Genomic DNA, 72089 nt, shown 5'->3' with positions numbered 1-72089 from the left:
GTCTCAGACACTTAATAATTACCTAGCTGTATGATCTTGGGCAAGTTACTTAACTCTATTGCCTTGCAAAAAAGTCAATTAAAATTTTTAAATTAAAAAAAACCAAAATGATAAAATTGACATGAGAAAAGAAGTAATTTTCCCAAGGGTACACAAGTAGTGCAGAGCAGACCTAGGATTGGAAAACAGATTTTACAACTCTTTGTTCAATTCTTTGTACTATACCACATTACCTTAAGCATATTTTTTTATTTCTGAAATATCTCCTTGATTATAGCTGGGAGTAAAGAGGTCAAGATGGCTCCTTAGGTGTCTAACTTGGATGATATTCCCATATTCAGCTTAAGACAGAGTAGGTAAATGCACATTTGTAAATGAACCAGAAAATCATCAAAGGACTAACTCCTCCACTATTTCAAAGAAAATAGAGCCAGTTCACTGTACAGGGTACTGGGGAATCGTATAGGAAGGGTATGACAATTTTAGAATAGGAAGGAGAATAATTTTTCTTCTGATTGGTGGTGAAACCTGAAACTCTGTGTAGGAGCTCAAAGTCTGTGGTGGAGAAAGGACAAAATGGCAGCCAACATTCTGACTCAATTGGGTATACATGATTTGTTACTTCAAAGATTGGTGGTTTCCTTGATGTGACCACTCCCATCATTAGCACAGAGGCCTTTATACAATTCAGAAGCTGGTATTCAAGAGTTGGTGTGGCTAAAAATTTCATCATTCTGGGCCAACATGATGACAAGCCACTCTGAACTTAGGTTTGTCTTTAGATGACAGATACACAGCCCATTTCAATCTTTTTAGTTTGGTTAGACTGACAAAGCTAGCCTTGCACGAGAATGAATTTCAAAAGTCCATGGTCACTTTGACAACCATTTTTATAGTATTTACATGTTCTAGGTATTGTGCTAAGCATCAGATTCATATAAAAAGGCAAAAAACTCCTTTATTTCAGGATCTTACAGTCTAACAGGGGAGACGGGTACTAAAATGAAGTCTCTAAGAAGGATGTTAGTAGAGAAACTATCCTACCTTATATAAATGGACAAAGAAGAAAAGAAAGGCTGTTTTTACCTATCTTTGTATTATCTAAATTACCAAGGCACTGACAGATGTTTAAATAAAATGGATAGATAAATGGTTGGATGGATGAGACAAAGTGACATCTGCTAAAAAAAACCTAAAGTCACTCACAAAAGCAAGTCTTAAAAGAATAGCTAAAATAGACAGTGGAAGGACAAATATTTCCCCAGACCATGAGCCAGGAGGTACTGCAATGTGGGACAGAGAAGAGATCTGTTAATGATGACAAGATGATGAGGAGCCACTAGAATAGGCTTGGAGCAGGACAAAATCCTTTCTCTTCAGAGGCCACAAAAATAAAGCGTGACTCCAAGAAAATTTGTTTTGCTTTTAGTAGTCTTCTGAATGAATGTAATATTCCCAAGAATGAAAAGGAAAAAATCAAGGCTCAGGTAAAAAAAATTTTGATCCAGAGACTTGAGGGTTGAATAAGAGCTGACACTGTCCAAGACTAGAGACAATGAGAGTGAATCATTGCTTGAATTTGAGGACAGGAGCTAGGAGTACCATAAACTAGGATCTTCCCCAGCTATTGAAGGTTGCTTTAGCCATCAGTTGGGACCATACCTAGATTCAGCCAAAGAATTACAATTCATTGTAAATACTTTGGGGAGCCAAGTGGAGACAAGATGGCAGAGTAGAGGTGAATATTCTGATGCTTGTAGCTCTGCAGCATTCTCTATCCATTCCTTTACCTTTAATTCTTCTTACTTTTAATTCCTCGTAGCTGACTACAAAACCATACCAATTTCATGTGTCTTGAGAACAGATGAAAGTAAGAGTTACTAGTGAACCAGTTTCCTTTGGGGAAATTAGAAATCAAAGCATTTCTATATGAAGGAGTAGGGCAAAAAAGCTTAGACTAAGAAGTCATGAATTCAACTCTTAATACTGATACTTAATAGTGATGTGCCATTAGGCAAGACATTTGGTGTCTCAGAGTTTTAACTTGTTGTCTGTAAATTGAAGGGGTTGGGCTAAATGATTTTTAATGTTTACTTCTAGCCTTGATATTCTGTGATTCCATGGAAGGGTATAATCTTTAGCAAATATATAGAAGAGAATAAGTTGTCAGTTGGAAAGTGAGAAAAATGGCAAAAAATGGGAGTATGAGTACAGAATTGATAAGATTTATTAATGTCCCCTCACTACTCTTGCCTATTGGCCCTCTTTTCTCTTCACAAACTCTTCATTATTCTTTGCATTTTTGTGGCAAAGGCTGTTCTCACTATAAAAAGGAGTAGGGGATAAGTGATGGAGTAGATAGAGTTATGGGTCTGGAATCAGGAAGATATGAGTTCAAATTTGACCTCAGACATATACTAGTTGTGTGACCCTGGAAAGTTACTTAAACCTGCTTGCCTCAATTTCCTCATCTGTAAAATGAGCTGGAAAAGAACACCAAACAGGATTACAAAGAATCAGACAACACTCTGCCCCCACAAGTGAACTCTAATGGTGTGAGGAAAAAATCCCAGGTCTGTCTACTTTTATAAACCTCTGAGATTAATATATTGGATCCCTGATTCAGATTTTGCCTAGACATATTTCATGCTCAACAGAAAAACACACGGAATGACTCTTTTATTTCCTCCCCTCTCTTATGTTCAGAGATATTCTTCTTATATTCTCAAAGATGTTCAAGGCCTTTATTACCTCCAATTGGAATTATTTCCATGCTTGTTATCTAGGACTCCCTTGATCCTAGTCCTAGTAATAGAAGCTACATCTGAATGGCTACATAATTGTGTTATGGAGGTTGTTAGATCTGTTTTTGAAGAGCACATTTCTTTTTTCTTTTTTTTTTTCCATATGCAATTCTGTGCAATATCTTTGATCTGTAGACTCACTATAGCCCTTATTTTAGAGAACATCTTTTTCCTCTGGTCTTCCTGTACTCATTGAGATATGTAGAGATGCAATTGCTGACATTAACAATTGAGCCCTGGGAAACTTAAGGCAAAATTTACTTCCTAAACTGATAACTTGGGAACCAGAATCTCCCCCTTTTTTCAGATAATGTCCACACCTTCTGCCCTTCATGGCACCAAGGGGAATTTTCTGGTTCTGTCAAGTACAGTAACATTACTGGAAGAATTTACACTTTGTGACTGGGGGTTTACATTAAAGATATGAGGAAACAAAGAGATCATGTGTATACTGACCAGATGATAAATTTGGGCCTGATGGCATCAATATCATCAGTGCACTGAAATATCACTTAATACATAAGAGGACTGTTCTTATGAATATAGTGGCAAAAAGGACCATGGAGAACTTATTCAGAAAACTGGGCCCTAATATATCAAATAACTTTATCCTTTCCTTCTATTGATTATCACAAAGATCACTACATTTATATTTCTATGGTACTGACAAATTTCTTCCACAGATTATTATTTTATTGGTTCTTTACAACTGGGTTGAACAGGAAAAATCACTTTCCTTTTTACATATGAAATGGTTAAAGCTCAAGGGCTAAGTGACTCATTCAGGGTCAAATAAATGACAAATGGCAGAATCAGGACTCTAAATTCTATGTCCTTTCCGAATGTCTTAGAAGAAAAACTAAAAATGGTTAGTGGAAGGAATTATATTTCCTGAGACCAAATGTAGGGACAAATGCAGGTCTGGATACTGATATATAGCCATATATTGTATGTGTATACATAATTCAAAGTATATCTACATACTTGTTTCTATATCTCTGTCTTGGAGATTCTTTCACTCCTGTGTTTTCAGAAGGTGATAAATATGTCCTCTATAACATATATATATATATATATATATATATATATGTATATATATATATATACACATATATATATAAAACAAAATATCTTCTGTCACACATTACATGCATCCAGATATATTACTTGAGCATGCAAATATATTATGTATATACATATATATGTATATATATATATATATACATATCTATGCATACACACACACACAAGTCTCTCACATTAACCAGTATATAATGCCATTCACTCAGGGCATATGAGCTCCTAGCAAGTATGTACTGTGGATCTATGTACTTTGATTTTAGAACTGGAAAGTGACATCCAAGGTTACATAGCCAATGCTTGAATATATTTTATAGACAAGTATTCATTTTGTCCCTGACTGAATACCTGAAATTATAGGGAACTTACAAAATAAGCTATTTGAAAGCTCCTTTACTCAGCTAAAGAGTTTCTCAATAGTTTTCTGTCACTGAGACCTAGTTCTATTCTCTAGAGCAATGCAGAATAAGATATCTTTTCCACAGTACAGCTGTTCAAAATTTTGAAGCTAGCAATACTGTTCACTCTAAGACTTCTCTTCTCCAAGATGAAATCCTCAGGTATTTGAATTATTACTCATATTACTTTTGAAAGTAATCTCAGTTGCCTTTTACTGAGTGGACTTAAGCTTGTCCATCAATGGGGTGCCTAGAACTGAACACAAATCCAGATTTGAAATGACCAGTATAAAGACTAATGAGTCTGTTATCTCCCTTGTTCTAGACACCATAACCCTATTAATGCAGCCTAAGAACATATTATCTTTTTTGGCAACCACATTAAATAGTTGACTTATACTGATATTAAAGTAAACAAAAGTTCTTAAATCTTTTTGACATCAAGATAAAAGTTATTATCTCCAGTCTTGTACTTGTATGCCTGTCTTTTTTTTGGACTTATGTACAAGACTTTACACTTATCTTTATTAAATTTCATCTTGTTAGATTTCTATCATCTGTTACACCTAGACTCTCAAAGACATCGATAGCATTATAGGGAAGAACTAAATGCAATCAAGGTCATTTTGGAAAGGCTTTCTCATCAACTCTAACAGATCACTGACCTTGGTTGTATATGGAATTGTAAGCCACAAGACACTTAGAGAAAATGCCTGATCTATCTTCTCTCCTCATTCCAGTCCCATGGTCTGCTTCCTTGTCAAGAAACATACCAAAAAACAATCATAAAGATTAACCCTTGATAGGGAAATTTCTCTTCAGAACAACCAGACAATGTATCACTTTTTTTCATGCCCTTGAAGTTCTTATTCTTGTTCTGTGGGGATCTGAAAATATCTAATGGCACAAAGCTGGCCAATCTAATTAAATATATTGATCAACACCTTTCCTTCATCTTGGTCACTTGCCCCTTAAAAGCAACCACATGGAAGTGATGTAGTTCAGTAGTGCGGCCTCACTGTTATTCATACATGAACTCAATTTAAAACCAATTAGTTCTTAGTTTGTCATAACTGCTGGTCATGGTGCTAACCAACATTTCAATAATACTAATGCCATCAAACTAGTCTGTCAAGGGCTTTTTGGATGCCTTCTTCAGTTTCATGACAATTGGAGATTTGATAAGAATTATAATGTTTTCACTCAAAGAATTATAAAAAAAATAGAAAGCTAATCAGAATAGGACAGAAGACAGGCATCTTTGTCTTTTCAGATGGATCCTGATATGATAAATAACATTATCTGAGTCTAAATAAGTAAATAGGAGGTGGGGGTGGAGGCAAGATGACAGCAGGAGAAGAGCCTTTCTTAGGTGCTCTTTTCAAAATATTTCAAAAACCTTAAAATTATGACTCTAACTAAATTTTCGAGAGAGAGAACCCACAGAAACATCCAGTGAGGCAATTCTCCAGCCCAAGGTGACCTGGAAAATAGTGGGAAGCTCTATTCCACAGGTTTGGAGGAGTGGCACAGCATAGGAGGGAAGGAACTTCAGCCTCTCAGGAACAGCTCCAGCATGCCTGGGAGCACTAGCTCCCAGCAGCAGAAGCAGTTTCCTAAGCTGAACCCCAGTAAGCACCAAGCACAACTTGGAAGATCAGCAGGGAGACCAGCAAGTGCAAAGCCCAGGCATTTAGGGTGGCAGGCACTCAATGCAGTCCAGATCCCAGGAAACAGAAGGAGGCCAGTGGAGCCATCCAGCAGGAGCCCTCCAGACAGCTGAACCCTGAGTGCTTAGCCCAAGGAAGGTAAGTGAGTGAAGGAAGACTGCTGAGGTTTGTCCTCTGTCTCTGGAACAGGACACTGGGGCTGTGACCACATTCAAACCCTGCTCACAGTCTGGGCCCTCCATAGAGCAGGGGACACCACCCTCTTACAGCTGCAGAAGCAGAAGGGTGAGCTTGTGGTTATTCACAGACCAGAAGAACAGTCAGAGCCTCACACACTGAGTTCCTTGTGTATGTGTGTGTGTGTGTGGGGGGGTGTCCCAATAAAACTCAAAAGCTCAGAAAGCACCCCAAAACCAGGCACAGGCTGGGGAAATGAGTAAACAGAAGAAAAGGAACCTGACCATAGACAGTTACTTTGGTCCCATGGAGGATCAAAATACTCAATCTGAAGATGAGAAAGTCCAAACTTCTGGCAAACTTCTGTCTCAAGACTCCAAGAAATATAGAAGTTGGGCTCAGGCTATGACAGAGCTCAAAAAAGATTTTGAAAATCAAGTAAGGGACATAGAAGAAAAATTGGGAAAAGAAATGAGAGAGATGCAGGAAAAATGTGAAAATGAAGTCAGCAGCTTAGTCAAGGAGACCCCAAAAATGCTGAAGAAAATAACATGTTAAAAACCAACTTAGGTCAAATGGATAAAACAGTTAAAAAAGTTATTGAGGAGGAGAATGCTTTAAAAAACAAAATTGGCCAGTTGCAAAAGGAGATAAGAAAGCTCTCTGAGGAAAACAAATCTTTCAGATGTAGAATGGAGCTAAAGGAAGCTGATGACTTTGTGAGAAATCAAGACACAATGCTTCAACATCAAGATAATGAATAATTAGAAGAAAATGTGAAATATCTCATTGAAAAAAAAAAACAATTGATCTGGGAAAAAGATCCAGAAAAATAATTTTAAAATTATTGGGGTACCTGAAAATCATGATCAGGAAAGGAACCTTGACTTCATTTTTAAAGAATTCTTTTTTTTAGGTTTTTGCAAGGCAAATGGGGTTAAGTGGCTTGCCCAAGGCCACACAGCTAGGTAATTATTAAATGTCTGAGACTAGATTTGAAGCCAGGTACTCCTGACTCCAAGGCCTGTGCTTTATCCACTATGCCACATAGCTGCCCCCTTTTTAAAGAATTCTTACAGGAAAATTGCCCTGATATCCTAGGAGCAGAGGGCAAAATAGAAATTGAGAAAATATACCAATCTCCCCAGAAAGAGATCCAAAAAAAATCAAGTCCCAGGGATATTATAGCCAAGTTCCAGAACTCCCAAGTCAACGAGAAAATATTACAGCCAGAAGGAAACAATTCAAATATCATGATCATGGAGCTGCAGTCAGGATCACACAGGACTTAGTAGCAACTACATTAAGGGCTCATAGGACTTGAAATATAATATTCCAGAAGGCAAAAAAGCTTGGAAGGCAACTGAGAATCAACTGCCCAGCAAAACTGAACATCCTCTTCCAAGGGAAAAGATGGACTTTCAATGAAAGAGAGGAATTTCAAATGTTCTGTTGAAATGACCAGAGCTGAACAGAAAGTTTGACCTTCAAGTACAGGACTCAGGTGAAGCATACAGTGTGGAGGAGAAGGGTAAATTATGAGGGACTTAATGATGATGAAATGTGTGTATTTCTGCATGGAAAGATGATACTGATAATACTCATATGAACTTTTCATTTAATAGAGCAGGTAGAAGGAACTTTTATAGATGAGGCACAGGAGAGAGCTGAATTTGAAGATATAATATATGGTGAAAATGGAGTCAGTGGGTGAAAGGGAAATGTACTGGAAGTAAGAAAAAAGGAGAGGTAGAATAGGATAAAATATTACATATAAAAGATATTTCATGTAGCTTTTGTGATGGTATGGAAGGAGGGAAGGTGAGGAGGAATGAGGGAGCATTCATTCTCATCAGAAATGACTCAGAGAGAAAACAGCATACACACTCAATAGGGTATAGACACTCAGAAGAAAAAGAAGATATGAGAGCTGAGGGAGGGGATTGGGGGGTGTGGGTGATAGAGGAGAGGGCAGAACATAGGAGAGGATAGTCAGATATAACACATTTTCTTTTTTTACTTTTTTGCAAAGTGCTGGGATTGAGTGATCTCTCCAGGATACCAGGGCTGGGTGGTTGCTAGTTCTCTTGGGTGGGATGAAGGCTTGGGGCCTCTTGACCCCAGGGCAGTGCTCTATCCATTGCACCACTTGGCTGCCCCACTTGGCTGCCCCACAGCACATTTTTTAAAAGGGACAGAGTGAAAGAAGAGAGAAAATATAATAGATGGTAGTGGGGAGGAATGGATGGAGGGAATTATAATCAGCAACAACTGTGGAAAAATATGGAAGTAACTACTATGATGGACTTATGACAAAGAAAGACAGAGCTGGTGGTATCAGAACACAGACTGAAACACATTTTTTTCTCTTTCTTTTACTTTGTTTCTCATGAACTTTTATATTTTTGTAGGGGAAGGGTATTATGTTTACTCTCAAACAAGAATATTCTAGTAATGTGCAAATAAATTAAAAAACATTAAAAATAAATAAAGTAAATAAAAATGAATCCATCTAACTAGAAGAAAGTAGCAGGAGAAGGGGCCGGAGCAGGAGAAATAGAAGAACAAAAAAAACCAATATGATGATGAGGAGGAGGAGGAGGAGGTTAATAATGGCATGGCTTGTTCTTATTTAAGCCATGTTGATTTCTAATGATTTAATCTTCCATAAGTTTCCACAACCCATTCATTTAACAATATGTTAAAACAATCAGTTTCACAGATACATTATGGAAAAGATGTTGCAGTTTGTTTCAAAAATATTTGAGGATTTTAGTGGACCCAAGATTAATATAAGTGTTAAATAGTGTCCAAAAAGCAAATTAAACTTTATACTATATTAAGTCAGATATAGCATCTATATTTGATAACCCTATTGTATTCTGCCATAATCAAACTATTTCTGAAGTATTGTATTGGGTTCTGTAAAATGCAGATAACCCTACAACATAAAGTGATTGTGAGAATCAAATGATATGAGATTGTAAAGCACTTAATTCAGTGCTTGGTAAATAGTAGTTGCTTAATAAATGCTCATTTCCTACTTCATTTCTTTTCTTCCTTTCCTCTCTCCCTTCCTCTTTTCTTTCTTTCATTCCTTCTTCCCACTGTCCCTCCCTTCCATCCCTGATGTTTGTTGATTTGACTTGACTCATTACATCATGAGATTATTTGATTGAAAGAACTGAATATGTTTAGTCTTAAAATGAGAAGACCTGGGGAAATGTGGTGGATATGATAGTTGTCTTTAAGTATTTAAAGAACTGTCTTGTGGAAGAGTACTTGTCATCAAAAGGCAGGACTAAGCAAAATGGTGGGAAATCGAAAAGAAGAATATTTCTATATGCTGTATGGAAGCACTTTCCAACAATTAAAGCCATCCAAAAGCCTTGGGATATAGTGGATTCTCCCTTTCTAGAGGTCTTTGTGCAAAGATCACGTAACTACTTGTCAGGTATCTTAGAAGAGACTTTTTATTCATGTATCTACTGATGAAATGACTCTGGGTTCCTTTCAACTTTTGAGAGTCTAAGATTTTTTAAAAAATTTTCTTGATCTTTCTAGGAACATAGTTGTTTTAAACCAATCCCCTTCCATTGCCATTCACTTTTTTTTGTTATCTTTCATTCCTTAAGGACATTACTGTAAAAGATTTATTCTACTGTCTTCTGCTTCTCTTCATTTCACACCTCTGTCTCCATCTTTAGTACATATCTCTTCCCCCACCCCTTAATCTAAGATAATTGCAGAGTTTTTGTATAGCCACATTAATCTCCTTAGATGCCTCTCCCTTTTCTTCCTTTTGGACGTGTTATCAATTTATGTTCTTTTTTTTAGAAGGTCAGATTGTGGAATCCTCTTTTCTATCAACCTTTGGAAATCTGTTAATAGATAAATTATCTAACATAACTTGTCACTTTTTTATTGGTGTAAGAAACTTCCAATGAGTAATCTTCCTTTTGGAAAGGCAGACATGCAACTTCTTGGCAATTTATAATCTCAGAGAATTGCCTCTTACATTAAGAAGTGATATTCACATTCACATAGCCAGGATATTTGAGAAAAAGTAAACTGAAGTCTTCTCGTTTCCACAACCTTTAGGCTTCGTTGTCTTTTGGAATTATTTTTATTTTTATTAATTTTTTATTATTTTGCCTTTTTTTTACAATTTTTCCCCTAATCTTGCTTCCCTCTCCCCACCCCCCACAGAAGTCAGTCTGTTAGTCTTTACATTATTTCCATGGTATACATTGATCTAAATTGAATGTGATGAGAGAGAAATCATATCCTTAAGGAAGAAAAATAAAGTATTGTGTCTGATTGTTGCACTAATGGAATGAGCAAGTCCATCAAGTTTGGACATCACCCCCCATGTTGCTGCTCGGGTGCACAATGTTCCTCTGTTCTGCTCATCTTGCTCAGCATCAGTCCATGCAAATCTTTTCAGGCTTCTCTGAATTCCCATCCTTCCTGGCTTCTAATAGAACAATAGTGTTCCATCACATACATATACCACATTTTTGTTAAGCCATTCCTCAGTTGAAGTCCATTTACTTAATTTCAAGTTCTTTGCCACCATGAACAGAGCTGTCATGAATATTTTTGTACAAGTGATTTTTATACATTATTAAAATACTCTTGTTTGACCAAACATAATACCCCTCCCCCCAAAAAATATAGACCTTCATGAAAAATAAAATGAAGGAAAGATAAAAAATGTGTTTCAGTCTGTTTTCTGATACCATCAGCTCTGTCTCAGGTGGATCACATTCTTTATGATAAGTCCATCATAAAAGTTACTTCCATATTTTTTCCACTGTTGCTGTTGCCGATTGTAATTCCCTCCATCCATTCCTCCCCACTACCATATATTATATTTTCTCTCTCCTTTCACTGTGTGCCTCTTCCAAAAATGTGCTGTAGGGTAGCTAATGGAATTAAATAAATATTAATGTATATAAACATATACCTCTTCTTTACATTTTTTAGAAGTTTTCACTACTCAGATTTGGAATTTTCATCCAATTGTTCTGATTTTCTACTACTATTATACATACACACACACACACACACACACACACACACACACACACACACACACACACACATAGTATTATGTGTGCTTCCAACATCAATTCTGTCAGATAAATTCCATAAGGATTATTATTTTTAGTTTCATGTCACCAGTTCTAGAACCACTTTTGGGCAGTTTTTCTTCCCCCAAGGGGATGCAAGATGCTTATTAGACGTTTTGAATATTCAAGCAATAAACAAACCCAATGACTTCTCTCCAGTATTCTATACCCATAGGCAACAACATAAAAAACCCCAACTAATCAATGACTCTATCATTTGGAATGAAAATAAAGAAATATTCATAATTAAAATATATTTTTGCTATTTGTGCAAACCAAAGGCAAGTCCTATCTATTATTAACTGTGGGCACTGATAAAAAAAAATTCAGAAGACCAAAGTCTATACTTAAGCATATGGAAGAAAATTTTCAACATGATTCTAATCATAGAATTTCTGAGCTGGCAGGAACATCATGCCAAGAACAAAAATCTACATTATCATTAGTTGGCTTTTGAATGCATTAAGATACATAAGCAATCCAAGATTAGCTGACCCAAAGAGAAAATTGCATGCTACTCAACTATTAAAATCATTTCACTAAATGTGCAGTATTTAAAAGGTACTCTTGTGACAGTCCACACCTGCAATTAGTAGAGTGAGGAATTCATTGGACTGAACTAGTGGCTCTCAATGTGGATCAGATCAAAGGTTGAGAAGTCCTTAGTAATACCCACAGTCTAACAGTTTAACCTGAAGAAAACATATGCAACAGGATAATAGTGCCCTTCTGAGCAATGTGGTTTGGGGGCAGTCAGGAAAGACTAGTCATCATCAATATAGTGTTTTCCTATAATGCTTAGGGTTTTTAAGATGTCAGATGGTGGCACAGCAGGGTAATGTGGCAGCATGTTCTGAGGAATTAATTTAAGGGTTTTCATGGCTAAATAGGACCAAAAGTGTATTTTCATAATTAATAGGCACTTACCCTTCTTTCCTCATATTGTCAGCTTCAGTTAGTTTCTGACTCGCCATTAAAGTGTCTAATGCATATGTCAAGCGGAAGCTTGACACACTCACGGCAAACAGTACTCTGTGAAGGCGGCAATGTGTTAAAACAATTGAGCAAGTGAGCACTAAAGTTTGCGGCTCTGGCCATATGTTTCAGTGTTTAATTTCCCGTAGTGGAGAAACATGGTTGTCAGAGAAAAAGATGATGAATACATTTACTTTGGGCAACTTATTACAATGAAGAATGACTTTCCAGAGGAAATGAACAGAAGAATTAGGCATGGATGGGGAGCATATGGGAGGCATTCAGATACATGCAAGAGGAGCAGGACTGTGTGCTTTCAAATGAAAGACATTTAATCAATGAATGTGGCTGGTGTTGACATATGGAAGTGAGAAATGGGATTTGATTTGGAAGACAGGAAGAAGGTTAACAGTAGTACAGGTGGTTACAGAGTGATTGATACATAGAGTAACTAACAGAGAAAGAGAATGGAACTCTTTCAGTGGGGCAACAGGCTCCAGAGAATGAAGTAATTTAGGAAAATACAGAACATGAAATGATCCGGAGCAGGTCACTTGGCTACAAAGAGAGTTGACAGACTGAACAAGCTGATGATCGAAGAGTAGCGAAGGGACAGTGCCAGAGGAAGGAGAAGGCCAAGGGAAGCTAAGAGTTCCATACGGAAAAGATGGAAAGGACTGAAGATTGAGAAGAATGGGGGTGGACCCTGAGAGAAAAGAAAGTAACAACTTGTCAAGTTATTTTTAGTGTAAACATCTAAGAGAAAACTGTAGAAAGGGGGAACATTTTCTGGAGATGGAACTGAAAATACTCCCTGCTAGTGGGTGGAAAATCTACAACTCTAGTTTCAAAAATGAGAGTTAGCAATACCTCAGTAGGTCTGAGTAATGCATTTGTATTTTCCATTTGCCCACCAAAAGCACATCTAAAATGAGTCATTCCATTTATTAGGGGAGGGTAATGGAGGACAGCTAATTCCCAAATGCTGCTTCCCTTTAAAGTTTTTATTGATACATCTTTTGTTTTGGTATCACTTTTATTTTTAACAATATCTTCCCCCTTTTCCTCACTTAGAAAACAATCCTTTGGACAAATAATTTAAAAAGGAGAAAAGAAGTTAACTTTTAATAGGTCCTATTTCTGAGACCAACAGAGAAGATCCACAAACTGAATATTAAACAAACTTCCCTCCACCACTTCTCAATCCTCCCTTCCCCCCATACTAATTCACGTCTACTCTACCCTACATCTACATAGGAAAGAGCTTTTCAATTACCGTTATCCAAACTGTATTTAAATCTAGGCTTCTAAAGGTGAAAGGTTAGACCATGAACTCAGTGAAGCACCATATGATTTAGTATTTAATTTCTGCACTCTCCAATTGTTTTTGCTACTTGGTCAGGATGATGGCACTGGGAAGATAATGTTTCAGGAGAGATTTTGATCACTAATGAACATTCCACAATAAGAGATTATGGGCTAGTCAGACACTACTGCAGAATAGTAGAACTATTTCCCCTGTAGAAATACTGTATACACAGAGAAATTACAACAAATCAGTCTCTCATAATGGACCATTTAAAATGTGATTAAGATAATGGATTTAACAGTCAAAGATAACCCATCTCATTCTTTTAAAAGGAAAGACATTTGCTTGACCCTCACTAATAAAAACTGTTGTTTTCTTACATTTTAAAATTAGATGACTTCCTATGGGGAATTCTATCCCTACTCCCCCAATTTAATTGTAAGTTTCAAAGAAGGTCATTCAATTAAAGAGATATTAAACAAAAGTTAAGAGGTAGTGTGATGTGATAGTTTTTTTTTTTAAGTTTGCATTTGGAATAAGGGAAGGACTTGGGTTCTGGTTCTTCCTCTGACTCTTTGGGCATATATATGATGAAGACATCTCATCTTTGTGTCTCCATTTGCTCACCTATGGGGTCTCTTTTACCTATAAATGAATATGAAGTGAAGTCAAAAAGATGGGGAATAAAAATGTAGTATATTTTGCTAGACTATAAGTGAGATTAAGCCCATATTTACCCATTTTGTCTATAATATTCATTCCCTGTATTTCTGGAGATTAACCTAGAGTGAAGGAAAGAGTTTCAGCTTGCCCCACTAACTGCTGCTGTTATTGATTAAATGAAGAGTCAGTCTGAATTGATCCACCATAAATTATCCTTGAAATCAAATAGAATGACTGATTATAGCAAAGGACCAGAATAAGACTAATGAAGTTTCCCCCTCAATTCTTCCACTGATTCACAGAGTCACCTTCACCCAGAATGCATTCTACCTCAGTTTCCTCACCAAGAAAATGAAGAAAACACCACCCTCTCCATTCCATATCTCATCAACTACCTGGAAAGGCAATTATCACCTGAAAACTACTTGGAAATCATTTGAGGAAAGGTGCTACAAATGTGTGAGGAAATGTTCATTTTTAATATCACACAGATATCAGTTGCTTCATTCCTCCCTTGATATCTATCACTTCTATTTTTCACAAGTATCTCCTGTCCTGCCACCTTAGGCACCCTTGATAATGCTATAGAGTCTAACATTGCACTTCAGGATAAAATGATTAAGGCCGCTGAGCTGCCATCACACCCCCTGAAAGGAAAAAAATCACATTTTCACCCTTACATGTTAACCTCCTGTGAGTTGAAATCAGCACAGTGGTCTGACTAGAAAGCAGAACAGAAAACAAAACTGAATAGCAAGTCTGAATATCCTTCACTTTAAATGAAGACAATTATATGTTTCATGTATTACACAGAGGTAGTAATTATTATTGATACAATAAAGGTGCATAAATTCTTTGTAAAATGTGAGAGAAGGAAAGAAGGAACGACTTCTAAAAATGCATTGTGTCCCACTGAATATACTATTTATTTTTAAAGAATATTGTACAATTTCTTCATGAATATTTTACATTCTTGAGCAAAATCCATCAGTCAACAAATCAGTTTTTTTAAACCCTTACTTTGTGCTGGAAATCTGAAGAAAGAGAAAAACAGTCCCTGCATTCAAGGAGTTTATATTTTAATGGGAGGTCATATACATAAAGAGATATAAGGTGCAAGCAAAAGGGATATGCTTTGAGCAAAATGATTTGGTGTCCAAGTCCTATTTCTAAACTGGACAAGTCATTTAAGCTCTCTGAGTCTCAGTTTCTTTATCTGTAGAGATAATATACCTGTACTACCCATATCATAGACTTGTGGTGATGAAAGTACTTTGTAAATTATAAAGTATTAGATAAGTAGAAATTAATATTTATTATTACTGAAATTTCCCTTTATCTATTACACTTTCTTAATATCAAACTGTTCAGTTTGAAAAAGTTAAGGAATATATGGACACTATCATAAGTTTCTAGGGTCTCAAATTAAGACATCTTCATTGCTCTTTTAAAAATATGTAAGGACACTAAATGACACAATATGCCTTTTTAAACAGAACTAAATTCTTCTCTCATAGTTAAGATTAATGATTGTTGTTGGATAATTAGTCATCAACTTGATATCTCTAGGATGCTTGCATTGTTTAAGTTTTAATGACTTAGAATGACTGTAAATAGCAATTGTTTTCAGTTCTGGCCAGAATCTCTAAGACTCTTCTGCTCCCAGATTGATATAGTTGTGATAGTAAATTAGGCCACCTCTTGGCTCATTTCATTGCCCCAGATAAACTAAGGTCTGGGAAAGACTTTCATTTGGAAAGGCCAAAGTAATCCACTGCATTCCAAGCAATTGTGAATCATCTTGATTCTGTCTTGCCACTGGACCTTGATGACTGGAGGAGAGAGTGAGGCTGACAACGTTGCACAGTTCTGCCTCACTTAAATCCAATTCATCTACAAGCCAAGACACCATTCTCTTGATGTCATTGATCTTCTTTGAAAATGAAAGATCAACAACAACAGTTGTTTTCAGAGTGAAGGTCATACCCAATTTGATTCTCTGAGGTTTGTGAAGGGAGACACAGATTTGTGTGAAGATTCTGGTCAGCAACCCTGATGTGGGCATGTCACTGTTTCTCTTTCTCAGTTTGCAGACTGACAGGGAGGTGTGGCTTACCTTGAAGTCTTATTTCCTGTGGCAATATGAGGTGTCACCCTCAATGGCAGAGGTATGGTGTCATTTTTTTCCAGTAAGGTCTAAGTCTGTGATGAAAAGGTTATTCTGATAATAGCCTAATTATGATTTCTGAAAAGAGACTTGGGAAATGTCTGAGAGTCCCCAAATATTTTCTTTAATGACCTGAAGATCACACTCCCAAAAGTGTGTGATAATAAGTGGAAGAATCTTGTTTAAAATGCTTGGAATAATAGGGTCACAGCATGTTAGACCTGTCAGGAGCCTTAGAGGTCATCTATTCTTGTTCCCAAATGAAGAAACTGAAACTTAAAGATGGGAGATAGATGTTCAAAAACAAAATTTGATGTGAAACACAGAAAAATAAAGTGTTATGCTAGATCACAGAATCACAGAATTTCAGAATTAGAAGGTATTGCGTTCTTCTAATTGAACCAATAGCCGGAAAAGATATCTCTTCACAACAACTCCAAAAGTAATCATCCAGCCTCTCACTGAAGTGAAGGGCATATTCCTTTCTAAGACAATCCTCTATACTAAGGGATTATTCCATCAATTCATCAAAAAGGATTTATTAAATCCTAATTATGTGCCAGACACCACGTTAAGTGTTGGGAATATAAAGACAAAAAAAAAGAAATAATGTCTACCCTCATAGATAGAGAAACAACATGTCCAAATATTATTGAGCACAATCTATATTAAGTAATTACAAGATAAATTGGTAGAGATAGACGTAGTGGCTGGGAATGTCAGGAAAGTCCTAACATATGAAGTAGCGGGCAGGAGAGCAGCAAGTAAACAACAAGCAATTATTAAACACTTACTGTGTGCCAGATACTGGGTATGCAAGCAGGAAGACAGTCCCTGTCCTCAAAGAGGAATGCCATTATTTCTAATTATTTTGTAGTTGTTGGTCTAGTTACAATGTTTTACTCATTATTCATGTGGCAGAAATGGTGATTTGAGCAAGTTTACACAGATAAGAATAGAGCTAGCACTAAAACCCAAACTTAATTATGTATTATGGAATTTTGTTATCTCTAATGTTTTCTTCTGTTTAGATCTGATTCTTCTCTCATAACACATTTGATTTCGATCTTTATTTTGCATTGTTACAAATGTAAAACCTGTATCAGATTGCTTTCTGTCAGGGTCAGGGGGTGGGGGAGGAAAGGAGAAAAATTGTAAAATTCAAAGCCTTGCAAAAAAATTATTGGTAAAAAATACTATTATATGTAGTTGGAAATATAAATTAAATATTTATAAAGAAACAGTTTCAAACTTGGGACACCTGGCTGGCATAATGGATAGAGTGACTCTTCTGACATCAGGAAGACTCATCTTCATGAGTTCAAATCTAGATTCAGATACTTAACTATTTGGGTGACCCTGAGGAATTCATATGCTATTTTCCTTAGTTTCCTCAACAAGTAAAATGACCTGGAAAAGGAAATGACTTTCTATAGATAGTTCTTTATTTTATTTTTAAAAAATATTTTCTTTATTTATTTTTCCAACTATTGCAACAGTAGTTTTCAAAAATCATTTTTGGCAAGGTTTTGAGTTTTTCATTTCTCTCCCTCCCTCTTCCCTTTGATAGAAAATCATTAAAATATAGGCTGTACAAAAGAGTCTATGTTCTAATGAGCATTGCACAAAAGATAGGTGCCAAAGGGGATGAAAATTCAGAGAAGTCTTAGTGGAAAATTCTGAAAATACTTTCTTATCAAGAAAATGAAACATAGCAAGCTTAGGCTGAGCCCCAAAACAGAGACCCTGTAAGGAAATCATCAATGAAAGAAAGGGGACAATATGGTAGACATGTTTCAGGAAGACAAGGCTTGAGGCGCTGAGGGAAGTTACAGCTAAGAACAACAATAATAATAAAACCTAGCATTTACCTAAGTACCGATATTGCGCCTAGCATTATTCTCATTTGAAGCTCACAAAAGCTTGGGAGGGAGAGGCTATTGTTATCATTATCATCATCATCATCATCATTATTCTTTAGGTAAATTATAGTGGAAAAATCCAGAGAATCAGAAACACATCCAGGAAGGGAATGAGAAGTGATTGACTTGGATCTGTCCCCAAAATGAATCTCTCCTCCAAAAATTTTAACCGTGAGAGAATGGAACTTGCCATGGTGGAGGGATGTTCTAATTTAAGAAAGCCCCTGGTGCATTCCAAGAATGAGGAGCAGCCTATACAAAGGCCTACAGACACAATTTGGAACATCATGTGTGAAGGATTTATGTCATTAACTGCAAGACAGGAAGTGAAGTTTAATAAGCCTGGAAAGATAAGCCATAGGTAGAAAGGGAAAGCAAAGGTGTTTGTATTGCATCCTACGTGTATCCTACATGCAAGGATGTTTGAACAGGGAAGTGACATGATCAAACCTGTGCTTTAGGAATACCCCTATTTCTGATTGCATTGTTCTCTTTGACCTAGTCACAACTTTTATTCATTGCTCCTGTGACAGAAATAATAATTTGACCAAGTTTACGTAGATAGGAATAAAGCTAAGACTAAAACCCAAACTTAGGACACCTGAGAGACATGGATAGAGTGACTAGTCTGAAGTTAGGAAGACATCTTCTAAGATATTATCTGTGTGACCCTGAGGAATTCCCTTAACCCTGTTTGCCTCAGTTTCCTCAACTGAGTAAAATGAACTGGAGAGAGAAATGGCGAACTACTGCAGTATCTTTACCAGGATATGGTATCACAGAGAATCAGATTTGACTGAAAAAATGATTAAACAAAGACAAGACTCCCAGTGACTGTTTTCTAGGCATTTTAAAATTTTTTATTGATATTTTACATTTCCAAACACATGTTATAGAAGTTTTATTAACATTTCTCTACATTACTATGCATATTTCTAAGTTACAAAATTTCCTTCTACCCTCCCTTTTCACCCCTCTCCCCTCAGCAGTGAACAGTCAGGTATTAATACTGTACTAACACATATGTGTTAAGTGTGTTTGCAGGTTAGCCATTTTTGGTATGAGGAATTAGGAGTAAGGGAAAGAAATACATATGAGAATTTTTTTTACAAAAGTGAATATACAATACTCAGATTCTGAAGAGTTTCTTTTTTAATTTTGTCTTGTTGTGTTTTTCTTCCTCTAGATGGGGATAGCATTGTCCATAGCTGTTCTAATAGGATTGTACTAGTTCTCTGAACTGCTGAGAGCAGCTGCATTCATCAAGGGTGATCATCTCACAAAGATGTTGTTAATGGGGACATTGTTCTCTTGGTTCTGCTCCCTTTGTTCAACAACAGATGCTGTAATTCCTTAAATGTTTCTCTAGAGTCCGACCATTTATGATTTCATATAGAATTGGATATTTCTTTAGAAGGTTCCATTTTGCCTCTCATTGTTATTCTAGGCTAATAATTCATGTCTGTATCCCAAAGTAACTGCTTAACCTAAAGTCAATATAACCAAAGCAGAGTTTACACTAGCAAGTGTAAAAGATTAGCTAAATATTAAGTGAGATATTGTTAAGTGAGATAAGCTAATTACAATCACTGGAAAGGAGTAGATAACATAAAATTCCAATTTACCTCCATTGAACTAATCTAGGTATTATTTTCTATATTATAGCCTTAGAAAGGTTCCCCATTTTATATATATATATATATATATATATATATATATATATATATATATATATATACACATACATACACGTGTGTGTGTGTGTGTGTGTGTGTGTGTGTGTGTATGTAGTTAATTACCATTGGTCACCTAGGGGAGTATCCTGGATAGTGTATTGTTCTTGGAGTCACAAAGATTCATCTTCTTAATTCAAATCTGGCTTCAGACACTTTCTAGCTGTGTGACCTTAGGTGAGTCACCATCTCAGTTTATCTGTTTTCTCATCTGTAAAATGAGCTAGAGAATGAAATGACAAACCTCTCCAATATCTTTGTCAAGAGAATCCCAAGTGGGATCATGAGGAATCAGACACAACTGAAATTATTGAATGACTCCAATTATTACATGACCCCAGATTTAAAACAAGAAAGGAACCTAAGGACCATTCATTTTCATCCATCCATTTTACAGATGAAGAGAATGGTTAAGTCATCTGTTTAAGGTCTCAAAGATGGTTAAGCAGCAGAACTGGGTTTTGAATCCCTAGTCCTTTAACTTTAAATCTAGTGTTCTCTGAACCACCCTGTACCATCTTTATTTTTCAGAGTCAAGTTTTTTTAGACTTTGGTCAAAATTTGTTTTAATCCTCTCATTTTCATGAGGAACTATAAAATCACAGAATGAAGTAATTGGAATGGGTATAAAGAACACATAAAGTTCATCTCCTTCATTTTACAGATGAAGAAACCAAAGAGTTATCTTCTAAATAAATCTTGCTTTCTTATATTGCATTTTCTTGATCCCATTATTTAGCTCATGCCATTCCTCCTCCTCCTCAGTCCTATTCAAGTTAAGTCCATACTTGAAGGTCAGATCAAATCCTATCTCCTCTAGGAAGCCTTCCCAGCCACTGGAGCTGGAAGTTATGTTCTTTTCAAATGCACAAATGAATATACAATATGTAAATACAGAAAGTCTGAAGCTCAAATCCAACTTCAGATAGTGACTAACTGTGTGATCCTGGCCACGTCTCTTAATGTTTTTTAGTCTTCTTTATTGGGAATAATAATAGTTTCCCAAGATAATTGGAAAATTTCAAGAGAAATTTCAATAATATTTGTAAAAGGATTTGCAAACCTAAAAGTACTATGCAAATTTTAGTCCCCTACTAATCTTTACAAATATCATTGCTATTTTATCAAACATTTGCCAGTTTTTAACTGAAGGACCCATTATATTCCTTGCAATTTATGGTTATAAAAGTAGATTTCACTGTCTCTTTTTTCTTCGTTTTTCTTCCAATCATTTCTCTTTTTCAATATATCTTTCTTCAAGTGCAGTTTTAAAATATAATTATAAGCTGATTCTAGTCTTGGAAATTTCCAGTAATCCAATAATTCAATGAATTTGCAATCACTTGATGTATGTATTCCCTTCAACAATGAAGATCCCAAACCATTTATGACTTCCCTTCCTCTGTACTTATTGAACATATTCCCACAGTGTTAGAGATCTTTCTTATTTCCTTTCTACAATGCATACTGATACAATGATAACCCTTTGCATTATTTTTCTCTAGCATGATTCTTCCTCTGCAAGGGAGGGTAGCTGATTCATAGATTTCGTTGTCCTTTGGGTGATCTTCAACCTCAGATTTTTGAAAACTATTATTTTTCATAATTTCTAGAACTTAGTGAAGCTAAAATTGAAGTCAGTTATTGATTTGGTTTCTGTCATCCTCATCATCCTCATCATTATCCTTGTCATCATTGATCACCCTTGCAAGTTTGCCTTCAGTATTTGGTACTAAAGTGTAGACCTCATATTCCTTTTACTTTGGAGAATTTTTTTTTATCATTGAAACAATTCAGTCAAGAATGGGAGAATTACATTGTAAACTGTTGTCTGTCCTTCATTCTTTTTTTTTAAGGTTTTTGCAAGGCAAACAGGGTTAAGTGGCTTGCCCAAGGCCACACAGCTAGATAATTATTAAGTGTCTGAGATGGGATTTGAACCCCCTGTCCTTCATTCTTAAAACAGAATATGACTTCAGTGAGGTGATACCTTGACATGCAATTGAATTGGATTTAAGTGAGGGTTTGGAGTACAAATTTACCAGCTTCACTTTCTCCTCCTGAACCATCTGATTCCAGCAGTCAGACATGGATCAGGACAACTAGAGATGGTCCTGGATGTAATAGGAGACCTTGGTCTTTTACAGGTCTTTAACAGGTCTCAATTTGACTGAGGCAATGCTCATTTAGTGATTAAGGATAGTTAAGAAAGAAAAGAAGCAAAGAATTACTTCTTTTACATAGTCAAAAAAAGTCATTCTGGGAGCAGAAGATCCTCAGGCCAAAACAGAAGCAATTGCTATTGGTATTCAGCTGAAACAATGACCAAGTGCAGCTTGGCCTGGTTCCTATTGTTGGCCAGTCAAAGAGAACTAGATGATTTGGGTTTAAGGCATGGACCTTAAGAAAGAAATCTAGCCAGTAAACCCCAAGATATCAATTTCCCTTTTTTGTCATCCTGAACATCTGTCAGTATATTCTTACTTTATGAGCAATAGTTTCACAGACCATGCTGCAGCCAAATAAAATTTGTTCCAGTTTAGTTTACTATCAAGATTTTAGGGTGTCACCTTAATCTCAGTAGCTACACACTTTTAAGTCTTATGGTGATATGGACTATTTCAAAGAGTGAGGCGATGTGGTATAGTGGAAAGAAACATTTGGAAACATCATAGCTTGCTTCCTTTGTGACTTTGGACAAGTCACTTCATCTCTCCCAGACTTCTCTCCACCTGGGTTTCCTCAGCTTTAAAATGGTGATATTAATAGTAGCTATCTCCTAGGGTTGTTGTAAAGGTAAAATGAAATAACATTTGCAAAGCTCTTTGCATACCTTAAAGTGCTTTATAAATACTAGTTATTTTTATTATGTATAAAATGAGAGAGATTTCTTTATCATTATAATGAGGTTCCTTACAGATCCAGATTCAATAATTCTGTGGAATGGCAAATACTATTGCCAGAATGTAAATTTTTGTTATCCTCCACTCAGATCCTGGCCACCCTGCCGTCACTTTTACTCTCTGTTTACTAAAGAATCATGGCTCACATTTCCATGTACTCTTAGAATTTCTAAAGTGTTTTTCTCATAATTACCTGATTATTATTTAAGTATTATTATCCCTTTTAATGGATGAGAACAATGAAGTTTATAGAGGTCATGATGCCTGCCTAAGTGTTAGTATCAAGAATAGAACCCCCCAGTCTCTCGTCTGCTTTCACTGTGAATTTCTCTTTCCACTTCACTACAGTTGTATAATAGCTTTAGAAAAAGGGCTATGTGGTCAAGGAGGAAAACAAAGGGTTTTTTTTTGTTTGTTTGTTCTTCCTCTCAATTCCCAAACTACCTTATTTCACTTCCTTTCTCTCTCTCTCTCTCTCTCTCTCTCTCTCTCTCTCTCTCTCTCCCTCCCCCCATTAATGTCATCCTCCAGATCATTGTCATGTATGTTCATCTCCCCTATTAGAATGTATGTTCTTTGAGGGGAGAGACTTGCGTTTTATTTTCCTTTGTATTTTTTATTCATGACTTAGCACAATGTCTCACAAGTAGTAGGTACTGTCAAAGTTTCACTGATCAAATGAATAAGCCTATGAAACATTTAAATTTTGATTGCTTAATTAATTTAGCAATGAAGAATCAATTTAAATGTATTCACATCACCAATGACAGCTCATCGATAGCTTATTTCCTTATGAAATTATTTATTTATTCATATACACATAGACAAATGCATATATTCCATAATGTTAATCAATGAGTATGTAGACCTTTTAGTTCAACTATTTCCCCCTTTACATTATTTCACAAAGAACATTGTAAAGGTTTCTTTCTTCATGATGATATAGAACCATTACACTAATATACCAATTACACTGGCTATTTCCCAACTGCTATGCATTCATGTTGTTTCCAGTTTTTCCCCATTGCACATAGCAAAAGCATAAAACATCTTTGACTAGATAAACCTTTCTGATTTTTAATTATTCCCTTGGGGTAGGTTCCCACTAGTAGGATTATTGGGTCAAAGGATATGACCAGTTTTATGGTATTGTTATGTATTGCGAGTTTAAAGCATCAGAGATTTTTGAAAAGTAGTCTTTATGGAAAATGCACTTGGAGATATGGGACTTAGTCTTTGTTATGTGATCTTGGGCAAGTAATTTCAACTCCTTGGATCTTAATTTCCTATATGTATAAAATTAAGAGGTTCATTCATTTAATAGATACATAGTTATGAAGCATCTACTACAGATAATGCACTGTGCTAAGCCCTGAGAAAACAAAGTCAAAAAGAAGGGAGGGGGAAGAGAAACAACCTCTTCCCTCAAACAGTTGACATTCTATTGATTGGACTAGAAGATATTTAAGATCTCTTTTAACTCTTAATTTTTATGATTCTACCAAAATTTGAGACTTACTTGGAATGTTATTCATTTTAGTCACTTTATTTTTAAATTGTTTTTAACACTTCATTTTTAAATCTTGAATTCTAGATTTTCCCTCTCTCCTATCCCTTCCCTGCGCCTGAGAAGGTAAGCAAAATGATATGAATATGCATGTGAGATAATACAAAAGATATTTCCATATCACTCATATCATAAACCAAAGCAAACCAAAAAAAAGAAATAACAGTGCAAAAGTTATGCTTCAATATACACTCAGAGTTCTTCAGTTCTTTCTCTGGATAACATTTTTTTTAGTCCTTTGGTATTTTCTTGAACCATTGTACTGATCAGAGTAGCCAAATCTTTCACAGTTGATCATTACACTATTGCTGTTACTGTTCCTAATGCTCTCCCAGTGCTTCTCATTTCACTTTGCATCAGTTCATGTAAGTCTTGTCATATTATTCTGAAACCACCCTCACATCATTTTTATACCACAATAGTACTTCATCATAATTATATGCCACAACTTGTTCATCTATTCCCAGTTGATGAGCATCTCCTCAATTTCCAGTTCTTTGCCACTGTAAAAAGAGCTGTTGTAAATATTTTTTATACAAATAACTCCTTTTCCTTCTTCTTTAATGTCTTTGGGATATAGTCCTAGAAGTGAGATGCTTATATCAAAAGTAGTGCACAGATATATAGTCCTTTGAGCATAGTTTCTTATAATTCTCCAGGCTAATTGGACCAGTTTGCTACTTCACTAATAGTTCATTAATACATCTATTTTACCTCAACCTCTCCAGTATTAGTCATTTCTGATAGAAGTGAGGTGGTACCTCTTAATTGTTTTAATTTGCCTTTCTTTAGTCAATAGTGTTTTAGAGCATTTTATTTAGATTTTTAGGTAAAAATTCAATTTATAGTTATTAAAATCTACTGTTTAAAATAACTAAACCAAAGTAGATAGACAACACTATTTGTGGAAAGTAAATGTTAAATATCAAAAATACAAAGAGAGCGGTGGCTAGGTGGCAGTAGATAGAGCACTGAAATAATTGCCTAGCTGTGTGGCCTTGGGCAAGCCACTTAAACATATTAACTTGCAAAAACTTTAAAAAAAAGAATGCAAAGAGACATGGAGATACTCATATACACTGATACAAAGGGAAGTAAGCAGAATCAGGGAAAAAATATTCACAACTACAAAAATGTGAATGAAAGAAAAACCACAATTGAAGATGAGATATAATTATGTTTCTCCCTTCATTCTTGGTAGAAATTGGGGACCATGAATGTGGAATCTTGCATATATGGACACCTTGATGGATGAGTTGGTTTTGCTAAGATGCTTTTTGACCTTTTCTTTTCTATTCATTGTATTTTTTAGGTTTTTGCAAGGCAAATGGGGTTACGTGGCTTGCCCAAGGCCACACAGCTAGGTAATTATTAAGTGTCTGAGACTGGATTTGAACCCAGGTACTCCTGACTCCAGGGCTGGTCCTTTATCCACTTCGCCACCTAGCTGCCCCTTTTTTCTATTCATTGTTATAAGGGATGGTTCTTTTGGTTGAAAAAAGATCCAGGGGTGGGGAGATATATTGAGAAATAAGCTCATATAAAAAAATTTTTTAAGTCAAAATTATTCTTAAAAGAAAATTTAGTACTTGTTGGTGAATTTTGCAATATGGGCAAGTTACCTACATTCTGTGAGCTGTGGTTTCCTCACCTTTAAAATGAGGTGGTTGTACCAGGTACCCTCTAAGTGACCCTGTGTGGGACAAATGCCACTTAAATAAATTTTGGAGATCTCTCAAGGTATGAAGAGAAGGATTTATTTGTTTCTTGAGAAACGGGTCACAATCAATTAGAGAGATTGAGGCAAGAGCAAAAGGCCCAAGAATCACATTTATCCTAACTCCATCCCCGCCCCAACTGACCCACCCTCTTAATGAGGAATGTGGTCTTACAATCTAAACATGAAAACTACCCTAGGGAAAGGGGCATAGAATTCAAACAAAGCAAACTAATCTAGGGAAAATAACATAAAATTTCAAACCGAAACCATATTATCTCTTTAGTCCCAGGAATTGAATGATTCTCCAGACACTAACAGATAAGATGAAGTCAGTTGACTCTTTAACAATATCCCAGAAGTTTGCTTTGTCAAGGGAGGAGGGGCACATAGTTAACCAAATTCAATCTATAATATTTTACTGAAGAAATCTCAAAACTTTATCTCACACAATCCCTCCTCTTTTATTTTGATGAGATTTCTTCACATTTTTGAGTTGGCCCTTAAGTCTAAATAGCAACTTCCTGATCACCTCCTTACTTCCCAGGGACCCTTTTAGATAAGCCCTATAATCACCATGATAATAGGTACATTTCCAAGGTTGCTGTACCTCCTTCCACTTTAAGTTTTATACCAAAGTCTTTAGAAGGGTCTTCCTGGCTCCAAAATTGATCAAACTAAATTCCTGATTTTGTGTCATTGGATTAACCTCAAGAATAGCTAATATACCTAGTGATGTTCCTTAAATTATTTTTCTTGCAAATGACCATTTCTGCACTTTCCTTGCAAGTCCATACTAACTCATAATCAGTTTCCCTTAATAAATGCCCCAGTTTGCACATCTTTACAAAAGGATCCAGATACCATCATTAATCTCACATGAGTCTGAGGCCACCTATCTCTAAGTTGTCCAATCCAGAATATATGTACCCTGCTTCTGGACATAGTCAGACATATTCTGCCCCCAGGGTAAATATTCTGGCCAGTCAGTTATAAACAATAGTCACTCTGAACTGACTCGGTCATATGCCACTGGTGTTTCTCTCCTCTGGATCAGAATCCTGTGCCACAGTGCACCTCTGATCAGGTACTGAGAATCTAGGTCAGACCCAGGGGTACTGCCACCCACTAATCTCTCTCTCTCTCTCAATGGAGAACATTTTCACCCTGCCTCCCCTCTTCCTTTCCATAAGAAGAAGGGCATAAGTAGGGGTGCCATCCTTACAGAGTCAAGGAGAAGTTACAGATAAACAATGTACACAGAGGTGAGAGATGGTAGAGATGGAACCGATTCAGTGTCTCTCCTCTCTTCTCTTCTCCCTTGGAGGCATCCAATGTCCTTCAGCATCCTCTGAATCTGTTCCAAAAAGTCCTCTCCAGCTCTGGTGACTACTTGTCTTCGGGTAAAGAAACTGCTTAACATCTTAATTCAGTTCAAAATGCATGTCTTCCATCACAAAACAATGAGATTTTGGAGCTTATTACAATTTACATTCTGCCTTACTTATTGACATACATACTTTACTTTTAACACTTTTAACTTCCATTAGTATTTTACTACATGAGCAAACTCACAAGCTTGTAACATATACGTTCAACAGTCATCTTTGTTCTAAGAGTACCCAACATCTGGTTTAGAATAAAACAATTTAACCTTTGTTCTCATTACAATGACTCAAACATCCTTAACCAAAATGATTTCCCCCCAAATATTCCCATATTTTCCTTTTCCTGGTGTACTTATCTAACTCACATTCCTTTCCTTAAACTAGAATTTGAAACTGTAATTATCCTAAGAATTTCCCATTCTTCTCCTTACCTAAAAGTCCCCTCCAACACAAATACTAAGGAAACTTAATTCCTATCTTAGCATGTAGCTGATAGCAGGCATCAGAGCCACACACCTAACCTATCTCTGGCTATTAGATCCAATTCACCTAAAACCTTTTTAGTTTGCTTAGTAACTAACTATAAAGATCCAGGACATTAAAGGAAAATTCCTTTACAGATATAAGCATTGAATGTCAGTGTCCAGGTAGGTCACGTGGATAAGTTAAATGTCTTAGGCCAGATTTATTCTTCCAGGTGAGATATTATCCAAATGTCATTTTGGGGAAATCAAGTCAAAGGGGTCCAAACTCAGCCATACTGAGAAGTTGCCCCTTTGGCTGCCCATCCCTGTCACCTGACATCTTTGGCTTCCTTGGCTCCAAGAACATAACATTTACCCAGTAGCATTTCTTTTTGTTGACCATCCTGGTATCTGACATAAGAGAAAATCAATTAAAAGTCCCATGATAAAAATGGCTGTTTTACCTGGTTAGAACTTCCAGTGAATGTAATTCACTAGATTCCAATTGTAATCTTAATGGAGTCCCAATTAATGAAACCCCTACCTAAAGCTCTGAGTATCCTTCTTGGGTCTTTGCCTAAAACCAGGTATTCTAACTATGGCTGGGCCTACAGGCCTGTCTCCTACCTCTTACTAGAGATATCCCTTTGTCTGAAATCATATCTACTCTATCTGTATATAAAGATGGTATATCAGATTCCCCTTGGCTAGAGCAACCTCCTTCTAGTCTGTTGTACCTTACAACAAATAAATGCCTCCTTTGTCCAGGAGATTGCATAGAGAAATATCAAATTATCTTGTGTTTATCTTTCCTATATTATATAGTGCTTTTACTTCAAAGCAGACAACCACTGCTTTGGAATATACATATAGATCTAAAATATTCCCAATTCATATATAATATATAGCTAGAAACTTCTATACATAAAATTGTTTACCTACTAGCCATCCTCAGTTTACAAATGGTTAGTTTTGTTTTGGCAAGGCAATTGGGGTTAAGTGACTTGCCCAAGGTCACACAGCTAGACAATCATTAAGTATCTGAGGCCTGACCTGAACCCAGGTCTCCTGACTCCAGGGCCAGCGCTCTAACCACTGGGCAACCCAGCTGCCCCCTAACATACAAATTACTTTTCAGAATTCTTTAAAAGCATTAAAACATCTAAGGTAGCTTTAAACTTCCAACATATGTTATTAATTTCATTATAACAGAACAGCAATAAGAGTAACAGAATAACACACAAATTACTAGATTTTTTTAAATCAATCCTTCCAATATTATATTATTCATGAACCCACAGATCTATCCCAGAAAGGGTCATACTTTTTCATATTTTCTTTATTGCCCTTCAAAGCAATCACATTAATCCCAGGCTTTAACAATACAGTATTTAAATAACATATTCACAGTAGATAGCTAATCTCCTTGTGCTTACAAAAGAACATCACATAACTGATAAAAACATCTTATTCATCAATAAGTTACCTTACAATAAGGCCCACCATTGCAATTTGTTCAGAGCTCCCATCAGCTGTCTGCAGTAAGAGAGAAGTCCACATTCTTGACTTCTTTAAACATACATTGTTAATATATATTAAACATTGAGATTCTTATTTAAACATCTCATTTCCCTTAGAACAAGAGCAAAATGGATATTCCATGTTCTTTACACTTTTGTCTCTTTACCTAAATTCTCAGAATCCAATATCATACATGACACATTTAAAACCCCAATGTAATTACAACTCAACTAACTTCCCAACAGATAAGTTTGATAAAAACTTTAGAGTACCTTATGTAGAGAATCCAGCACTCACATTCCAAAAGCTCTATCCAAAATAAAAATACAATTGTTAGCATTATTTAACATTAAAATCAATTAGAGTTTTTTCCCAAAAGAAATCAGTAAACATCCCTTATAACCTAGGTATTTCTCTTCTTAGTTAACTCAGTACCACTTTTCTTAACCCAAAGGTGGTACAATAGAGTTTTAAAATCCCAAATTCCTTGCAAAAGTTACAATAGTGTTAAAACAGTTTAATCCCAAACTAATTTGACAATCTAATTTATTTAATTCCTCTCATTCTGTACAAACTTTGTCAGAATGTTACAACACTAGTATCCCTTTTTTAAAATCCTCAGCATGCTTTCCAAAACTCTAGTTCAGAAACTTTAAAAAACAATTCGAGTTATCACTCAGTCCACATGGCCAGCAGATATTCATTAAATGTGATTTCCTTTCAATAAAGGAGTCTCTTAACCCCTGGATCTTAGATATATATATTTTTTCCCAATCACATATCCCACCTATGGAAGGATCTCTTTCCCTTTAAGGTTTCTCTCCTGTCTATCCCCTCTCCCTCCAGGGGCAGATAGGCTCTCAGGTGGACTCAGTCTAGGGTTCAAGTATTAACAAGATGGTGGATGGGATTGAGACCACCACATGTCCAACCCACCGCCCCTTCCCCCAACCCAGGAAGAAAGCATGGAATCTTTCCCCAGACACTTATAAGGATAAAAAATCTTTCCTCCTAAAACTTCGAAATCTTCCCCTTAAAGGTTCTTTCTTTTCTTAAACTCTTCTAAACTCTCCCCAAACCACAGCTTTTCTCTTTAAGAAACCCCCTCCCTTCCCTTAACTCTGCACAACTACCACTGGCTCAGTGAGGGAGGGGCTGATTTCCATGTGGGGGGGGGGGCTCTTCACAACCACTTTCTTCTCCTCTTAGAATGATTTGTAAACCACTTTACAAAGTTCCCAAAATCTATCTGTGGTATACAAAGTCAGACCTGCTCAAACCTTCTGTCTACATGATTCAACCCATTTCCATACTTAATTCCTTTTCATTAGCTCCTCTTGACTTTAATTCATACTATTCTGAACTAGAATCACATAGCTTATCCAGCTATATAAACCACAAATAGGATTCTATCCCCATCTTTTAATAGTTAGCATTTCTTGATTATAACTGCTAAAACCCTAGAAAAGGCAAGAAGTCGTCCAAAAATCCCTTAGCCTAATCAGAATATTCCCTGTCCCTCCCCGCTTTCTTCAAACAGAGTAAAGCTGAAAAACTTTTATAGAGGGACAATCCTTTCTGGGGGGGGGTTAATCTTCTATTCTTAAATCCTTACATGTCCCATAATTTTCTGTAATAACCAACATTACCATAATTGAAACTGATAAACTCCTGAAGTTTTGCTACCATATCATTCTTGGAAAAGATTAACTCTTTAGTTTCCCCTATACTGGCATATCTTGGTAACCACATTATATACTTTAGGATTCATCTGACTCTCTAACAACCTCTTTTTTAAAAAATTAAAATAGCATTTCTTTCTATGATAATATTCACTATCTCTTTCCTGTTTCTTTTTATTTCAAAATAAGGTCCCTTTGAACATTTATTTTACTAATTCATCCTGAAGTAATTTTCTCTCTCAGTCCCTTTCTAAAAGAAAGTGGGGGGAAACATTCTAGCACCACAGAATCATGTAGAACTTGGAAGAGAAGGGAACATAAACAGGGAAGGGGGGGCTTCTCATAATGTTAGAATAATAGGATGAGTAGTTTGGCCTCCATAATCCGTTCCTTTTTTTATCAAAATAAAAATCCATCTTTAAGTGCTCAAGAGACAACCTAGGAATGAGGAGGGAGGTATCATATTATCTGTTGTAACACAGGCAGAAAGCAGGCTCAAGGGAAGAGCCAGAGTTAGACAAATACTGCCTAAAAATCCAAAACAAAATGAGGCTACCCCAGGAACTCTTTAGGGGAATTTGCCAACTCCTCCTTTCCCTGTTTAACAAATCACACAAGTAAATAGACATGCTAAGCACATAAAGACAGACAAGGCACAAACGCAGATCAAACAAAATGCAACAGAATTTTCCAAACTGAATTTCAAAACACAGGCCAATGGCAAATTCCTTATATCTCAGGAATACAGAGAGGGGCTCTCCCTCCCAAAGGCAGACCAAATTCATTACAATAGTTAATCATTTTCTTCTTACATTTCCTTTATATTTTAGTCTTATTTACCTGATTTGCTACAGTGGAAGGCTTAGGACAGGGTCCTTCCCAATTTAAATATTGACAGAGACCTCTCAGGATCAAGTGTCCTTAGATCCAGTCCCTTAGTCCCAAACTGGAAAGGATCACCCCAACCCTCACTCACCCAAATGGACCCTCCAGAAATCTAGTGCCCTCAGATTCCAAGGTCTAGGCTTACCTTCTTCTGGGTCTCTATGCATAGAGCTTTAAAGACTGTTCTTTGTCCTCACTGATGTCAGGTTCCTGCCATGGATTTGCTATTCTCTTCCTATCAAGTCTCTCCACTTCGGGTCATTTGCACAGAGGGGAGACCAAGGCTTCCCAGAAAATGACAAACTACCATAATTTGTGGCAGCAGTGCTGTTTTGCCAGGGTCTGAGAAGCTGAGGTCCCCAATGGGCATGCTATCCCAGTTACAAGCCCCCAAACTGTGTGGGACAAATGCCACTTAAATAAATTTTGGAGATCTCTCAAGGTATGAAGAGAAGGCTTTATTCGTTTCTTGAGAAATGGGTCACAATCAATTAGAGAGATTGAAGCAAAAGCAAAAGGCCCAAGAATCACATTTATCCTAACTCCACTCCCCCCGACCAACTGACCCACCCTCTTAATGAGGAATGTGGTCTTACAATCTAAACATGAAAACTACCCTAGGGAAAGGGGCATAGAATTGAAACAAAGCAAACTAATCTAGGGAAAAGAACATAAAATTTCAAACCAAAACCATATTACCTCTTTAGTCCCAGGAATTGAATGATTCTCCAGACATCAACAGATAAGATGAAGTCAGTTGACTCTTCAACAATATCCCAGAAGTCTGCTTTATCAAGGGAGGAGGGGCACATAGTTAACCAAATTCAATCTATAATATTTTACTGAAGAAATCTCAAAACTTTATCCCACACAACCCTATAAAGTCACTTCCTCTTTTAAAATCTGTGATTCTGTTGTAGTGAGCCATGTAGTGTACCATACCATGGAGCATGTTCATTTGGTCCAGATAACCACACTGAAACTGGAGAAGAAAGGCATACAATTTCTATGTATAAGATTTATCCCTGGATTGATAACACTAATTGGTCAATGAATTAAAACTTCACTAATATTTTAAAGGAATGATCTACCTCTCATCCTTCCAAACTCAAACATGAGAATTTTTCTCTGAGTTGTGCCAGGGACCAATTGGGTGTGTCTTCACCTTACTGCATCACAAACCATGAGCATGTACTATGCCTAGAAAAGGTTCCTGAAATAAAATCATCCTTTTTTCCTGTTGTTGTTAATGCAAGGTCTTGTGAGAACTCAAAAAATCTGAAACGCTAGAGTTGCAGCAAAAGCATCTCCTCCTGGTATGGCAAAGCGGACCCCTTGGGTGTCAGTGGCTGATGGCATAGGGAAGCCTCAGAATTCATCACTATGATCATCTTCCCAACATAGCATCTAAGAAGCAGCAGAAGTGGCCCTGTGGCAATGGAAGAATAAGTATTTAAGAAAGATGGGACCACTAAAGAGAAGAATCAAATTGGCATTTGATTGAATTGTGTTTAGTAGAGGTAAAATGTGGAATGACTAACAGCTTTGTAAAAATATTTCAAGTCCTCAAAAATCTTGGATGTAGACCTCCTATTTTATTATACTAGTGTTAAAAATTGCCATATTCTGTTATAATCATTTGAATGCATACTAAGGTTCTTTTGTGCTTTGTATTCCCAAGTATTTGTGGAAATAAGGAATTCCTTCCACACCTAATTCATGCTCGTATATTGGGTTTTTCTACACCCCCCTTTTGAGGAGGGGGATCCTTAGACCAGGACCAGAAGTCTAATGTAGATGAGGGTGACAAGCTACTAGAGGTGAGAAATGGAAGTTTATTTCCCCTTTAAAGAAAGCAGGAGTCTCCAGAAAAGAAGCTAGTATATATGAGTATAGCTGGGTACAAAACAAGGAATGATGTGTGGGTACCCTGAGTGCAACAGCAGTTGTTTTTAGACTCTATACAAGCCTATAATCCTCTGTGACCTCTCATCAAAAGTGTGACTTCCTGTACTCATTGTAGTAAGGTTGCTATTCAGAGATAAAGAGTGATATGGTTCTTAATCTTCATAAACCAATACAGCTTGACCAACAGCAGGAGTCTGCCCAAACTGGGCCAGCAGTGCAGAGAAAGGAGGAAATGCCATTTAAAGGAGGCTGGTGTGACCAGCCAAGAGCAGATATTGGCTTGAATAATTCACCATAAGGGAATGTAAACTAATAAAGCTGAGAAGGGGGAAAAAACCACCAGAAGGGAAATGGAATGTAGTGATATACTATATAATCCAAGAGCATTAATAAAGAGACATCATTATAAATCACAGGAAATTATTATTGCACTAAGTAAGTATAACCAAGCTTAGAGTTAGAATACAGTATACAATTCCGCATCTATTATATTGTACACAATAAAGGATATTGTGGAAATATACCAAGAGGTGCCACTGAGGGAAACCAAAAATGTCTCCTGCATGTGAACATCTTTAATGCTCATAAAAATTAGGGATATTGAATTTGCCAACTCCACACCAATGGAGGCTCAGCAGGCACCCTTAGGTTTATTTCCTTAATAAAATGAGATAAATTAATGGTCATAGCTTGCTCAATCAGCTGTCCAATATATGTGAAACCGTCTGTTCTCTGAGGCTGAAATCAGATACTGAAACAGGAATAGCTTTTGGTGAGCCTCAACCTAAGCTGGATAACCTTATTCTTCATCCTAGAATCCAGGAGAGAGAGGGTAATTTTAGAAAAAAACCTAAGCAGTGCAATGAATAGAGTGCCAGAATAGCAGTCAGGAAGACACACCTTCATGAGTATGGCCTCAGACACTCACTGGGTATATACCCCTGGGAAAGTCATTTAATCTTATTTACCTCAGTTTCCTCATTTATAAAATGAGCTGGAGAAGGAAGTGGGAAACCTACTCATATCTCTGCCAAGAAAGACCACAAATGGGATCACAGAGTTGGACATGAGTGAACAACAATTATAACATAGTCTAGAACCAGAAGGAATTGCAAAGTTCTTTTAGTTAATTTTATAGCTGAGGAAACTGAGATCCATGTAGATTAAGTACTTAATCTTTTATTTTATGCATGTCACAATATACTATAATCATATAGATAGTGAATATCAGAGAAAGGATTTGAACCCAGGACCACTGATTTCTGAAGACAATGTTATTGGTCACTTAACAGAAAATTCCTACTTCATCCCAAGAAGTGTGATAGAATTACATGGACAAGGCCAAGGTGGGATATTCCTCCCCAGTCTCAAGTCAAGGAAATCTGTATCAGTTGCCTCTATGGGAATGAACTAGGGAGAAAAAGTAGAATGGAAGGGATTTCCCCAATCCATCCCCACCGACATTTAGGATCTATGGGAGGTAGAACATGGCCTAATCCTGGACTTGGAGTCAGAAAGACTGGGTTTGAACCCTGTCCCTGAAAAATTAACTGTGTGATCATATAATAAACATCTCATCCTTCTTCTTACTACCTCATTATGTGGTTTGGCGTTAGGGGAAACCCAGTAGCACAAACGCAACTTTTTAATGGAATTGCAGGGCACTTAAGAGATGCAGTAGATAGAGCTCTGGATTGGAGTTAGAACACTTCCTGAGTGACTCTAAGCAAGTCATTTAAACTCTGTTTGCCTCAGTTTCCTCTTTGGTAAAATGAGGATAATAACAGTAACTACCTCCAAAGGTTGTTATGAGGATCAAATGAATTAACAAATATGAAACACTTGGCAAAACTTTGAATACCATATAAATCCTACCTCTTTATTTCAAGGGGCTATTGAATAATAGCCCCTTCTATTGAAGAATAGAAGTCTAATATTATGACCACCAGGTTGGTTTTCATCATGTCCTCAGATGAGGTCAGTAGCAACATGTTAATCTCAAGACAGAGATGGAATAATAGTGAAGCAGTTATAGAGTGAGATGCTTAAGGAGAGAGATTTATGATATAAGCAATAGATTTTCAAGATTACTAGAAGAGAGGAGGCATATATGGGCTGCCTCATTGTAATTTCTAAGGTTGCAATAATCTATCTATCTGCAAACTTTTGAACCTGCTCTATTGCTCTCCCAGGGCTTATATACCTTGACATTCTCAAATAGAGTACGTGCTCTCCTAACATGAACATGAAGTCGGTCCCTTGTTCCTTTCAAGGGCAAATTTCAAGATGATGTGATCAAAGATGGTGGTGGGCCTCAACACTGGGAGTAGTTATTTACATCACCCTGGATAAAGAGTCCCATGGGTACCATATCAAAAGCTCTGTTTGTGACATTCAAAAAGGGAAAAAAACACTAAACACAAAAAACGCCCCAACCACCATGGAGCCAACAAGCAGCAGGAGGCGTTGGGTTGCCTGGCAAACATTCATTTTTTATGTAGATCCTAAAAGCATCACAGATTTCGAACATAGATCAGAAGAACATAACTAAAAATGGCTGGAAGGCAAACATATTTGAGCTAGGCAACATGCGTTTAAAATACGAATAACCATCTTCCTGTATTAATCACTTCAAATGATTCTGTTTTTCTACAGTATGCAGATGTCTCTTGCTAAGCAAAGTAACACATTTCTATTTCAAGGCTATTAACTGTGGAGCAGCTGTAACGCTATCAGGGAATTTTTAGAAATCATAATGAAATTAAAAAGACAGAGACAGGGAGGGGGAAAAAGCAAATAGCTTCTTCACAGCTATGAGAGTTGATGGCATTATCATATGAAATATATTTGCGAGTACAAGATATACTCCTCTAGTGTGATGTTAAGCTGGTATAATGTAACTAATTGGAACAGAGCCTGGAGGTTTAGAAAAATAAATCTTGACGTAAAGGGGACAAAATGCTTCCCTCAGAGGTACCTGGATGGCCTTTTATCCATACTTGGAAGCTCTTATGAGCATATAGAATAATTGTTTAGTCTTCAAAGCATTGACTGAGGCTCAGGAGAGCTCTCCCCTGTTATAGTTTGAATCGGGCAGCCAATGGTTATTTGGTGAGCACCTACAATCAGCCAAATATGGTCTAGTACTCTCCAGGCACTGAAAATTCAGAAAGAAGTCCAGGGTGTTTCTCTTTCATCCCATGGTGGCAATGAACTTGGATCATACTAGTTTTTAATTACAACAAAAAACTCACGTTTGCATAATGATCAAAGGTATACAAAGTACTTTGAGAGGCATCCCAGAGTAGAATGGATAGAAAGTCAGCCTTAGAATCAGGAAGACCTGGATTTGAAAAGCAACTCAGACACTTATGCATTGCATGTATCTTGTACAGTGACTAAACTTCTCATAGTGTCACTTTTGAAAGAGCAGAAGGAGGAGAAGAAAAAAAGCAAGAGGAGAAAAGAGGGGGAAGAGGAGAAGGAAGAGAGGGGTGAGAAGGAAAGGAGAAGATTAAGAAGATTTTCTCATAAGTCTGCTGTAAGGATTAAATGACATAATGCACGTAAAGTTTTTCAGACTTAAAGGTGCTATGTAATTATTATTAACAATGTTTTGAGGTGAATATCATTACCTGCATATAAGGAAATTACTATTATTCTCATTTTATAGATGATGAAATTGAAACTCCAGAGAGTTTGTGATTACCTAACAAATATTATCTTTATCTCCATTTTACAGATGAGGAAACTGAGTCTTAAAAAAATGAAAAATAAGCTATCCAGTAAATGGGAGAGACAGAACTTGAACTCAGGGTATGCTAGTAAATATTTTACAACCATCTCTTGTTGGGGGGGAAGTATATTTTAAAATTTAATCTGCATTATTAACACATTTTTGTTTTTGTTTTTTAGATTTTTGCAAGGGAAATGGGGTTAAGTGGCTTGCCCAAGGCCACACAGCTAGGTAATTATTAAGTGTCTGAGACCGGATTTGAACCCAGGTACTCCTGACTCCAAGGCCGGTGCTTTATCCGCTAGGCCACCTAGCCGCCCCTATTAACACTTTTTTGAGTCTAGTCAATGAATGAAAATCTGATTTGTAGCTCTTTTGTTTTTCAAGTTGCAAACATTCTTAATGAAAATTTAACAGTCTTAGAAATGATTCCAGCACACACCTGACTTGAACCCAGATGCACTTTAAAGCATGGTATTCTTTGGGCTTTCCTATAATGTGCCTCCATGGAACAATACCAGTTTGCTTGCACTTCCCTAAGCTACTGATGTTCATTTTTTTTTATGGTCATCTGCATATGTGTTGGGTTCCCCTACTGGGATGTAAGATTCATAAAGAGAAGAATTCTATCTTACTTATCTTTGATCCTTATTTCCTACTCCAGTATCTGGCAGAGACATCTGTACCTCCTGCATACTTAATACATCCTTGAAAAGTTAAATTGAATTGAATTTTGTATCAGCTTTATAGACCAATTTTCACCTATTATTCATTTCTTTCTTTCTTCTTCCTCTCCTAAACTCTCAAGTCATCTCCTTCTTGAAGCCTTCTCTTGTATCCCTTAATGAAATTCCTTGTTTCTGAAATTTCTTATATCACTTTCTTTGATCTCACTTTTATAGTTAACTATTTTCTTACCTGCATTATATGTTTGTGTTCATGTCAAATAAATCCACCACTTAATGGAGAGAAAGGATGGTAGCTTAGAAGCAAGATATCACAGAAAGCACAATGGTCTTGGTATCAGAAAAGGTAGAACAAGGTCTCAGCTTGGACTCTGACTAGCTGTGTGATTCTGGGAGAGCTAAATAACTTCCCACCTACCTCACAAGGTTGTTGTAAGGAAACTTTTAAAAATTATATACAGTATCATATTAAAATTATATAAAAGTCATATATTAATATAATCCATTTATTTTTAGATCACTATTTTTCTAGACTAGAATCATATACTTAGAATTGGAAGGGGACTTTATACCAATGCTTATTATATATTTTATATATATAATATACATATCTTAATGATACTGTCTGATTTTCCCCCAAATTCACTTATACCTCATTATAATAATTATCTTGCAAATGATGCAGTACACACATATTTGGCGAAGGGGAGGAAAAAAAGCCTTTAACAGGAATTATGAAACATATGAACTATCAAGGAGAGATTACTCTCTCAGCCACAGGTACACAAATATATCCAAAAAATCAACATAATGTAAGTTAAATACTTAAGATTAATCTTAAAGTAAAAGATACATGATTACCTGAAAGAAGATAATTGATATATGTCCTAGAGTCAGTTGGGTCCACTGAGAGGATGCATTCCTCATAGATTTCTCAACTCTCAGTAGAATACAAAAGGACTTTTGTTCTCCTGTGGGTCAAGTATAGACAGACCATGACAGTTGATCCAAATCTGTGCTTTCCAATAGGAAGGACAGAGTAGGGTCAAAAGAAGAAAATGAGGAAAAGAAACAAATTAAACATTTCAAAAAAGAACATTTCAAGCTCTGCCATATCTAATAACCAACTAACTGATTTGTTTCTTTCTTTCCCAAGTGACAAGTCAGTTTTAAACAAAAAGGTTTTTGCCTTCCTTATTATAAAATTTACCCCTTAATATCATTAATTATTCATTATGTTCCATTTTTTCCTTATAGGAGCCAAGTGGAATAAGGGTGAAATGACTCCAAAAAGCTATAACATGAGCAGTGGATACACCCTGGTAAAACCATCTCAGCAGATCATCTAAACCAGATTAGATTAATTTGTTCCAAAGGACACAAAAGCAGACATCAAAGACTTGCCAAGGTCATCCAGTGCACCCAAGGTCATCAACAGTCATCTTGAATTTTACTCTGCCATTGGACTTTTAAGACTTTGTAAGAGAGAGAGAGAGAGAGAGAGAGTAAGGCTGAAGGCTTGGTGCAGCTCTGCCTCACTTAAGTCAATTCATCTACTAACCATGAATTGGACATGTTTGAAAATGAACAAACTTTATCTTCCCCTCATCGCAAATAGAGAAAATGAAACTGAGTACCAGCTGTTACCTATAACATGTTCAAGTATAGTTGAGTAGAAAAACTCCAAACTTGCAGTCAACATTTATTAAATGTTTGTTGAATTTTAGCTCATTGAATTGGAATAGTCAAAAAAGGACATTCTAATTTGCATGTCATAGGAAAACTAAGCATATTTTGAAGATAAAACTCAAGAAAATAAATAAAAATGAAATGAATGAAAATATATTTTTCTTCAAGAAGGAAAAAGGTACTTTCATCTTGACTTTAAAATACTGCCTAATAATGACAAATAAAGGTTACTAGCAAAAGAAACACTCCACACTAGCACATCATTACAAGGAATATAATTTCCTCTCCCTTTCTTTAGTAGAGATATAAGCTGTCAAAAGCCTAAGATTTAACCTGAACAAAAACCTGCTCATAACACTTTTCCCAGAAAAGAAAAGTACTATTTTGTGTGGGACAAATAATTTTTCTTATATCCCATGCTAATAATAGGTCTTTAGAATCTCAAGCTGACCTACTGAAAAAAAGAATCAAGGAGCCTAGCTTAAGGACCCTTTTTATCTAGCATAGACATGCCCAGGGGGAGGGGCATGAGGATTTCACAATGAGAAAAAAGGACATTATGACCTTGCAGTACCCGAGTGCTAAGTATCCTTGGCGAAATGAAAGCATAGCAACAATATAGTTAAGAGTTTAAATTCCTTCTCCTGTTTAATTTTTTATATATATATATATATATATATGTATATATATACATATATATATATATATTACAGAAGTATTGACTATATATGCATATGTAATTAGTTCCCTACAAATGTGCTGCACTACCACTGTTTGCCAAGAAAATGACGCCTACTCTTTTCATAGATGCTATACATATTTGTGAAAGAATGAGCCTTGGTATGATGAGGCAATACTATGTAACTTCTATTCTTACTATGCCATCTAGCAAATTTTTTTGCTTTGAATTAATTGTGTTACTGACTGAATGCAGATAGGAGGCACATGGTGGGGAAACATGGGGAGGGACTTTAGGAATTATAATTGTAGGAATGGGCATCCATAGGGTACCCTTTGAAATCTCAGTCACCCCACTGAGAACCCAACTTTCAACTTGGGATTTCTAGATTGAGGAGGTAGCCCAGGGACAGTGCTACACTAGAATAGAAACAAAGATTGTTTGGTGGTCACTATGTTGAATATAGGGGGCAGTTGAATGGTGCAGTGGATAGACCACTAATACCTGAATCAAGAATATCTGAATTCAAATTTGACCTCAGATACTTACTAACCATATGACCCTGGACAAGTTATTTAACACTTATTTGCCTCAGTTTCTCATCTGTAAAACAGAGGCACACTGGAGAAGAAAATGGCAAATCACTCTCGTATCTTTGCCAAGAAAATCCCCATAAACAAACGTCCCAGGGATCATACTGAGTTGGATATGACTAAACAACAACAATATTGGATAGACAGATAGACAGATAGATAATAGATATTGAATATAATGTGTATATATAGATAGATAGATAGATAGATAGATAGGTATATGTAAATAAATATATAATGTCTATTTTCTATAATGATATCTAGTATCTATGGTTATGTGCTGCCTGTATATATATATTCCATTACTATCATTATTTTAATTCACAAAAGTGAGAATGAGGTATATATACAAAGAGATGTAAGTTAAGAAAATATTTAGTGCAAAGGAGAGGGTGGAATAGAATAAGAAATTCAAAGAGTCATAATTTATAGCTACAAAAAAATCAGGCAAAGATTCAGAGGATGTGATAGCTGAGAAACATATTTGAAAAAGAAAAAAAAATCTTTCTTGTCCAAAACATTAAGAATAAGCAAAAGGGGAAATTAGAAATATTTTTTAGCCTTGCCTCACCATACAAATATTCTTTCTCTTTGTCTCTTTCTGTCTTTTTTTGGTCTCTGTCTTCCTTGTCTTTCTCTCTCTCCCCCCCCTTCTCTGACTCTGCCTTTCACACACATGTATACAAACAGACATATGTATATATGTAAGTATATATTTAAATACTTCAATAATATATAGTATATAATTTTAATTAACTAGAGAAGGAATTTTAACTTTTAACCACACTGTTACTATACTGCCATTTCGTCAAACCTTGAGTCAAATCATCTTCAAAGCATTTCTGTCTGTGACAGAATGATTTGTTATTGTTTGGGCTGCTTGTGAAAGCTGAGCTCCTGGCATGGGTTTTATTTTAGGGAAAGATTAGTTTTAAAAGAATAAGAAACCTGATGTGAATCACATGAACTTTATAGTTGAGAACACGCTTCAATTCATGCTCAACAATTTTGACCTTTAAACACACCTTCTTTGTTTTAATTCCTTTATCTCTGAATTGTTATCATTTATTTGAAAAGATCCAGTTATTAAAATGCACATCAGAAATAACTCACTGAATCTGTTAACCTCACCAGAAACAAAAGTTGTTCCATGACAATGGGGTTGCTATAAAACCCCATTAACTCTACCTAGTTTTGTCAAATAAAATTGGGTTGAAAGTTCTAAGTATAGAGAAGTCACTGGAAGTCAATGTTGTGTCTATCTTATGGTCTAATGGCCACAGTGCTGCATTTAGAGGAAGAAAACCCAAATTCAAATCCAACCTGGTTAGGATTTGAGACTTGATTATGTGACATTGGTCAGATCATTCTGGGTCTTGTTTTTTTCATCTATAAAAATTAGGAGACTGGATTAAATGACTTTGAATACTTTCTATATCTAGAGTCTATGATTCCCTATGCCCAGATTATAGAGTAAACCATTAATAAATGTTTACTTGGGTTTTTATGTTAATCAGACCTCTGATTTTACCAGGTTAAGGAGATTCTAGTAAGAACTCCCTTTACTAATATAGATCAGCACCTTTCTTGAAAGTCACAATCTTAGAGAGCCAGGTGTGGGTCCTAAGAGCTTATATCATCATACTTTACATATGTTTCTCATCTGGTTCTCAAAATGATTCACTGAACTAAATGCTGAGACTATCTCCTCCTTACATGTGACTAAATGAGACTGGGAAAGACATGTGTGGTCCCACAACAGTTAAGTATCCAAAGCAGGATTCAAAGCTAGATCTTTAGCACTCTATCCAGTGTGCCACCTAGGTGCCTCTACATTATTTGCTCAAGGTCACAAAGCTGCTACCTATCAGAGACAGGGTTCTAACCTAGGTCTTCCTTGACTCCAAGACCAAGTTTCTATCTGATACAGCTTTCTGTCTCAAGCTGAAGAACCAATATGTTCATTTCCTTATGATTTCTTAGTGTCACAGCTGTGGAAAATAGAGAGAAATCATTTTTTCAAATGGAGATCTTACCTAGAAATAAGTCCTCCATATAAATCAAAATAGGACAATCCAGTTCAAGACAACATCCTTCAGAGGTGAATCTATATGTCTGAAAAGGTCTGATTCACACAGAACAAAATGATGAAGAAAGCTTATGATTTGTATTTAACTTAAACTGATTCATGAGTAAGTCTAAGGCAGTGAATCTAAAAGTTAGAATTTAAATTATCTCCAGAATGCTCAGGGAGCCTCTTCTAAGGGCAAAACACTGTTTGTTTTATTGGTTAAAGTACCTCTCACACATGGTTCTCCAAGGGACCTTTGATCATGTCTCTCTCTTTTTAGTCTATAAGGAATATTTTCTCCACTTCCTTTCCTGAAGAGCCAACACACAATATTAAACCTCCTGTCAGTAGTCTAATTAACAAACTGACTTTAGAAGATCACTTACAACATAAAATATTAAGTCACTCCAAAAACTAATATTCTCTTCACCTCATAAATTAAAATAAGCATGAGATTTAAATGAAATGAAAATTTGACACATATCACCCTGTGACTCTCCTCCCCCTGAAGAGAAAAAATACTCCCAGCAGTATTTGACAATTGCAAAAATGGAATAAGATGCATTGACCAGACACATCTTGGCCAGTTCTTAAACAGAACTTCAATCTCTCCTGCCCTTGATCTCAGACAGTCTTCACAAGTCATTCTAAGTTCATATCCAAAGCCCATCATTTATATGTTTTTATTCCTAGATGCATGACTGTCGAGGGGCTCAGTTCTGCTCCCATTGGGCTGGATAGTTGTCAAATAACTGCTTAGTGTGTTTGGGGTCTAATCGGACAGAAACTCTAATCTGTTTGAAGAATGCAAAGGGCTGTTTGATATTAATGCAGGGAATGATTAATCAAAGGGAACTTGTTCTTCCAGTAGGAAGCTAGAGTTGAGGTCATTAGCAGGGCAAAAGCAGGAAGCAAGCTCTGCCTACAAAAATATCTCACAGGTTTTTAAAAGTAAAAACAACTCTATCTCCATTTATTTTCAGGATATTCATCTTAAAGAAATACTGTATCAAATGAGCTGAAGAAACACTATCTTATTTTGAAAGACATTATTCATTTTCCCTTTCATCTTTACAAACCTGAAACTCCCAATTTGGGGATGGTGAGGACAGGAGAGATTTCAAGTAAGAAGGTACCTGAGAGGGCATCTAGTTCATCCCATCTTTTATTTTATAAATAAGAAAACTGAGTCTTATGATACTTGTCCAAAGTCCCATAAGGAAGGGAGCAAAATTTAGGACTTCTTCGTAGAACACTATGGGGCAGCCAGGAGGCACAGTGGATACAGTATAGGACCTGGAGTCAGAAAGATCTGAATTCAAATGGGATCTTAAGACATTTACTTAGGAAGTTGTTTGCCTTGTTTACCTCATTTTCTTCTTCAAAATGAGCTAAAAATGAAATTGTTGTATCTTTGTCAAGAAATGGGATCATGGGATCCCATTTGGGATCATGAAGAGTTGTACATAACTGACCCAACTGGAGAGTAATAAGAGGATTTGTTGAGCTGGTGGTTGGAAAATATAGGGAAGACTTGGGATCCATTCCTTCCTTACTCTCATCAATACCCTACCCTCAAATCCTTGTATCCTTCATAATGGTCAAGTTGAAGAGTTATTATAGGTTAGGTGTTAGGAAAACTAAACCAGGCAAAAGAAAGCGAATTCCCTGCCTTTAGAATGGATGGGTGGAAAACGCATGTCACTGAGTTTTTGGAAACAAATTAAATGTCAATTAACAGAGTGTGAACTATAAACAAGTCCTGAGGTGCCAATGTGCAAAGTAATGGAAGCAGAAAGAACTAATCTAAGATTTCTTGGAGGGTGTGATGGCTTAGGAGAATTTTGAAGGAAGAGAAGAATACGTGTAGGAAAGGTGGAAAGGGTCCAGAGTGCAATTTTGTTTAGCTGGTTCCAAAAGAATCCATAGGAAGAAATATGCAGAAATGGAGGTGACGTGATCATCATTGGTTGAGGACATTTTTAGGGGTTCGGTCTGTACTGTTCACTAATTATATTTATTAATTATATCTTTCCATAGAAAGCTCCTGACTTTGAAGATCTTTACAACCTGGTCTTTTTCTACCTTTCCAATCTTCTTATACTTCACTTTCTTCCATGTGCTCTGTGATCCAGCAATATCAACCTTTTTGTTGTTACCCACCCACATATAGCACCCCATCACATAACTTTGTGCCTTTTTGCTCTTAGAACACAATTCTATTAGCCATCATCCATTCCTGGAGATTCTTCTTCCCTCCTCATCTCTACCTATTGGCTTCCCTAGATTTCTTCTAGACTCAACTTAAATCTTACCTTTTCAAATTCCCTTCAATACTAATGTCTCACTCTATAGTGACCACGTGTACATGCTTGTGTATGTGTGTGTGTGTGTTTGTATGTAGTGCAGTAGTACAAGGCATGGAGCCAGGAAGTCTCATCTTCCCAAGTTCAACTCTGGCCTCAGACATTTACTAAGCATGTGACCCTGTGCAAGTCACTGCGGGCTGTCTGTTCCCTTACCTGTAAAATGAGCTGGAGAAGAAAATGGCAGACCCTCCAGTATCTTTGTCCCCAAAAAAACTCAAATGGGGTCACAGAGAGTTAGAGATGATTGAATCTCATGAAAAATAGCAATTTCTTTCCTCCAATCTCATTGCTTCATCCATGATAAATCATACTGTCTCTCAAATGACCACAGGAGACCAAAAAATGGTTTCCTATCATTGAACCGTTCCAAAGCAGATATTGATGAAGAATTGGTACTATTTAGGGGTAATCCCTTTCAAATCTAATTTTTCACAATCCATCTTAGACTGACTTCACTTCAAATAGTGTTTTCATTTTGGTGTGTTCTTTTACTGTCCATAAAAAAGGGTAAAAATTGTCCTTTCTCTGACAGTTGGCAGTTCTATATAGTCAGACCTAGTGGCAGACTGTATAATTCTCTCTGACTGGCAGTTCTTAGACTGAGAGCCAATGATATCATTTGATTTTTCCCTAGTCTCCAATGGAAGTTGCAAATAGCAATCAAGAAGCCAGGAAACATGAACTGTGGGGCCCAAGGCCAACTTAAGTGGACTTTATCTTGGAAGCTCTCAAAAAGGTCCTTAGCCTAAAGAGTTTCAGGAAGAATGTATAAGAGCTTGAGTCTGTTGGTAAATGGTTGGCCAGGTTGCTATTTTCAAAATGAAGGAAAGAACTGAAATGATTAGGAATAATGACTGGTAATTGAATCAATTTTCTATGTCTCTTTGGCAGAGTGGTTCTTACCTCTGAGTGCCAAGCTGGTATCACTAAAGGCCTCAGTTCCAGCTTCATCCATTGTAGCTCCTGTAGAGTACCTGGCTTTTTTGTTTTTTTCCCCCATTTCTATCTTTTTTCTTCTAAAGAAAATGCTTTTGCAAATGAACAGCCAATTTTTAAGAAATCACTACTGGTAAAGTGATTGGTCTGTTCAATCATCCTAGCAAACAGCTAACTTCACCTTTGAATACTCATTCATTCACTTGATGAAGAGCTGCTGAGCTGGTACTCTATATCATACCTGAATCATACAAGGAAGAATGTAACCTAATCCCGACTTTCATGGACCTGATGGCATAGTTGTTGTTTAGTCATTTCGGTCATGTTCAACCTTTTGTAACCCCATAAGGTTGTTTTGCAAAGATGCTAGAGTGGTTTGCCATTTCCTTCTCCAGATCATTTACTGGTGAGGAACCTGGGGCAACAGGGTGAAGTGATTTGTACAGGGTCACTTAATAAGTATCTGAGGTCAAATTTGAACTCAGGAAGATATTTCTTCCTGACTCCAGGTCTAGCTTTTTAGTCAACCTTAATTGCTATCATTGGCAATGAAATTTGAAGGTTTCAAAAACAAGGCAAAAGACCCTCAAGGTCCAACTTTTTTTCCCCTGTTGATTCAATGCTCTGGGATCCTCTGGTATCCAAAGTATAGATTGCATATATCTGGACAAATATGGAATATAGTTTCCTTGGAAGCCAAGAGGGGCAGCCCTGGAGTCAGGAGGACCTGAGTTCAAATCCAGTCTCAGACACTAAGTACCTAGCTGTGTGACCTTGGCAAGTCACTTAACCCCATTGCCTTACAAAAACCTAAAAAAAAAAAAAAAAGAATATCCTTAGGAGTCAAGAGCAGAAGGACTGCAAAATTGACTTTAGGAAATTATCTAGAGTTAAAGCCATGGACATCCCTGGTTGGACTGCTATGGACAAATTTCATCATAACTGGAAAGTGGGTTTTCCCCAGGAGGAGGGAAAGGGAAGAGAAAACTTGGAAAGAAGAGAAGAAAAAACCCATTGTGAGAAAAGAGACTAAGGGAAAATGAGGCATAAAAAGGGGCAATAAAAAAAGCAATAAGGCTTTTTGTTAGAGAAAAAAGAGATTAAGATGCAAACAACAAAAAATATGAATTGAGGAATAAAAGGTGATTGGATTAAGGGGGAAATAAAAGGAGTATAACTGAGTCTAGAGAGTTGTGATATCCACTATTGTCTCCCTTCTGATGGTTATCTTTATAGAATCATGGAAAGATTGGGCTATGACAGGAATGTCATAGCAAATCTACCAGGAAGCTCATTAGACACAGATTTGAACGTACTGATATTGTTTCTCAATGGCACAGAGCCAGTGGGTTCATTTATAGCATGTGAATGCTAATCTTTTTGTGGGGAAGAAATAAATCACAATAGTTACTAGGTGGTTACTAAGACTTTGAGTAAAGAAGATCTGAGTTCAAATACTGATCCTGGCCCTTACAGTCTCTATGACCATATATAAGTCAGTAAGCCTCAGTTTTCTCATCCATAAACCCGTACCTGTAGTACCTACTCATCTCATAGGTTTACTAGAAGGTTGAAATTTTGTAATATATGTAAAGGACTTTGTGAACTTTAAGTCACTAAGTAAAGGTGAGATCTTATTTCTGAGAATAGGCAGGAAAACTAATACTCCTATCATCTGATCTAATTTAAAAATGAGAGACAAACTAGTATTTTTGTCATGATCAGAGGCAGAACTCCCCAATCCATGCCCCTCCATGGCGCTTCAGCTTTAGAAAACGTTATAAAAAGACCAGCCATAGCCTCTGACACTGGCTTTAATTAAGAAGCCATTCTAGAATAATTTTTTTTTGGGGGGGAGAGAAAGAAACTCAGATGAGTCATAACCTTGCCAGGTTAATCTCTCTGAAGTGTCCTTACTCCTTAACTGATCTTTCTCACTGTGGAAGTAACTTGGCATTTTTAAACTCTTCAAATCACTGATTTAGGTCCAACCTCTGGCCTTAAAAGCATGTGAGCAATTACTAGTGATTTCAATGGATTGCTAAAGTGGACCAAATGTGTGTGAAAGAGTGGGAGAGCCATCTATGTTGCATATGAGCAAAAAAGTCCAAGGGAGGTCACAAAAAGCCAGCTCTTCATTCTTTCCTTGAAGTCAGTTCTGCTTAGCGACTCAATATCCTCAGAAGGCAGCAGAGGTATGCATTGTACATAATAGGTCCTTAGGAAATGCTTGTGAAATGAATGAGTTGGACAGGTGGGAGAAGTAACTTCATGGAGTCATCTCCCAGCTGTTTTCTTCCTTGTGAATATGTCCCCTTGCTCACTAGGGTTTCTTACCATTCAGAGCTTCTCAACATCATATATCATTTTTTTATATTTTTTAAATATTACTTCAAATTTCTAATAGGAGGCAGCTAGTTGGCAGAGTGGATTGAGTGCCAGACATAGTCAAAAAGACTCATCTTCCTTAGTTCAAATCTAGCCTCAGAGACTTACTATGTGACCCTGGGCAATTCACTTAACCCTGTTTGCCTCAATTTCTTCATCTATAAAATGAACTGGAGAAGAAAATAGTAAACCACTTCAGTATCTTTGCCAAAAAAAAAAAAAGCCCCAAATGGGGTCATGAAGGGTCAGACACAATTAAAATGCCTGAATAGTAATAAAAATGCCTGATATTTTATATATGTTTGGTAGACATCTCACAAATAATCATTGATTGACTGGAATTGTGTTGATTTTTATTTAGTTTGTGCCAAGAAGCAGTGTGGCATAAGAGAACTGGGCTAAGTCATGAAGACCTGGATGGCCCTCCCTCTGTGTCCCTGGACTAGTCTCTTAACCTTTATGTGTTCCAAGTAATTCCCTGAGATTTGTCTCCTAAGTCATAGATGGGCTGTGCTCTGTGGAAGTTTTTCCATTGTGGCAAAACCACAATCACTGAATTTCAGATTTGTAATCAATCAGTCAACAAATCTTTATTAAGTACTACTAGAAGTAGAAATAGAAAGAATTTAACAACCTACTCTTAAGAAACATTTTCAGTCTCTCAAGTCCAACTCATATAGACATATGGCATCATCTCACATAGAATTAAAAATACATAAGGAAGGGAGGGAAAAGAGTTTTGTTATGGTTTATAGAGATTTAAGGCAGTGTCCAGGTGGAATGTTTCAAATCTTGGCACTTTTACACATATTTGCCTGACAGGCAGTAAACTGGGTTTAAAATGAAAATTCTCTTCTTAAAGTAAGTTATTAATAACTAATATTGAAATAATAATGTCTCAGAGTTTGAAAACTACTTCTTTCATTCAGTCATTTCAGCATGGATGACTCTGAGACACCAATTCAGGTTTTCATGGCAAAAATACTGGAGTGGTTTGCCATTTTACTGATACTGAATTAACTCAATATGTGAGGTTTCCTTTCTATAAAATATGTTCACTAAAATAAGGGGGAGAGAGGGAATTCAGGATAGTTCTGGTCTTATTGGATCCATTTACATCATGGAGTTGTTGCCCACTGATAATCATGAGCCTCCTCAGCACTTGGGATATTCAAAGATGAGTCAAATAGAAAGGAACTGCTTGGAGGATTGATTAGAATTATCCAAACAATGCAATATTATTCTGCTAGATTCCATTTTATGATCTGGAAGAGACCTTGAAGACTATTGAGTTCAGCTTCATCTTTTGCAGATGAGGGCTTGGTGGCTTAGAGAAATGATTTGTTTCAAGTCAAACAACAATTACCTGCAATAGTCAAGACTAGAGCCCACTAGTCTGCTTTATTTTCAGTTTTTTTATGCATAACATGTTGCTATTTTGTATTTCAGAAGACAACATTCACTTTTTCCCCCCTCTCTTGATCAGAAATCTGTCATCCTCCTAGAGAATATTCTACTTTGAATTATTTTACCTATATTTCTTAGGTCTCAAAGTTGCTTTCTTTTCAGAATATCATGCCCACCTGGGAAGAATATAACTGCTCTTCAGCAGATTCCCTTGGTCTCTAACCCTTCATCAATTAACAACATTCCAACCAGTGAACCCTAACCCCTTCCCTACCAGCATCATAATCAGCTCTTGACTTTTACATGAACCAGGCAGCTCTATCTCCAGACACCTGGCTGCCCCTGAGGAAACAGGATTCTAGTACCCCAGAAAAATTGAAAGATTCAGGAAAATAAAATTTCTTATATATCTCTTTCCCTTAATCCTAATTCCTCAGACAGAAAATGACTAATATGTAAACATGCTTATCAAAAATATGTATGTACAATGCCAACCTGACTGTTCGCCATTGAGGGGAGGGGGGGTGGGAAGGGAGGGTGGAAGGAAATTTGGTAATATGAAATATATATATATATATATATATGCATATGGATAAAAAAATAAAGATGTTACAAAAAAAAAAGAAAGAAAGATTCAGGAAAGCTTCATCTGGCAATGACAACTTTAGAAGTCTATACAATACCAAACAGTCAATCTCTGACTTTTTCCTGCTGTTAGTTAAGCCATTCTTCCATTGAACCAGACATCTCTGTGCAAGAGGAGCACCATCACCAATTAGGAGAAAATTCTTGAAGTCTGGTAAATTTAGGTAAACCCCTTCTCTCCAGGTTGCTCTATCTTAAGCTTTAAAAAGACTTGGGAGACGATTTACTCTCATTGTCCCTTGAAGTTTTGGTTTGTTTGTTTTTCCTTCTAGGAAATCCACCACTATTTTCCAACTCAGAGCAATCCAAAAGCCCCATCCATATACTTACTAATGGTGGGGGGGAAAAGGGAAAACCCCTGAGAATTCCCATAGTCCTCCTCCAGGTGTCAGTACAAGCCCACACATATCATTCCTCCCTCCTAACCCCCTCCCCCCAGTCTGTCCATTCATAAAGTGGAGGTTGATTTGTGATCCTGCCTCTATTTGATTGTGGAGGGTAACAAACATTTTTGCTTGTCTGGATACTAGATTTGTTTTTCTAATTTCTTCTTACTTGGAGGTTTACCAGCTGCTTTATTACCACAGTGAGCCTTCCTCACAGTCTCTTTTCTCTTTTCCATCCTCCCTCCTACCCCCCCTCCTTTGTGTTCCTAGAGACAATCACTGTCTCTGGTCCCAGCTGCCACTGCTGATTTTTCATTACAGTTTAATTTAAAACTGGGATTGGAATGGAAATGTCTTTTTGCCATTTGGGGTTTGCGAGGCCTGTGGTTTTATTGCCAAAGGCACAAATGTTAGTTACTACTGTTTTTCCAGAATGGGGGGGCAAGGGTGAGGTAGTATTTGAGGGTGGGAGGGAGAAAAGACTGAGTGAAGGGTAAGATCATGAAAGGGGGGGATGTAAAATGCCTCAGAGAAGACATTACTCTACATTTCACGTGATGTTTATGAACAGCATTTTTCTTCAGGGAATGACTGTGATCTTTCCCTACCAGTAAGTCTAGGTGGGACACCCATTTGTAAAAATTGGGAGAGGTGAGACTTAGGGAGGAATGAACATATGCAATTCTATATATATATTTCATCTTCTGAAAAGATAATTTTATTTTTAAGTAGCAAATGCTTAATAAATGTAATGAATGTTCTCTGAACTGAATTGAATTGACACAAGAGTCTCATCATTAATTCCTTAACCATAGCTTCCCCAGTCTCTGAGTTGGAATACCAGTGGCTATTGCATTATCTAATCAATAACTGAATGGGAACATCCAGACTTGGATCACAGATCATAATAACAATTCATGGAAATCACACCAATGTATGATGCATAGAAACATATGATACATACCATATGCTTATATCTATATGATAGTTTTAAGAATCACTATTTCATTTTGTCTTTAGAGTATGAAGGGACCTTAGAGGCAGACCTTCTAGACTAATCCCCTTCTAATTTTACAGGTGAGGACAATGGGCCCCAAAGGGGTATGACTTGTTCAATGTCACATCTTTAGTATGAGCCAGAGTCAGGATTCAAATTCAGAACTTAGTATGCTTTTCCTCACTATACCATATTATTGGGCCAATTATATCACCAAACAATAGTTTCATGAGTTGCTTTGACCAAAATTTAGTCATTACCTAGTGGCTTAACTTCTTAGTGGATAGTTGATAGCTCCTTACTTAGGCTGACCTTCTTTCAGTAAACCCAGAATACAAGGGGAAGTCATACTTAAAACTTTCTAGATTGGCAGAACCCACTAGATCTTATATACTACTGTTATGGTCTTAGAGAACCCCAAATCATCTCTACTCTTAGATATCTTTGTATTTGTAGATTATAAATTTGGATTGTTTATTCCTATATGTATATATGTATGTTTGTATTATGTTTGCATATGTGGCAACTGGTGGTACAGAGGTTAAGAGCACAGGGTCTGCGATCAGGAAGACTGGAGTTTAAATATTGCTTCAGACATTTACTATTTGCATGACCTTGGTCAAGTCACTTAACCTTGTTTGCCTCATTTCCCTCAAATGAGCTAGAGAAGGAAATGGTAAACCACTTTAGTATCTTTGCTAAGAAAACCCCAAATGGGGTCACAAGAATCAAACATAACTGGAAAAACTGGACAAGAAATGAAAGCAAATATTTATATGCATATATATGTTTGATATATATGTAAGTAGATATATAATATATATAGGATGTCTAAAAAGTCATAGGGCAGTTTTAAGATTTGCTAATTCCAGAAGTATAAATGCTATAAACTTACCAATAACAATACTTGAAAGTTAATCATTTAAATTTCTAAAACATTGATGTTTCTTATAAAACTCAATATAACCACTGTTTTGTGCTATACATATCTCTAGCTGATTTTTGAACCTTTTAAAAACTCCATCAGCTACTGGTCTCTAACTGAAAGGGCAACATTTGTAATCCTAGCCTTAAGAGATCCAAAATATGAGGTTCTGAGGCTGAGATGACAGTTTTGATATGACCTTACAAGAAAAAGACTAATGGACATAGATCAGGTAAGGGAGATGGTGAAGTAAATTGATGTCCCCTACCAATGCCTAAGAAAGTGTCATCCAAAAACTGTTATACATGCAGTTCATAAAGTCCTAAACTACAGCTTGTTAAAATTAAAATTAAAAACTTTTATTCAAAATTCCCATTTGTGAGTTCCTCATAGAGCCTTCATTTTGGAAAGGATCCCAAGCTAGTCAACCTTGATTCCTTTCTGGACTTCAACCCCATGACCTCTTGTGGATACCTTCAGCCCACTCCGCTCAAAATTTATTGAGTATAAGGGAAAGTTAAATAATTAAACTTTCAAATAATGTTTGTGTAGGTTGTAGCATTTCTTGAAGTTAGGAAGGCCTAAAATTACACCAGGATTTATGGAATACCCTACATATGTGTGTTTATATTTACATATTTTTATATATACTGTGTGTATGTGTGTGTGACACACACACACACACACACACACACATTTTTATTCCCCTCTCATCTGTGCTTTTGACTTTCTGGACTTTGGTACCAAGTTTCAGCGACATTGTCACCCCTGTATCCTGGGGCCTCTTTATTGCAGCACATCCATATCTTTCCATTTGTGAGTTCCTCATAGGGCTTCCATTTTGGAAAGGATCCCAGGCTAGCCAAACTTGATTCTTTTCTGGACTTCAGCCCCAGGACTCCTTGTGGATAACATCGGTCCACTCTTCTCACTCTCTTTTTTTCCCTAGTCACTGAACATATATTGCCTTTTGGCATTCAAATGGAGGGTCCCTTGGGAACTTTCTTGTTGCTTATATAGTATTCACATTTCCAGCACTTAACATGTTACCTGGTAGTGGAAGCACTTACTTTTTGCTGCTTTTCCTTAGGTGTATTTTCAGTACTTTAGAGATATATTTATGGTTCCTTGCTCCACCAGTATAAACTGCAACCCTCCCACAACTTAGTAGATAGTTTTTAAGAGTCACAGTGGCCAAAAATAGTCATCACACTGCAGTCAACCTGGTGAAAAGACTCTCCAAATTTAGGGAGGTTGATTTTTTTGTACAATAGACATACAATCCATCACTGGGCTTGGATTCAAAGCCTTTCCTACTTGGTTGGCTCTGCCAGAGTTAGTCTTTTGCTGGCATAGCCTTTGAGTACCCAGAGTATAATTTATTATATAGTATTTAAAATACTTTCCATTAAAGAATACATTCATAATCCTTCTTCCCTAGCTTCTGTTTTCCCTCTTCTTACGTTCTGGTTATGTCAAAGAAAAGCATTAAGGCTAAAATTGGCACTTGGACTGTCTTGCCTGTTTCTAACTTCAAAATATGTGCTTTAATTATTTTAAATTCATGGTTCATTTAAAACAAAACTATCCTGTGAAAATGATTGATTTTTCACTATCTTGGACTAAAATGCAGCAGGAAGGAAATTCAGATCTACAAGTAATGTGTTTAGGAAAAAAGAGAAGGGGTAAAAAGACTGCCTTTTTTGACTTAAATATTTAGCATTTGCACTGGAAACAGTGGTTTCCTGGCTTTCTACCACATGCATTAGCTCTGATCTCTTATCTGTCAGGCTAAAAAACAATTGCTGTCTCCCCTCCTAGCAAGAGCCCCTGTCTTTCCTGGATACACCAGTTTCTAATGTCAAACTGAACCCCTGATTAACTCTACTCATCCTGCTGATTCTCCAAATATGGGACATTTTAACATCTTTCTCACTTGGCTGCTGAACTGATCTGATGTAGACCTGTCTCATCATTCCTGCAAATCCCAAGGAAACCTAATCATTCTGTTCAGTACAATGATACAGCTTGTGTTTCCTGAGTACCCATAAACTCTGCCTTCATGGAACATGATGAAATTATATCCTCATCACAATTCAAGGACACTGGAAATTTACCCCGACTTTCTCTCTCAGCCCAATTTCTTCTCTCACTCCTCCACTTCCCCATCCCCACTTGCCTTTTACTTGTTTATCTGGTATGGTCAGTATTGGCCCAGGCACTGTGCCAAGTGCTGGGGGTGGGAGATGATGGTCTATTTTGTTCCAGTGGGTGTGGAAGGCCAAGGAGGACTACAGGTTATCCATGGGTATGAGTGGAATAACTCCATAAACAAATCCTTGGGACTCATTGTGGGGTTTTGCCCAATGTGGACAACATTCTCATGGTTTGAACTGCCTAACAGAAGCCATTCCAACCCCTCAAATGAAAATAGTTCTCATTCCTACTCTTCTGGAGGCACAAAGGAGGAAGGAAAACAATTGCAATGGAAAAAATGAGGAGGGGGGAGAGCCCAGGAAACTATCCAAATGCTCTCCACCCTTTATACTGTGGTTAACTCCAATGTGCTCACAATGCCAGGGGCCCTTTGGAATGTTGAAATGCCTGTGGGCCAATGGTGGCAACTGAATTACTTAAAGAGAATATACTGAGAATTGTATCTCGAGTCAGAGGATGTAGGTTCAAATCCAACCCATTTCTCTTCTCTGGGTTTTAGTTTCCCCATCTGTAAAATAAGGAGTGTTGACTAGATGATCCCTGAGCTTCAAATTTGTGATTTCCCAAAATGAATTGAGGGAAGTTAAGTTGTATTTAACTGAGTGGAAGAAATTTCTTTTGCAATAATATAAGATCATAGATCTTGAGGAGAAGGGATCATCCAAGATATCTAGACCACAGGACTGGACTTGGAATTGAGAAGATGGGCTTGAATTTGTTCTTAGATATGTGAGACCTCTGATATGTAATCCTGGATGAGAAATGTAACTTCTATCTGCCTCAGTTTCCCATTCAGTAAATCCCATTTATCATTGGCACTGGGAATAGTGCTGTCCTGGCTCTCCACCACATGCATTAGGAGCTCTGATCTCTTATCTGCCATGCTAAAAAATAATTGCTTTCTCCCCTCCCAACAAAAGCCCCTGCCTCTCCTGGAATCTACTTCTCAGGGTTGTTGTGAGAATAAATTAGATATTTGTAAAGCATTTAGCACATAGTAGGAAGTTGATCATTGTTTCTGTGTTTCTTTCCTTGTCCTGCATTTCACAGATGAAGAAACTGAGGGAAAAAATGTGATTTGTCTAATGATTCACAGGTAGTATTAGGATTTGAACCCATATCTCCTGACTCAGGACCAGTTTTTTTTATTTTATTTTGCTATTTGTTTGGGGGGGGGGGGATTTATTTGTGTGTGTGTGTGTGTGTGTGTGTGTGTGTGTGTCCTTTGTATATACCACTGAATTTCACCAGGATCATAGATTTAGGGCTATAAAAGACCTTAGAAGTTGTTATGTTCACACCCCTCATCCCACAGATAAAGAAACTGAGAAGCAAGACAAGTATGTCTCCTGCTCAGTCACTCAGGTAGCCAGTGACAGATTTGAACCCATTTCTCTGATTCTGAATTCAGTCTTCTTTCTGTTTATGACAATTTTTCTGGATAGAGAAAAATTCTCATATAAGTTTTCATCCAAATGTCCCCCATCTCCCTAGGATGCCCTTCCTATTAAGCAGTGGGATCTAAAACACAATCCCAGCTTGCTGGGAGGAAGCAGTTTAAATCTTTAATATTTCACTGCTCCAGGACACTAAATTGTTGTGGTCAGCTCCTTGCAAAGCTGATATTGCAGCCAAGTTTTCTTTCAGTGTTTACAGAAGTAAATGTGGGGCTGAGTATGAGTTGTCCTCCCTGAAAGGAAAATGGGGGTTTGATCCTGTTTTGTGGTACAGGATTCTTTTCAGAAATCTCTTGGAAAATCTCATAAACCTGGGTTAGTGGCCACATATGGGATCTATTACCTCCTCCTTTCTGCTTGTTCTTAGCAAATTTTTGTCTGGTGACAACACATGGACTTTTGTGTGTGTTTGGTTTTTGCTTCACACCACAGAGACGTTTGTTGACTTGTTTTTTGTTTGAAAAAAACACTTAACATGAAGCATGCTGGGGACAAAAGTTAAGCAATCACTTTTGGAAAGATGTGGAAAACATTCAATTTGCCAGGGACTTTTCTTGAGCCCTATTGGAGTTTCCAAGGTTGACCATATTCTTTTAAAAAAAAAAAGACTGAAATGGGTGAGAGTAATAAATTACAAACTAGAAGACCTGGACTTTGTTTCTCTCCTCCACTGTGATCCTCTGGATTGACTTGACCTCATTCTTTTTCTGGTTTTCTGTTTGTTAAATGGAGATCTAAATAACAATTGACTCATATAGAAAGCACTCAAAGAGGCTTAGATTAAAAGACATTATAAGCATAATTACAGTGTATTCCTCTTCTGAACCATCATCTCTGATTTATGAAAGGAAATGAGTTTCAATGCATAAACAAGGAAGGACAGAGGAAGGAAGGAAGGCAGGCAGGGAGGAAAAAGGGAGGAAAGGGGTCAGAAAGGAAATGAGGAAGAAAAAAGGAAGGTAGGGGCTAAGGAAGGAAATGAAGGAGGGAGAGAAGAGGGGGAAAGGGGGAAAGGAGAAAAAGGAAGAAGGATGAAAATGGGAGAAAAATATGTAAGCAATTTAAAAATAATGTAATTAACAAATAACAGAAAAAACCCCCCAATAAACACTTCCACCTACTTCCAGCATCAGGACACTTTAAAATATTGCCTTTGAAGTGGGCCCTGTAGGGAGGACCCCACTGTTCTGCCTCCTTTATAGTGGTAATATACTGTCTAGAAAAAACAGATGCCAAGAAATTACACAGATTGCATTTGAGTGCATCAGAAACCCTAAAACTTCAGGCGGGGATAACAAAGGTCTCAGCCTTTTGATTTTTTCCCTTTATTTAATAAAAAAAAGAGCAAGAGGAGAGGGCCAAAGTATTAAATTGAAATAGGCACTTTATTTCTTTCCCTCTGGTTTCTCCTTTTTCCTCCAGAGACCTAAGTTTAAAATTCTACTTAGATCAACTAGACATGAGTCTCATGGCCTCAAATAAGCTTTTCCTGGATGTTGATCCATGTACAACAAAGACAGATAAAGATGTTAAACTGCACCCATGTGATGATCTGACACCAGTGGCCATCTCTGTAGAAAACAGACTGAAAACCACAGGTCCTGCCTGCAGGTGGATCTGCCAGCCCACTTTATGAAATTTCTGGGAGTAAAAAATAATTATGTATATTGTGAGTCTGTAGAGGACAGTGTCATGATGACTCAAATATGGGCCATTGATGCATAGCAGGGGAATGAGTCCTGCATCAGCTATCTCAAAAATAGCAAAAATGCCAAATTTTGTTCTTTAAAGAACACTTGATAGAGAAAACCACTACTTTTGTGGTTTAGGAATAGTATTGCTGACAAGGAACAGTATCCACTCTTAAATAATGAGGTTTCCCAAACATGAACTTGGAGAGGGGTTGGGGTGGAGTTCTGTCTTCCAGTTTCTTGACAGAAGTTAGATGATGCCAACTTCACTTCAGGCTGGTAAGGGAAAAATAAGACCCAAGGAAGGGAACAACATGAGAAGAGCTGGCAGTCTCCATCATGTCCTGGTCTTTTATTGCTATACTGGAGATACAGGAAACATCCCCTTCAGTGAGATCTGGGACTTCCTCTCTTCCAATGGGTTTGAGACCTCTCTTCCAATGGGAGAGGCCTTCACTCTGTTTTATCAGGTATATATTCTCCTAAGTACACTTTCTCTGATTTCTGTTTTGCTACTTGGACAAATGAATTTCTTTGATTAAAAAAATATTTATTCTAGCCATATCCTTATCAGGCAAAGAAATAATTGTGAAAAACCAAGGTAAGGATAAGGTTAGAGACTGGATTTGCAATTTCATTGGTATTAGAAACATCTAGGTAAGGAGATGTCCTATAATGATACCAGATAAAAGTAATAAGAATAGCTCTCTATATACATATTTTATATATTAAGATTTGCATCTTAATATACACATATAAAATGAGAGATAGAGAGGGAAGGAGAGACAGAGAATAGAGAAAAGAGAAGAGAAGAGAGAATGAGGAGAAAGGAAAAGGGTGGAAAGTTTGTTAATGGAAAAAAACTGGGTAGCTAGTTGGTATAGTTGGTATATAGTTGGTCTGGGCTGGGAGTTAGGAAGACTCCTCTTCCTGAGTTCAAATCTGGCCTCAGATACTTATGAGCCGTGTAACCCTGGACAAATCACTTAACCTGATTTGTCTCAGTTTCCTCATCTGTAAAATGAGCTGTAAAAAATGACAAACTATTTTCATATCTTTGCCAAGTAAACCCCAATGGGGTCACAAAGAGTCAAACAGCTGAAATGTCTGAACAACAACGAGATGAAAAAGTGAAGCCATCCATTTCCAGAGGAAAAACCAGTAGAATTTTCATTAATAATTCCTCATAGAATGCACCCTGGGTCTTTATCTGACAACCTGACAAGCTGAAACAAACAAAAGATACTGTAGGAATGTTAAAGATATTATCAGAAAACCCTGAATTTTCTGCAAATTCTGTTGTTTCACAGTTATAGGAGGAGGATAAAAGTTTTCATCTTAAAAGACTGGGCAGCAGGTACGTAGATTAGGATCTAAGGGCTGGGAGTATAGAGCTTGTGATAGGAGAAAGAAGAGGGTGGAGAGAGAGAGAGAGAGAGAGAGAGAGAGAGAGAGAGAGCGAGCGAGAGAGCGAGCTCATAAATAGGATATTGGGAAGCAAGCATGTTCCCTTTCACCTACATCTACTACTCATGTTTGGTCTTACAGCAACCTTCACTTAAGAGGACATAACTAGTTTGCTGACTCTGTAGCAAAGGATCTCCATTTGTGTTAGGTTTTGTAGCAGTTTGGTTTTGTAGATTCAAAAGATCTAATCTTGAACACCAGGAGAATACAGGTAATAACAATCACTTAAATTTGTCATTGCTTTTTTTATGTTTGTTTTCAAAGCATTGGTCATATACATGAAAAAGGTCTCATGGTGCAATGTGGAAGGAGGGTTGGATGGGGAGTTAGGGTTACCCTCCTGGATCTGGGGGACTTTGGATTGACACCTTGATCTTTCTGAGCTTCAGATTCTTTGTTTGTAAAATGAGAGGGTTAGACTAGATGTTCCTGACCTCCCTTGCAATTTGGAAATCTGTGATCCTTGATGATCCCATTTGTTCTTTGTGGCCATAAGATTGCCGGGGTAGATGAGAGGAAAAGAGACTCACATAGGTTAAGGGACTGGCTCAAGGAGATTCAGCCTGTAAAGAGAAGGATCAGAGTGAGAAGCCTGGACTTCTAATTACTAGTCCACTGATTCTGATCTGCAACAGTAACAGCAACAGTAGCAGCAACAATAACAATGACAAAACAAAAATTCTCCAAAAAACCCCCCACTACAATGGAACAAAACACACAAGATGTGACCCTGCAATAAGTAGCATTTGCATCAAATAAATATTTGCCTAAGCTAAATGGACATATGGAGGCTGTAAAAAAGGGGGAGGGGGGAATAACAATGGCAAAAGCCAAGCAGAAGAAAATCTGAGCTAGGGCTTTTTGTGGATAGATCCATTTTTTGTTGCTTCTCTTTCTGGCCTGAGGGTCTATAATTAGGGCAGATGAAGGGAGAGAAAAATGGATACTAAATGACACCACTGGATAGTAGATAGAGTGGTGAAATGTAAGTCAGAAGACCTGAGTTTTAATCCTGCCCAGATGTTTCCTCACCTGAGTGACTCTTGATTAGTCTTTCAAACTTTTTCAACCTCAGTTTCTTCCCCCTCTGTAAAATGGAAATAATAATAGCAGCTACCTTTCAAGGGTATTTTGAGAAGCATGTGAACTTATAGAAAATACTTTGCTAAAACAGTATGCAAATGTTAGCTATTATAGCCAGCTTTAAATTACTTGCATTGCTCATTTGATTCTGACAGTAACTGTAAACATAGATATTATCATTACCTTCATTTTACAAAGGAGGAAACTGAGGCCTTAATTATGGTTGTTGTGTTAACATTGTTGTTGTCATTGTTATTGTCATTATTATCTTATTATGTTTCTTCTCTGATAAAGCAAATCACATAGCCATTAAAAAGGAGAAAGATATTAGATCTTCTACAGTTCCCAGTATGGGATAATGTCTATAGAGAAGGCACAACCTGGAAATGTTCCATATGTCTCAAAGAGATGACAACTTTTGTGTAGTTCTCTCTCAGTCTCTTTGTCATCTCTCTGTCTCTGTTTTTGTCTCTCTATTTCTCTCTCTCTCTCTCTCTCTCTCTCTCTCTCTCTTACACACACGCACACACACACACACCTTCTCTCCTTTTCCTCTTTTCTCCCTCCCTCTTCATCTTCCTTCTTCTTCCTCTTTTCTTCCTCCTTTTTCTTTCTTCTTCCTTTTTCTTTCTTCTTCCTCTTCTTCTTCCTTTTTCTTTCTTTCTTTGTTCCTTCTTCTTCTTCTTCTTCTTCTTCTTCTGCTTCTTCTGCTTCTTCTGCTTCTGCTTCTGCTTCCTTTTCCTTTCTTCTTCCTTTTTCTTTCTCCTTCTTCCTCTTCTTCCTTCTTCTCTCTTCTCCCTCTGTCTCTGTCTCTCCCTCCCCCTGGATGTTCCCTGTCATGTGCACCTTGGGTTAATAACCCTTTGGTGCTCTCAGAGCAAAGGTTGGCCAGCAGCTTTCTCCTCTTCCTGCCGCCTGTCAGGAGAGGAAATCACAACTTTCTGTAAAACCTGACATGGGGGGAACTGGATAGTGTACGAGGTCACCAGGAAGAATGCCTGGAGCAGTGAGAAATTGCAGATACTGTCCAGCTGTTGCTGGACCGGAAAAGCCCCGCCACGTGCACTCCTGCCTGTTTGCTATCTTTGGGGACTCCAGGAGAGGAAAAAAACAACAACAACAAAAACCTGCTGCTTTTTACCTTAGCATTGCAAAGCAAACAGCCAAAGTGCTGATTTCATGTGCAAGCTTAGCATTCTGGTTTATGAATCTCTAGGACACAATCAGAATGATTGATTTAAACAATAAAACTACACATAAACATGCATACATATGTATTATATATAAAGACATATATATTATACACATAGATATATACATACATGCACACATGTAATTCATATTTATGCAAACATTTACAAAAATATTCCATTTGCTCCTCACAATGGCCTTTGTGAGCAGAGGGATATCTTAATACCCATTTTACAGAGAAAGAAACCAAAAGAGGTTAGTCACTATTCACTGGGACCAGAGTTTTCTACATAGGATTTCATAACTATGAGGAACTCTTAGGAAATTCCTTCCATCAGTGCAGATCAGCAATTCACCTACAACTTAAAGACCTAGAGACTTTGCTCCTTGCTCTTCAGATTTTTCTACCTCTCTCCAGAAGCCTTCTTACCAGATAATTTTGTCTTGCTCCTCTCTCTTTCTCCAGTCCCTGGCTCAAACCTTCATTTTATGAGATACTCAGTCCATGACCATGTCAATGCTGGCTCCATTCCTCACTATCCACTATTTTTGCCTACTTGCCAATAGCCTCTATCCTTCTTGCACTCTTTTTGCTTGAATTTGAATATTCATCCCAGCATATTCATTCATTCATTCTCTCTCTCTCTCTCTCTCTCTCTCTCTGTTTCTGTCTCTCTGTCTGTCTCTGTCTCTCTCCTCTCTTCTCTTTCCCTACTTTTTCTCTCTCTCCTCTCTCCCCCTCTCTTCGCACTTCCCTGTTTCTCTCTCCTCAATTCTTTATCATCTTTTTCTTCTTCTTCTTTCCCTTCTCTCTCACTCACTCTTCTTGTCTCTGTTTCTGCCTCTCTCTTTCCTCCTCCTCCTGTCTCCTCTGTTTCTCGTTTCTCTCTTTCCTCCTCCCTTCTCTTTCCTCTCTTTCCTTCATCTTTCTATTTCCTTTCTTCTTTTCACTTTCCCTTGTCACTCACTTTCTTCTCACTTGTCTGCCTATCTCTTTGTCTGTGTCTCTCCCCTCTTTCTGTCTCTCCCTCTCTTTCTCTATCTCTGTCACTCCTCCTCTTTTTCCTCTCATTATCTGGGAGGAAATCTGAAAGATTAAATTGCCATACCTGTGGTCACATAGCTGATATGAGTCAGAGATAGGACTGAATCTCCTATCTTCCAGACTCCAAGGTTTACTTCTCCATTATGTTTTTCCCAGATACTTAGGAAATTCCAATTAATGTGGAATTCATTGCAAGTCCCTCCTGATATTATAATAATAATAATCTAAATGGCAGATCATCTTGTGTATAAAATAATGGAGTGGAGAGAAGAGCATGCTATTAACCCTTCCCATAAATTCATTCTCCAGCCATTCTCTCCCACATCTGGGTCATGGAGGGGGGACACTGACAGTTACTGATGGGATGTCTAGCTCCTCCTTCTTCATCTAAACAACTATTTCTGTTCCTGCTTTATGGCTTGGCTTTGATGAGTACATGCCTTCCCTGGAAAAGGTCAGTGTGTTCTTAAGACAGTCTCCTTCCCATCAGCTAGGTTTTCCTGGGGTTTAAGTCTCCTCCCTTCTGAAAAGAACCAAATATAGTCAGCAAAAGTGACAAGCCATAAATGAGCTGGTTCAAAGGTGTCAGCACTGATTGTCCCTGCAAGTGATATTTCCAACTCCCATTAACTTCACTAGGAATGATGTCTATGAGCACAGGGAGAATGATCTCATTAATTTTTGTCTTGGTCTATTTGTAGTGACTACTGGATACTGGATGGCAATAAAGTTGTGTGTTCTCAGGGTGGATAAATGTAAGAATTGTAACATTTCATCACTGTGGAAGAGACCTGAGAGACTATTTCTTCAAAGCACTTCATTTTATAACTGAAAGGAACAGTTTAAAGAATACTAAATTTGAATTAAGAGGGCCTGAGTTCAAATCCTAACTCTGGCATTTAATACTTATGTATCCATGAGCAAAACACTTCACTTCAAAAATAAAAATTCAAAGAAGAATCATTAAATGATGTCTCAGTTGTCTTCCAACTTTAAAGTTATCATTCTTTCAAACTGAGGCCTAGAAAAGTAAAAAGACTCATCCAAAGCCACACAACTAATGAATGATAAAACTAGGACTGGAAACCAAATCTTCTTAATCTCAGGGCAGGATCTCCTTCTCCTATTACTCCAGAGCTGTCAAATAAAAGGGTATTAAATAACTTGGAACTATCAAGGGTCAGACTTAAGATGTAGGAAGATAAATGAATTTTTGGACATTGACAGTACAGGAATTTGCTTTGTTTTAGTATGGATTTCTATGCAAGCCTGTTATTTTCAGTGGAGGTGTGATAGGAACACTGGGACAGAGATAGGAAAATGGAAAAAGAAAAAGAAAAGAGAAGAGAGGGGAGAGGAGAGAAGGAGAAGAGAATATAGGAGAGGACAGGAGGGGAGGGGAGGGGAGAGAGGGACAAGGGAGGAGGAGGGGGAGAGGAGAGAGGTGAGATAGAATTTTTGCAGTTTCAGGAACAATTCTCTTTTTCTGATCTACAATGCATGTGGAATTATCCATTTCATTTGTTGGTAAGAATAAAAATAAACAAGTGAATAGTTAGGAAATTAGTGGATGATTAGAAAAATGAATGAATATAAATAAAAAAACAAAGATAGATGGATAGACAGACAGACAGTTAGATAGATAGATAGATAGATAGATAGATAGATAGATAGATAGATAGATAAACAAGGGCCACAACCTAATGCTAGGGGTATGGTACAGTGGAAAAAGCACTGATTCTGAAGTTAACAGACCTGCTGCTGCTGATTCTGACCTGTGTGACCTTGAGGGAGACATTTCCTATGACTGGACCTCAGTATTCTCATCTATAAATTGAGGGACTGAATTGAATGGTTCTTTGGTCCCTTCCAGCATCAGATCTAAGATCCTGTGTTTTCTCTGTTTGTCTGTAGCAAACTTGGAGTTCAGTAGCCAGGGCCTGTAGTCAGAGATCATTTCAGAAATGTTTTTTGTCACACCTACTAGATAATGTCCATGTTTATCAATATACAAGCAGGGAATGATATGTAAAAGGGAGATGGAGTTAACCCAGATGGTACTAATAAACTTGTGTTGATGAGTCCAAGGCTATAAGGTAACTCCTAATTAGTTCCTAATTAGGCTAATTAGTTCCACTCACAGGGAATTCTCTAGTCTACAGACATAGGTTGCATTTTTAACTTGGGAGGGGATGGGTAAAGAGGGGAAAAAGAACAAATTTTTATTAATCACCCATTCTCTTCCAGGCACCATAAGTGCTTTACAAACATTCTATTCATTTTTTACATTATAAGGTACAACAGGGCAGCAAGTAAGGATTTATTGTGGTGCAGTCATTCAATAGTGTTCCATTCTTCGTGACATCATGAACCACCCTGTCCATGGGGTTTTCTTGGCAGATACTAGTGTGGTTTGCCATTTCCTTCTCCAGCTCACTTTACAGATGAGTAAACAGGCAAAAAGGATGAAATGACTAGTCTAAGGGCACACATAGTTAGTAGGGATCTGAGGCTACATTCAAACTCAGGTATTCCTGATTCCGGTTTCAGCACTCTCTGAAACCTCAACAACTGCTCTGGAGTTTGTGGCTATATTTATTTCTTTTCTAATCTTTTTTAAATTCTATTTTTTTCAATTATATGTAAATATAATTTTCCATATTCATTTATAAACTTTTCTCCCTCCTCCTATTCTAGGATAGCAAGTACTCTGATAAAGGTTATACAAGTAGAATCATGTTACACTGGATTATAATAGTCACACTGTGAAAGAAATATCAGAACAAAAAGGGAAAAACCACAAGAAGTAAAAAAAACAAAAAAGCTTATTTTAAAAGGTGAAAATAGTATGCTTTAATCTGCATTCAGATTCCATAGTTCTTTCTTTGGATGTGGATGGCATTTTCCTTCACAGGTCTTTTAGAATTGTCTTTGTTGTTTTCTGAAAGGAGCTAAATCTATTATAGTTTACCAGTTAAGGTATACAATGTTCTCCTGGTTCTGCTCATTTCAATCAGTATCAGTTCATGTAAATTTTTACATATTTTTCTGAAATCTGTCTGTTCATCATTTCTTACAGAGCAATAATATTCCATTATATCCATATGCTATAACTTCAGTCGATCATTAATTGATGGGCATCCTTTCAAATTTTAATTCTTTGCCATCACAAAAAGAGCTGCTATTAATAATTTTAATTGTATTTATTTAAGGCAGTGGGGTTAAATGACTTGCCTAAGGTCACATATCTTGGCCAAGTGTTAAGTATCTGAGGTCAGATCTGAACTCAGGTCCTCCTGACTCCAGGGCTGGTGCTCTATCCACTGTGCCACCTAGCTGCCCCCCCAATAATTTTTATATATGGATCTCTTCCCCTTTTTTGTGATCTCTGAAATACAGACCTAGTAGTGGTATTGATGGATCCAAGGGTATTAATCGGCCTTTGGGCAATAGTTCTAAATTGCTCTCCAGAATGGTTGAATCAGTTCACAATTCTAGGTGTGTCCCAGTTTTTCCACATCTCCAACATTGATCATTTCTCTTTTCTGTCATAGTAGACAATCTGCTAGGTTGGAGATGGTATCTCAGAGTTGTTTTAATTTGCATTTCTCTTATTAAAGCATTTTTTCAGATGAATATAGCTTTAATTTCTTATTTGAAAACTACCTGTTCATATCCTTTGATCATTTAACAATTTGAGGAATGACTTGTATCCTTTTAAATTTGATTCAGTTCTTTATATATTTTAGAAATAAGACCTTTATAGAAAATATTGTTTCTAACGTTCTACTTTCTTCCTAATCTTGATTGTATTGATTTTGTTTTTACAAAATTTTTCAATTTAATATAATCAAAATTATCTATTTTGCATTTCATAATGATCTCTATCTCTTCTTTGATCATATCTCCTCTCCATAGATAGGACAGATGAATATGTTTCCTGGCATTTCTGATTGACTTTTGATATAACACTTTATGTCTAAATCACTACTTATTTTGACCTAATCTAGATTTCTTAAGGACCATACCTTAAACCCAAATCACTCAGGTTGCATTGATTAACCAACAATAGATCCCATACCAGGACTAACTTGGTCATTATTTGGATCCAGATTGACTCAGAATGAAAGTAAATAGCAATTGTTTCTGATTTTGATTTTTTTTAATTAGATAAAAGAGGTCATTCACTATTTTATTTCTTCTTTTTTTTTTGGCAAGGGAGTTAAGTGATTTGCCTAAGATCACATAGCTATTAAGTATCAATTGTCTGAGACTGTATTTGAACTCAGATACTCCTGACTCCCAGCAGGTGCTCACTCTATCTATTCGTGCCACGTAGCTACCCCTCTGCCTTATTTCTTGCTTAGCCTTAATCCCTAAATGAGTGTAACTAGTCAAACTGACACCTATTAAATGAACTAGCTTAAAAATGAGGTCTTCCACTGATCTAGGGTCATCTCTGGTCATCCTAATTCCTATCTGGCTGCTACCCAGATGACTCTGGGGGAGAAAGTGAGGTTGGTGACCTAAAACAGCACCCCCCAATCCAATTACTGTGTTTGTCATGGCAACACCTCCCTGGTGATGTGGTCCTCTTTCAGAATGAAGGACAAGGGGCGGCTAGGTGGCGTAGTGGATAAAGCACGGGCCTTGGAGTCAGGAGTACCTGGGTTCAAATCTGGTCTCAGACACTTAATAATTACCTAGCTGTGTAGCCTTGGGCAAGCCACTTAACCCCATTTGCCTTGCAAAAACCTAAAACAAAAAGAATGAAGGACAAACATCAACCAAGCACTCTATCCACTGTGCCACCTAATTGACAAAGTAGTGCAAATCTTTCCCTTGGATTTTAGTAATAAAGTTATTTAATATCCTCAAGTTTTGGATCAGGTAATAAGACTATAGAGAGGCAAGTCTAAAGACTTGCCCAAGGACAATAATCAGATTTAAAACCTGGGTTTTGTTTATGTCATAGAAACAATGTGACCATGGGCAAGTAGATAAGTGGCATAGTAGATAGTTTGCTAGTCCTGACCAACCTGAGTTCAAATCCATGGAAGACATTTAAGAAATATGTGGCCTTGAGCAAATCACTTCCTTTCCCTCTACCTAAGTTTCCTCATCTGTAAATTGAGGATAATAAAAGCACCCATTTGACCAGTTTGTCATTAGAATTAAATGAGATAATATATGGCAAGTGTTTCTCAGTGCTACAAGACTGTATACTTGCTGGTTTGTTTATCTTTTTAAGTTAACTTGCAAATACCTTAGTCTCCTCTCTAAAAAACTCAATTACCATCAAATTTCTGAGAGGCATCAGTGGAGGGCATTTCCATGCTGGGAGTTCTATGTGCTGAAAAAGATCTTCAAAAAAGTATTCCCATTTTAAAGACTGGGAAACTGAGAGGGGGGGAGGAAATCAGCTTAATCAAGAGTGTATAATGAGGTTCCCCCCCCCAATCCAAGACTAATGTCTCAGATTCCTGGTCTGCTCTGTCTGAGGACTGTACTCTGCTACCGACCCTAGGTAAGCTATTTAACTAGATAAATGAGGAGGTGGGGCATGATGACCTCTCAGGTCTCTTATGTAACTCTATGATCCTTGGCTCCCAGTCTAGTGTTCTTTCCATTTATGCTCTAAAAGTACTAAGGAAAATTCCAGTGATGGTTCTACTGACCTAGAGGTGAACAGTTTATTCTTTATTGCAACAAAGGATGAGGTGATTTTTTCCCAATTCTAGAACCATCATCTTTCCATGATTAAACTAAATATTAAAATTTAGTTTTAGGTAAATAAAACTGAGGTTCTCTTTCTGGCAAAAGGGCAGAGGCCACAAAAGATGGGTCCTGAGCAGTCTGGCCTTGCCCGAAATGCTACAACCTAACTGGCTGGACCAGTGTCTGCAGCCAGCATGTTTCACAGATGGGAGTGCTTAGCTATGGAAATACAGTAGCCACCTCTGAGATAAGGAATTTGAAAATAAACAAGAGAGGGCTCATGTGAGGGCGCCTTATGCCTACGAGTGTGGCTTAGATTTCTTTTTTTTCTGAGTTATTTATTTCCTTGCTCCTTTTATTGACCATTTGGGTAATGTGGACCCAGTTAACCAGATTGATCTTTTGTCTTAGACTCTATAGATAAGACTGAGGAGTCTACATTGGGGAGTGATGATGAGGATGCTTGCCAATAAAAGTTAAATGGAGCTAAACAACTTAACATAGTAGAGTGAATACAAGAGTACTGAAAACATATTTGATTCCCAGCACCCTCACTGTATGGCACCAGACAAACCTCTCTGGAACTCATTTTTCCTTATCTGTAAAAAAGAGCTAGAGGAAAAACAGATGAAGAAACTGAGGCAAATGGCTTTCCCAGGATCACACAGCTAATATGTGTCTGAGGCTGGATTTGAACTAAGATGATTCTTCCTGATTTCAGACCAGTAGTATTATTATATTGCCCCCCCACCTTTATATTCACATAGACACACACATGCATGTACATAAATATTCACATATATTATTGTTGCTGTTGTTGAATTGTTGAGTCATGAACAATACTACAAGACCCCATGGACATATCTATATTGGAGTGGTTTGTCCTTTTTTTTTTTAGGTTTTTACAAGGCAAATGGGGTTAACTGACTAGGTAATTATTAGGTGTCTGAGGTCAGATTTGAATTCAGTTACTCCTGACTCCTGGGCCAGTGCTCCATGCACTGTGCCACCTAGCCACCTTAACTTCCCCTTTTGACTGAGGCAAATAGAGGACTACATAACTAATAAAAGTCTGGGTCTGGATTTGAATTCAGGTCTTTCTGACTCCAGGTTCTATCCATGGTACCACCTAGCTGCATCTCAGGCTCTGAGAAATAGATAATCAGTTTTCTAGAGCTCTATTTGCAAAGTTCTTAACATGCCTTTGTCATTTGATTCTTATTCCATTCTGTGAGGTAATCATAATATAAAATATATAGATAACTATATATTGTTCTCTCTATATAAACATATATATATATATATAATCTGTATGTGTATAGTATATGTATGTGTGTGTGTGTGTGTGTGTGTGTGTACATGGCAGCTAAGTAGATCAGTAGATAAAGCACTGGATCTGAAGTCAGGAAGATCTGAATTTAAATTTAGCTTCAGTCACTAAGTAGCTATATAACTCTCAGTAAGTCACTTTGCCTCAGTTTTCTCGTCTATAAAATAGGGGAAATAAAAGGTGGTTATGTGGATCAAATAATTGTGAAGTGTATTTTATAATAATAGGTACTTTTTAAATGATTATTCCCTCCCCTTCTTAATATTTTGTGTGTCATAGACCTTTATGGCAATCTGAGGAAAGCTTTGAACACTTTCTCAGAATGATGTTTTAAAATAAAATACATAAGATTGCTAAGAAAATCAATTATGTTGAAATATAATTAGGTCCATATATAATTGTGTATATAATGTGTGTGACATTAAAAAAGTTTAAGGGGGTAGAGCCAAGATGGCAGAGTGAAGGCAGCATTTCCCAGAAACTCCTTCCCCCCAAAACTCCAAAAGTCATAAAATTATGACTCTAGCCAAAATTCAGAGGGGCAGAACCCACAGAAAGACTGAGTGATACAATTTCCCAGTCCAAGATAACTTAGAAGTTCTGCAGGAAAGGTGTGCTTCACTGGGACTAGGGGTTGGAAAAAAGCCATGGCCTCAGCACACGCAGCCGGGCCCAGGGATCACTGGGAACAGCTTGAAGAGGTGGTATGAGCACTCTGCTGCACCAGAGTGTGGAGTAAGGAGCACTGTCCTCAGAGCAGCCCTGCGGTGAGAACCTGCAGGGGGAATCAGGGAAACCAGCCTGCACCTCCAGAGCACAGTCCATAGATGGTAAGGGGGTAGGGGGAGACTGCAGAAATATCTCTGCTCTTCCTGGGGCAGGACTCTGCTGTTTGCCCAGACAGATCCAGGTTGCAGTTTGGGCTTTCATACTAAGATAGCTGAGCAGGGATCCTCCTCACAGCTTCAAGGCAGAGGGGAGCGCCTGTCATCATCTACATATCAAAGCACAGGCAAGAGAGTATGAGACTTGGAGGAATAAACATCCCAGTGGGGTGTCCCAAAAAACACCCAAAGCCTTGGAAATGCTGTAAATTAGTCTTAGCCTGAGGAAATAGCCAACCAAAGAAGATTCTGACCGTAGAAAATTACTTTGGTCCCTTGGAAGATTCAGAAGATGACAAATTTGAAACTTCTGTATCCCAAGTCTCTAAGAGAAATAGAAAATAGGATCAGGCTATGGATGAACTCAAAAAAGACTTTGAAAAGCAATTAAGGGAGATAGAGGAAAAATTGGGAGGAGAAATGAGAGTGAT

At 37.1% G+C, this 72089-nt stretch overlaps 1 long non-coding RNA gene across 1 annotated transcript; it reads right to left on the bottom strand.

Moving 5' to 3' along the window:
* Positions 1-29547: 29547 nt before the first annotated feature.
* Positions 29548-39468, bottom strand: LOC141491732 (uncharacterized). The gene is made up of 4 exons (XR_012469734.1): positions 39352-39468; positions 32860-32944; positions 29866-29902; positions 29548-29608 (listed from the first exon to the last, which is right to left on the bottom strand). It is a non-coding gene; the product is annotated as an uncharacterized LOC141491732 (long non-coding RNA).
* Between the last annotated feature and the right edge of the window lie 32621 nt (positions 39469-72089).

The sequence above is a fragment of the Macrotis lagotis genome, chromosome 6, assembly GCF_037893015.1.
Source record: "Macrotis lagotis isolate mMagLag1 chromosome 6, bilby.v1.9.chrom.fasta, whole genome shotgun sequence".
NCBI classification, from domain to species: Eukaryota; Metazoa; Chordata; class Mammalia; order Peramelemorphia; family Peramelidae; genus Macrotis; species Macrotis lagotis.
This window is presented reverse-complemented; position numbering and strand designations above follow the sequence as displayed.